This window comes from Camellia sinensis, chromosome 13 (assembly GCF_055761805.1).
Source record: "Camellia sinensis isolate YWXY chromosome 13, ASM5576180v1, whole genome shotgun sequence".
NCBI classification, from domain to species: domain Eukaryota; kingdom Viridiplantae; phylum Streptophyta; class Magnoliopsida; order Ericales; family Theaceae; genus Camellia; species Camellia sinensis.
The window spans coordinates 87,011,072-87,083,160 of NC_138973.1; the positions used below are offsets into that span (position 1 = coordinate 87,011,072).

At 38.6% G+C, this 72,089-nt stretch overlaps 2 long non-coding RNA genes across 4 annotated transcripts; both read left to right on the forward strand.

Annotated features, from left to right (window-relative positions):
• Positions 1 to 32,673: 32,673 nt before the first annotated feature.
• Positions 32,674 to 34,102, forward strand: LOC145805882 (uncharacterized). Its single transcript, XR_014348088.1, has 4 exons — positions 32,674 to 32,979; positions 33,114 to 33,139; positions 33,334 to 33,397; positions 33,917 to 34,102. It is a non-coding gene; the product is annotated as an uncharacterized LOC145805882 (long non-coding RNA).
• Positions 34,103 to 34,182: 80 nt separating this feature from the next.
• Positions 34,183 to 37,684, forward strand: LOC145805881 (uncharacterized). 3 transcript variants are annotated; one of them, XR_014348085.1, is made up of 4 exons: positions 34,183 to 34,315; positions 34,772 to 34,850; positions 36,962 to 37,051; positions 37,558 to 37,642. It is a non-coding gene; the product is annotated as an uncharacterized LOC145805881 (long non-coding RNA). The 3 variants fall into 3 exon arrangements; XR_014348086.1 differs by lacking the exon at positions 36,962 to 37,051 and having other exon boundaries at positions 34,184 to 34,205; positions 34,269 to 34,335; positions 37,558 to 37,684; XR_014348087.1 differs by having other exon boundaries at positions 34,189 to 34,335.
• Positions 37,685 to 72,089: the final 34,405 nt, after the last annotated feature.

The following is a 72,089-nucleotide window of genomic DNA, read 5'->3' on the forward strand; positions in this document are numbered from 1 at the left end:
GTGGGATAGACGTGTCTGCCATCGATGCAAACCGACCACCTCATCTGCCTTGCTATTTTTTTCTCGACCGATTTGCTCTATTCTTACCACGTCAAACTTTGTGATCTCTTTTCTAACCAACTCTTGATACTTGGCCATTCTAATATCCTTTGCTTCACAGTCGCCCAAAATTTGGTTGACCACTAATTAGGAGCCACTATATACCATTAACTTGGTGGCTTTCATACGGAATGCTGACTTCAAATCGGCTAATAGTGCTTCGTACTCGGCCTTGTTATTAGATGCTGGAAATCCAACATTGATTGTCTGTTCAATTGTTTGGCCATCTGGCGAGATGATGACTATGCCAAGTCCTGCACCGTGCCTGTTGGATGCTTCATCCACGAAGAGCTTCCACATCTCTCCTACGAACAGCTTCCAGCAAGTGGAAGGATCTGATGATGTCTTAGGATTAGGGGCGTTAATGATACTTTTTTCTAACTTGTTGTCCCTCGTTAGGATTTGTTCCTTGTTGGTAGTAGTGCAATCTGTTCATTCTTCCGTTTCTGCGGGGCTGAATGGTTCGCTATGCCATTAAGCGTCCTGCTGTGGGAGCTGTGCTATCCCTGCGACACTTTTCCTTCTTTTTTTGGTTGCCTCGGTCAAGTTGATCGGGCAAACATGATCACTGTTTGGCGCAAACTCGGCTATGAAGTCTGCCAAAGCTTGGGGCTTTATCGCAGTTCTTGGTTAAAACTTAATATCGAACTGCCCTAACTCCACAGTCCACTTCAAAATTCACCCAGAAAAGTCCGCCCTTTCAAACAAGGCTTTTAAAGGAAATGCCATTAAGACAATCACGGTGTGGGTGTGGAAGTAGTGCGACAATTTTCTTGAAGCTATCATTAAAGCTAAGGCCAACTTTTCCAATGGCAGGTACCTTGTTTCGGCGCCCAACATTGTCCTGCTAACATAAAAGATAGGCAGGTGTTGTATTCTCTCAGCTCGTACGGACACTGCACTAACTGTATGTTGGGAAACTGCTAAGTATAAAAAGAGTTCATCTCCTGGTACTCGGGTTACCAACAACGGAGGAGAGGTCATGTACTCTTTCAAGCTTTCCAGAGCGTGGTCGCATTTGTCATCCCACTTAAACTTGGCCTTCAGTGCCTGGAAGAACAGTCGACACCTATTTGATGACTGACTTATGAATCGGTTTAGCGCGGCTGCTAGGCCAGTGAGATACTGCACCTCCTTGACTGTGTTGGGCCTCTCGAGATCTTGAATGGCTTTGATTTGAGACAGATTGGCTTCTATACCTCGATTGGTCACTAGGAAGCCAAGGAATTTTCCTAACTCCACACTAAATGTGCACTTGGATGCGTTCAGTCGCAATCTGTGGGTGGGTTTTCAAAATTTGAAACATCTCAACTAGGTCCTTGAGATGGTCCATTTCATTCTTACTTTTGACCACCATGTCATCTATGTAGGCTTCCATCGTTTTGCTTAACAGTGGCTCAAACATTTTGGTGATCATCCGTTAGAACGTTGCCACTACATTTTTTAGGCCAAAGAGCATGACCTTGTAGCAATATAATCCCTTGGGTGTCCTAAATGATGTGACCTCCTGGTCCGGTTCATACATAGCAATTTGATGGTAACCACGATACGCATCAACAAAGCTAAGTCGATTATAAACTGCAGTTAGGTCCACCAGTTGGTCTATTCGTGGTAGGAGGAAGCTGTCTTTTGGGCATGCTTTATTGACCGTCTTGTAGTTCATACTATTTGCCATTATTTTTTGGTACCACTACTGTGCTGGAAATCCACTTGGGATAGTGTACTTCTCTGATGGCCCCTGCTTCCAGTAGGTTTCCTATTTTTTCTGTTACTATCTCTGCATGGTGAAGTGCCGATCGGTGAGTTCACAGTATAATTGGTCTGGCAGTTGGGTGGACATTGAGCTAATAACAGATAAAGTTGGGGTCAATGCCAGGCATGTCATATGGTGTCCAGGCAAACACTTCGATGTTAAAGGTCAAAAACTCCATAATCTCTATTCTCTCGGTGCTGGACATAGTCAAGCAGAGCAAAAAGAACCTCTCTAGATTTTTCTCATCTATCATTACTTCTACCAAGTCTTTAACTACTTTTTGTTCGGCTGTTTTGCCGTCTTCTGCAAACAACTCGTTGCTTTTTGGTTCCTTCACCATTTGCACAAACCCCTTGGCAGCTCGACTACTGTTCACCGTCGCAAAGCATTGCTTGGACATGATTTGATCTCCTAAGACTTCTGCAATCATTTCGGCTTTGTTGGGAAACCGTAACACCTGGTGGTAGGTTGATGCTACTGCTCTCATGGCGTGCAACCATGCTTTTTCCAAGATTATGTTGTAAGTGGATGGGACTTTCAATACCCAAAATTCCACTTGCTTTGTCATTGTTCCTGCTTTGACTGGAAACCCACTGGCCATTTTGGCATCGAGTTGAAGCCAACCAGAGGGGATGTTGCGGGTGCCAAATCTTTGTCCTCTAACTTGAGTTGTTTGAAGGTCTCATAGTACATTTTCTCGCATGAGCTTCCTTGGTCAATCAGGATCCGTTTGATGTCGAAATTCTTGACGCGCAGATTCATCACTAGTACGTCGTTGTGAGAGCTTTGTAACCTTGTTAAGTCCTTTTCAGAAAACGTGATGAAGTTTGTAGCCTTCGTTTTTCCCTTTTTTATGGTAGGTTGTGCACTCAATACCTCTCTCATGTGCTCAGCCTTTTTGATCATCCCTCTGAGTTCACATACTCGTTTAGGCTCAATGATTCCATGTATCACATTGATTATGCCTTGGGACGGACCGTCAACTGGCGTCTCATCTGGCCTGTTGTGGTCCTGGGGGGGCTGGCTGTGCTCTCCCCTCAATATATTAGTCCAGGTGGCCTACGACCACTAACTCCTCTAGATGCTGCCTTAATGGCATACAGTTTTCAGTTCAGTGCCCCTTTTCATCATGAAAGATTCAACGGTACCTATCGTCGTATCCCCTCTACGCTTCTCCCAACTTGGCTGGCCGCTGAACGAAATGTTCGTCGCGTATCTCGTTGAGAATCTGGTAGATAGGTTTATTAAACATCGGGGTTATTGCGGTTCGGACTCTAAACTACCTTGCTTGGGAGTCTTCTCGCCTGCCCCTACCATTTTTCTTCGGTCGTTCTTCCCGGTCCACCGTGTTCACTTTTGCCATAGGTTTTCTATCTAACATCGCTGTTGTGCCAAATTTTGCTTTGGTACGAGCGCCATCTTCTTCTACCTGGATGTGATGATGCACTATTTCCATTAAGGCCTTCATTGTGAGGGGTGGCGTCATCGTCATTGAATCCCTCAACTTATTGCCTGCCGGCAAACCCCGTTTGTATTGTGTGATAGCGAGGTTTGTGGGGCAATCTCCAATCTGATTAAAAGTCTCCCAATACTAGTTGTTGTAAGACTTCAATGTTTCCTTCTTGTCCATGTCTATGGAGAGCAACTGGTCAATCTCCACCGACGTTTTGGGGTTTGTTCTAAATCTGGTCACAAATGCCTCCACAAGTTGCGCCCACGAAGCTATGCTGCCGTCTGGTAACCTCTCAAACCATGCCAAACCCAGGTCACCTAGGCTAGATGGAAATAGAATACACATTAGTGCATCGTTTCGTCGATATACGGCCATAACCTGGCAAAAATGGTGAAAGTGCATGTAGGGGTCCGCCTTCCTCTCATAAGTTGTAAATTTAGGCTGATAGAAACCTAAGGGGTAATGGTGCATTCTCAATCGCCAGAACGAACGGTGAGCTCTGTAACCTTACTAACACTTTGTCTGTTGGTTCGTAAGCAAGGCGTGACACTGGCATCCCGACCTCAACACTCCCGTGTGTCCTAGGAGCCAATCGTTATAGAGCTGAGACCCTACAGAGGTCGCGAACTTGGGTGTCCTCCCTCATTCGGGCCCTTTCCTCTAGTACTGTTCGCAAGTTTGCTGACCTAGGCAACTCTGTGTGTCTAGATGTCATTTGGTGCGAATGTGAGGGCCGATATAACTGCTTCCCTCTGTACAAGACTTTTCAGTCCTTGTTCTCTCATACCTGGAGAAACGAGTCTTGGAAGTCCTTGATTGTGTGTTGCCTGTCCTGAGGCTTCTACTTTCAGCTTGTGATGGTGTGACTTGCCTATCACGATCTTTAGTGTGGCAAGTGTGTGTGTTGCCTTTGCTCCTCTCTTCTACTACCACCCCTTTGCCTTTTATCTGGCGCTTTATTGTCTCTATGTCCGTGGCCATACTTCTTGTCAATTCGTCTTGCTTCCTTACACGATCCTCCAGAACTTGAGGATCCATCATTCCCCTCTGCTTGTCAGGGCTCTGAAAACGACGAGGACTTGAGCCCTCTCTTTCTCGTGTGTCTCTCCATGGGTTTCATCGCTGGGGATCTAGTTCTGTTATAGGCGGAATAAAAGGTAAACCCTTGCGCCTTCCGCCCCCTTCCGGGGTTTGCCCATCAATAGCAGAATGTGGCAAGTCTTCATTGTACGCCATAGAATTTAACTAAAGAGGAAACTCAATCAAAAGGTTTGTTCTTTATGTGTTATTCCCACAGACGGCGCCAATTGTAAGAACACGAAATAATCTTCTCGTATAATCCTGTTGATCAAGTTTGCACTCCTCCAAACGTCGTTGCTTTACTACCTGAAAACACAAACGTAAGCTAGCCGACGGGTATGTGCCAGAAACCTCTCCGATGCCTAAGTCAGCAAAATAAACAATAGACACAAAAGCTCTGTGTATTTGAGAGTAAGAATTATGATACCTCTACATTGGTCCTACCATGAGCTTTTATAGATTCTGCCTAGCACAATCCTAGTAGAACTCCAACTCTCTTTAGTAAAGTCCTCCTAGGAATCACTTTCCCAAGGATAATGCCTAACTTGATAGCATCCTGCTTACTGCCAACTAAGTGAGATGGTTACAACTCTTACCTCGGCTAGTACCACATCCAACCGAGCTTAGACTAAAGCAGCCCCGTGATAGTCCTCGCTACGAGATGGCGCCCTACAAAGCTACCCCTAGCTCGGTCCTACATTTTACAAACACCTCGGTTCTCTACGGGATTTTAGCCTGAGATAGCTAAGTCAGGCATCTAGCGGCCCATCTCTGACCAACCTGATGCCTAGATGATCCAGGACTGTGCTACAGAAACATTCACCCCGACCTGCAGTCCGGCCCAACATCTAAGGAAAAATGTACTCAGCTCGACAAAGACTATTCAAATAAATTACCCTCTCAATAATGATTCGATCTCATCATTTACAGCGTCGTTCCAAAAAATAGAGTCAGGAGATGCCAAAGCTTCTTGTAAAGTTAATGGAGTTTCCTCCACATTAAAAACATGATAATCAAGGCCAAAATCATTTTCTAATCTGGCTCTTTTACTCATTCTAGGTTCAAAAATTACAGTGTCTTGGCTTTGTAAAAGAGGAGTAAAAGAATCGGTTTCAGATAAAATATTTTCTTGATAATTTTAACTCCCACCATTTTTAGATTTAAAAAGAAATTTTTCTTCATGAAAAATTGTATCACCTGATTCAAAAATTATTTTGTTTTCAATATCAAAAAATCTATAGGTTGTATTATTTGTTGCATATCCAAGAAAAGCACAAATGCCAGCTTTCACATTTAATTTAGGTCTTTTAGGGTCCACAAGTCTAATAAAAGCTAAACAACCCCAAATCCTTGAATATCTCAAATTTAGCTTGTGCCCTTTCCATAACTCAAAAGGTGTAACTTTCATTTTTTTTTATGTGGCACTCTATTCATAACATAACATGCAGTTAAAATTGCTTTTCCCTACAAATTGGAAAGAGTATCTACTTCAATTAGCATAGCATTTGTTAAATCAGTTAAAGTTCTATTTTCCTTTCTAGTACACCATTAGATGCAGGTGAATATGGTGGAGTAGTTTTAAGGATTATTCCAAAAGATTGAGCAAACGAGTTGAATCCAAAAGATTCATACTCCTGACCTCTATCACTTCTATATCTTTTAATCTTTTTACCAAATTGATTTTCAACTTCAAGAATGAATTTTTTAAATTTTTCAAAAGCATCACTTTTATTTTTCAACAAGTATACATAAGTGTATTTTGAAAAATCATCAATAAAAGTGATAAAATATTTATTTCCACCACGTATTAAAATCCTTTCAAATTCACATAAATCAGTGTGAATTAATTCTAGCAATTCAGTATTTCTCACCACACTTATACAAGGCCTTTTAGTTATTTTGCTTGACTGCAAACTTCACATTTCTCAAAATTATTTGTTAGTCTGGGAATTAATCCTAAACTACTCATGACTCCCACATATCGGCTATTAATATGCCAAAAATTAATATAAGACAGTATGTAAACAAAAACATGTGCTTTATTATTCTTAACATTTAATTTAAACATTCCATCATATGCATATCTTTTTCCCACAAATATGCCTTTTTTAGTGATTACATATTGGTCAGATTCAATAGTCTGCTTAAAACCAACTTTGTTGAGCAAATAACTCGACATCAAATTTTTCCTCATGGACGGTGTGTACAACATATCTTTTAAAACAAGCACATGTCCAGAGGTAAATTTCAGCTCAATATCCCCACACCTGAGCACCTTGGTTTTAAACTGGAGTCACTAAGCATAACAGTTCTCTCATTAAAATGAGTAGAATCTTTGAACCAATCTTTATCATAGCAGACATGCCTATTGGCATCAGAGTCTGCCCACCACCCTTTCACAGATTGAACCATAAAAATATTTGTAATCATAGCCACAAATGGTTCCTCGGTAACATTAGCTTGTGGTTGAGATTGTTGTTTCCGAAATTTGCAAGTTCGAGCAATATGCCCACTTTTGCCACACAAAAAACATGTCACATTTGTCAGATCTTGTGAAGGAGGTTCTTGGTTCCATTTTTTTTGCCTCGGGTAATTTTTATTTTGGGGCCTTCCAGTATTTTTTCAGATTTTCTTAACTGGCTTCAAGTGACTATTTTTATGAAATCGACCTTTAGGTTAAGTATTTCCAGAAGTTAAATTTACCTTTGCAGTAGAATGCTCTTGTGTCATAAGCGCATCTTGTCATCATACTTCCTCCTCCACCTGAATTCGTGTGATTAGAGTCTCCAAGGACTTCTCTTTTTGCTTGCGACACATTGACTTCTGAAACTCCTTCCAAGATGATGGTAGTTTGTCAATAATACCTGCCACAACAAGATTATCTCCAATTTTGATGCCTTCGGATCTAACTTCAGCTACTAGCATATGAAAATCTTGAACTTGCTCCACTACTGATTTTCCATCTATCATTTGATAGGGGAAAAAATGGCTTACAGCGTATTTTTTAGCGCTTGCCTTTCAATGTCATATTTATTCTGCAAGGCTTTCCAAATTTTCTTGGCAGTGGTGTAAATAGTATCATAATAATCATAAAATTGATCTGAAAGACAATTCAAAAGATAATACCGACATTTATACTCATCTGTGTTGTATTTCTCGATTTTTTTTCAAGATGAGCGACATATTCCTCCTCAGTCATCTCTTCAATAGGGACTTTGTTCTCGGATTTTTCTCGATCAAGATATAGGCCACCTTGAGGAGATTGAGGTAGAAAAACACATTGCCTTTCCATCTCTTGAAATGGGCTCCCTTGAACCGAAAGGGTTATTGAGATCGTCGGTATTCTCGTTGGGCTTCTGTAATACTGGCTCCATGAATTTTACTGTTTGAATCTCCTTAAAATTGTTGGTGATAATTACAAATGAAACACCAGAAAATGCAAATAATAAAAAATACAATAACTATTATAAGGGCTGAGGCACGGGAAATTTGCTATTTTTAAGGAGATTCAAACCCTCTGCGGTTAGGCAAAGCCTCACATCGGTGCAGCAGAAAAAACCTTGACTTATCCCCCCCAGGATACAACAGCCCAACTAAGTCGTATGGTTCACCAATACTGCACAATTGATTGAATCCAAAGCTTCATCACATACACCCTTTTTTATTTGCCTGATAATTTCACACAAACATAATAAAACAACAAGTACTCCTTTTATTTTCCAAGATAAGAAGTTAGCTCAATTTATAAGAGAAGAAAACTTGGTGGGCAAGTTGAAGGATTCTTGGAGGAAAAGTATAGGAAGTTGCTTGGAGGATTCTTGGAGAAAAAGTGGAAAAGTATAGGAAGTTACTTGGAGGATTCTTAGAGGAAAAGTATAGGAAGATGTTTGGAGGATTCTTGGTCACCAAGAAAAAAGGATTAACTTTGAGGAAAAGAAAAGAAAACTTGGAGAGAAAGAAAAGAAATCAAACCTATAACACATTATAATATTAAAATATTTGTTAACAGTTGTAAAGAGGAGAGAGAAAAAGATGAAGAAGATGAGGAAAATGAGGGATCAAAAATGACGACAGTGGATTGGTTACGATGGAGGTGGTGGTCCATTGGCAAAGAGAGGAGGAAGGGAGAGAGAGAGAGAGATAGAGGGTTTGGTTTGGAAAATGTATGTGTATAGAATATATATATATATATATACCTGAGCAATTTGATCATTTTGTAGAATCTTGTCTTATAAATATAATATTTTAAAGTATGAACCTTTGAATAAAGAAAATTTAAAATTGAATTTTTGAACCTAGTGCTCAAACAATTTGGGTGGTGATATATAGCTTTTAAATATTCAAATGTATCATTTAGTAAAATTTTAGTCAAATATTTACTTATTAGAGTTCTAAAAATATGAGTAAGAGTTGCAGATGTCGTTACCATGATTTGTATTTATTTTTTTACTTTTATTTTTTTTCTTTTGTAAATTACCAATGAGGCTTTGTTTGACAATAATTATTTTTTTGGACACTCAAGCCAAAGGACTATTTGTTAAATTTTTGAATCAAAAGATCCTTTCTTTTTTTTTTTTTTTGGTCTAAAAGACATTGATTTATCTAAAATAACACCTATTTGTTCAAAGTTTTTTTAATTTGTTTATTTGTCCAAATATCACCTCTGTACACGTGTCATCTATTTATTCAATGTTATTTATTTGTCTAGTTCACCACCATTACCGACCATCGATGACTTTTCCAATGTTAACGACTTTTTGATGATTTTTCAACATGTCCTTATCACTAAAATAAATTAGGAAAACTACACCATAGTAGTGTCAGCAAAAATTAATTACAAATAAATGATAAACATTATAAATATTAATAACTAAAATCTTAAGCTTTATCATGAATTTGTAATAATTTTTTGCTAACATCACGGACCAGTAATTTTCCCAATAAATTATATCTTAGACCAAATAACATATAACTTTATTGTTATAGACTTTTCATGTAAAGTCGTACTTTTAGAACTCTTTAAATCTTAAATTTTATTTTCAAAACACGATTTTACAAACAACATTTATTTGAAAATAAGGTTCAAATTACTTGGATTTAGAAAATGTGTTTTAAAATTACATGCATGCTTGGTAAAATAAAAATAAAATAAAATAAAATCTTTAATATTACATTGCCGTAGTGCATTTTATATTATTAAGTTAGATAAAAGATGTCCAACTCTATATATTTTTTAACTTTTTATTGATCAATGACATTAGTATCACTTTTATTTTTGAAAAATGTTTCAGACAACTAATTCAACCCCATTAATATATCACTAATGATGTGGCACCATATGGACCTCATTTCTGATATATTAGTTTGGCTTCTTTTTTTTTTCTTTGCATTGCCAGCTCATTAGAGCTGACATTAATGCTTCCATTTTAGAGCACTGAATCATTTCTCTTTATTTTTTGCTGGACGACAGGTAGAATTACAATCATAACCCTTTATTTTGAGTTTTATTTATTTATTTATTTATTTATTTTTAAGACAGCCTACTTCACACCGTTACATCGCAGAATGGACAGATATTAGACAAGGAAGTGGGACTACTTGTAAACCCGACAAAGTGGGTCTCACCTTTTATCATTGAATTATATATGCATTAATTAAGATATTAATTAGTATATTAATTGATTATGTAACATAATTTAAGAAATTTTTGATATTTATAATTTATATAATGAGTGAGATTAATAATAATATCATAACATATATTAGTATATGTTGGCTTTTTAACTTTCAAAGGTTATTATTGTAATTGCGAGCATGCCAGCAAGGATCAATCAATCCTTACAGAAATTTAATTGCCAACCAATTATCAGACGATTTTGTTTTAGTTCTCTCAGCCTCAATGAAGAGGACTTTTACTGGTGGCTTGATTTAGGAGAATTAAGCAAAATATCGATCAAATAAAAAACAACTGAAGTATTTCATTAGAATGAAAAACTTACAATGATTCAAACTCAGCCTCGTAGAGATTTACAGCGACAATCTACTTGAAACTACTCCTATGAATGAAGTGCAGTGCAGAATTTAAAGTACTGGAATGTAAAGAACAGGAAATATAAACCTAAGTAAAGTAGAATAAGACTGGTTTTTGGTCTGAGTCTGGGGGGCCACTTTTCTGGGGCCTTCTCTGCTATTTATACTGCTTAAGGATGACCATCGAACTGTATTTCCAACCGTCGAACTGCTCCTCCATGATCGCCGATCATGTTGCCTCAAGATTAGCTCCATTACGCCATCACTTGCAGTTAGGCTTCCCTCTTAAATTTGAATTCAAATGTGAATAACCGATTATGCCACATCACTTTGTATCTCTCTGCTGATCCACTGCTACTCAGATCTCGTAACAACCAATACTAACTGCCACGTGTACGATCAGGATCGAAGATTTGAATAGTCTTCCGTACTACCCTTATTTTGCCACACATCGAATTGTAATTGGCTTGTACAAAATATGTAGCCAACATTACCCCTCGCACTAATATACCCAATACTTGGTGATATTAGTGGATCCAGGTCTTTTTTCCGCGTCTTAGAACGTGCATCGGTTTCGCATTTTCCCAGAAATGCAACTGTCATTTACTATCTGCATTAAACTCTTCTTCAATCTTTTGAACACCCCCACCACCTTAGCATTCGAACAAACTGATACATTTTATGGCCGAATCAATTTTCTCCTCCAATGATCGAACACACGAAGAGTCATATGACGATGTTGTTCCTCTTAGAAATAACCTCCATGCATTAATTAGCCACTTTTACCCACCTTTCTATATTCAGGTCATGGATGCCTTTGCAAATTATCAACCCTTGGACTTCGAACATATTGCCCTTAGTCCTTCAATTCAGAAACTCACAAATATGGACATGGAAAGTTCTTCCTCACCCTTGGACTATGAACAAACTGCTTTCAATCCTTTGATTCAGAAAGTTACAAATATGGACATGGGAAGTTCTTCTGCACAACCCTCTGCATGGGACAAGGCTGCGACTTATTCCTCTTCTGGGGCTTCCGACTGGACAAGCTGGTCAAAATCTGAGGCCTGCGATTTGAGGGATGAATCAACCATCACTTTGTCGAATTTACTAACCCTTTAGAGTTCCCTTCTTATACGCGAAGCTCGGTGGTCTATCCCTACGTGCCCATTGACCATCGACGCAGTTTGGAGGAGAATCTGCTTGTGACATGGTATACATCCTCTATACCTACAAAGATAGTGCACGCCGCCCGACGCTTAGAAGAGGCACAAAGGTACAATCCATCATTCTTAGCCCAGAAGACAAAGATTTGTTCTTCTGACTGGCTCGATTATATTAATGCCCTTGTTCCTTCTGCCCTTGTTCCATATTCTGAAATAGAAGCATCCACACCTTCCCCTCCGTTAAATCCTTGCTGGACAGAGAGATTGAGGCTTGCCTTTCCTCAGATAAGATCTTTCCACCCTACAAGCCTCCACCTTCCCCTACTCCAGCTGAGCAGAAGCAAGCTCAACTTCTGCTTGCGGCTTTTTCTCGCTTGCCATTCAATGTTCTTGAGGACGAAGTCCCTTTCAAGAACCTTCGATGGGCTTGTGATATTCTGACTCGGGGTCATGTCCTCAATCCCCTCGCCCAAGCAGAGCTTCACATGTTTTTGGACCAACTTCTATTGCTTCTCTACTGGCATCGGACCTCTATGGCCACTACACAATCTTTAGACCAACTTTCGTCCCTTCAAATTCATGCCCAGTACGAAGCAAAGAACTTTATTGAAGAATTCGATGATTTCAAGAATAAAGATTCTGCGTACTGGGATGACTTAGAGATAGACGAATTGAAACAAGGATTGAGAGAAACAGCATTCGAAATAAAGGCTGAAGAGCTCTTTTACGAAGTGAGAGCATATCAACTCATGCAACCAATGTTAGAGGAAATAGAGGATAGAATAAAGAAAAAACATAAATTCATTGATCATTGTTGGACTAAATTTCATGATCTTGTTATTTATTCAATTCCCTATTTTTGTGAGCTTGAGTTTGTACCCAAATAGGGCCATTCGATATAATTGCTTTGGTTTTTAATACCACTAAGACTTTTTCTTTGTTTGGTATGGTTTGATCTTATCTCCATTTGTCTTTTAAAAGCAAATTCAGAGCTTCGAACTAAACAAGCTTATCTTTCGAACTTGGACTCGATTGTTTTAAATGAAACACTAAAAGAACCAACAATGAACCCGTCCAATTCATGGAATATAGTTAACAATTTTTGTTGATTTTTATTAAAAATTGGTGCTTCGAATTTAACAATCTTACCTCTTAAAGCTTGTTTCGATCATAACCAACATATGGTCATGGTCAGTATGATCAATCAGTTTTAAATTGACCATTTTTCCTTAGAATAACAGTCCATACTTTCAAAAAATATGAAAGCTCCTTTTTAGGGCTGCACTGTTTTGTCTAGAAAAATCATCTTTCTTAATTACAAACCAATTATTGGTTTTGATATTTCGAACAGCAATTCTCACCCTTAAGGGATCACAAGTCTTGCTTCGAAGAACATTACTTTTATTGAGAAACCTAAAACAGGTCTTTAATCCCTTTGAAGTAAATGAATACTTGAGCATTCTTGCATCTATTAGGTACAGAATGTGTTTCGAAGCCGGCTTCGTAGTTTCGAAGCCGTTGTTATTTGACTCTTGGGGCCAAAATCTGGTTTCGATGCCAAATATTTTATTTCAAAGCTGGTATTATCGTCTGGGCTGTGTTTTTCCCTCCAAAAGTATCAATATTGAAGAAAACTCTTCGTATTCGTACTTTTAGCACTTAACAATTTACGCGATATATTTTCCAGACACAAAGGCTTTTAAAACCCTTTTATTTCGTGCTCTGAAATCACTTGCTCGTTCAACACACAAACTCTTCTCCTCTGTTAATCCCCTCTTTCTTGCCTCTTCCTTGCTACTTGTCACCAATGGCTTCTTCTTCTCTCAAAATGCTTGCTGGTGATCGTATAAGCCCAACCATGGCTTTGAAAAAATGCATTGATGAAGAGATCGCCAAGTTCACAATTGGTGAGTCAAGCACCATAGACGGCCGTCTCTTCGTCCCTCGCCACAGTAACAAACAAGAATACGTCTTGGGCCCCATCTTTCGAGATGCTGCTGCTCAACTTCTAGCTTTATATCCTCGGCTGGAGGACCATTTTCTTCTCTACGAAGGAGGGCTCGATTGGGGAAATTGGAGGGCGACCCGACCTCATCGCTGCTGGCCAACATTGAGAGCTGAATGGGAAGAATGGTATGACAGAGTTATACCTGCGCGAGAAGACGACCTGCAAGAGCTTTGTATTCTCGATGCCCTCCGTCTTTCCAGGTTTATCATTCCTGAAGACCCTTTCTTGATTCCTGCTACTCTTTGTTTTTGGAACATGGCCTTCAATTTTTTCCAATTTCGGTGTGGCATGATGGCTCCCACCGTTCTAGATATTTGCCATCTTTTAGGGCTTTCACCCCTTGGCTCTCCTTTCACCCCCAGTTATCCAGACCTCTCTGTTAAGTTCTCCCTTCTACCCTTAAACTCCTCCTACAGTGATTTTGTAAAGACCGAAAATAAAAGGGTAAGTCCCGTGAGGGATAAAGAACTTTTTCCTTCATTTTGTATTAGTTGTGTAAATTTCTTTTTTGTATATCATCTCAGAGGATTATGCTTGTGTTTGCTCCACTTGCGAAGGCACTTGTTTTGAAAAAACGTATAACCCTGGCTCCTTACCTCTTAGGCCATGTTTATAGAGCCTGTTCCCAATTTTGTGTGAAACCTCTCGATGTGAACCAAGGGGGTCCCCTTTGGGTGCTCCAACTTTGGCTCTTCGCCTATTTCATTGATTTGCTTCCCAAATGCTTTAGATTCCTTGTTCAGGACCCTAGCACTTATGGGGAGAAATATGCTAGGATTGTCCTTTATCCTGCTTCCTTTGCTTATTACCTCACTTTTTTTCACCAACTCCCTATTTCTCCATCTCCCACCTTCTTTTGTCCCTTTGATGCCAGCAAAGGACCTGCTTCGCTACAAACCTTTTTGGCTGATAAAGAATGTTTCACCTCACCTCACAAAGATATGTGGGCTTCTATTTTGCTACCAAGGGAGCTGTTTATTGGCACTTTAAACCCTCGAGCTTATAAATATATAGTTGAGGTGTATTGCCCTTCTCAGTTTGCCAGGCAATTTGGGTTTACTCAGGGGATTCCTGTTCCACTTTGCAGTCTCTTGAACGTCCATCTTACAGCCAGAGACCTGCGAATACCCAAATCAAAGCTGGAGGTAGCGACATTCAGACTGCTGAAAGAATTATATGAGTTCACATTTGTCCCCTTTCTTCCCTATGGCTTGGTTTTGAAAAGATTCCAAAACTGGTGGTCAGTCAACATGGAAGTGCACCTATCAGCGCACCCTCACGATTTACTGATAGGGTTAGGAGTGTCTTCTAGGGCTAAATCAACAACAGTTGAGAACATGCCTTCTCTTTTCACAGTTGCCCAAACTGTTCCTACAGCCTCACCCCCTCCAGCTAGAGTCACTAGAGCTGCTTCAAAAAGGGGTAAGTAATTTCAGGTCACTTTTCTTTTCGACTCTTTTGTTTGCTTCCTTTGCACTCATACTTTTTGGCGCAGGGTCTCCACAAGAAGAATCTCCTAAGAGGACTGAAATTCTAGCCACTCTCAAGGACAAACAACAGCAGAAAAAGAAAAGAAGCTAGTACTTACTCCTGAAGAATCCGAATCCCACACCGAAGAGAGGGAGATTGAAAAAGAACAGGAGGTACCATTGCAGAGGAAAAAGAGGAACCAAGTGACTATCTCTTCTACTGATTTAGTCGAAAACCCTATTCCTGGGACAGCTACCAAAGCAGCAGAAAAAGAACTTGCCCCTGAAGAGTCTGAATCCTATCTTGAAGAGAGAGAGATTGAGAAAGAACAGGAAATGCCAGCACCAATAAGGAAAAGAAGGAAAACGACTGTCTCTCCTTCTGACTTCGTCGAAGACCCTATTCATGAGACGGCTGCTAAGGCAGTGGAACAAGAACATTCCAGGGCCATAATTGTCTTTGAGAGAGCTGAGAAGAGACGGCAGCAGTAATTCTTAAGAGATGAAGCTGCTGATGCTGATGCAATCCAGAGGGAGGCTGTAAGAAGACAACACATTGCTGAGCACTACTCTCTTTGAAGCTCTCCCATTGCTGCTATCACTTTTGAAACAAGTAACTTCTTTCAAGCCTCTACTGTTTCCCTCTTATCAAATTTTGGTGTTAGGCTTGACATTACTGAGCCTATTCTTGGTGCTTCTCTTCTTTTGCAGCAACAACTACTGAACCTATTTTTCCAATGAGGACTTCCTCAGTTCCAGTTGAAGTTGAACAGATGCAAAATGTGAGGAATCTTCAGATGATGCTCCCACTTCCTAGGCCTATATTCAATGTATCCTCTTTGAGGCCAAGCATTCCTGCATCTCTTTCTTTTGGATTAAATCCATATCTTCCTTACTTGTCTTTGGATCTACCTCAATTCATTTCTGTTTCGAGCCTTGCTCTTCCCCCTCCTCCTAAAGAAGTTCCACCTGCTGCTCCATCCCTAATGGTAGCTGATTCCCCTACAGAGGGAGTTGGTAGCTCTCCAACCCATGGTTTATTACCTTTACCTACTTTCAGCCCTTTTTCTCTTGACCTACTGGTGGCTAGGACCATAGAGACTGCTGAAGATGCTCCATCTATTTCTTCTATCCCCATGCAGTCCTCTGTGCCTTCCATCACTACCCTTTCTTCACCCCTTATGTCCACGGTTGAGGTAGATATATTTGAAGCGAGATTAGCCAGTCTCTTTGGCATGCCCTCTACTTCTCCAATAGCCAATGATGAAGCCGAGCCATTAGTTTTGGCTGACTCTTTACTAGAAATTTTTCAGAGTCTTTCTTTCAGTAGTAAGCCTTCTACACCTCTGATAGATTTGGACAACTGCCTGGAACTATTGATATCTTTTTCGAGGATTCCTTTCGAGGCCCTAGAGAGACCTATAATAAAGAATCGTTTCCTTCAGTGTTGCAAAATTATTGAGCAATCCGGCATGCCTGTCTCAAGTCATCTATCTCAGGCAGCAGCTACTATTGACTTCTACATCAATATTTACTGTGCTGCCAAGGCTACAGAGAAGAAATTGGTCAGAGATCAGGACTTTGTTTCAACAGTACATGCTGAGATATCAGAGCTAAAGGGACAACATTCCTCTGTCTCTCAATTTCGCACTCAACTACTGGAGAGGAAGGCTCAGCTTGAGGAGGAATTATCTGGAGTCAACCAGGCCTTAGCTCGAGCTGATACCAAGTTGCTGATTACCAACCAAGGACTGCCCGATCGAAAGCAAGAAATGTCTACAGCCATTCAGTTGTTTTCATTTTTTAAAACTAGAACATCTGTCGTAAAAGAACAACTGAGGCATTGTAATGATTTTTGGGTCAATTTATGGCAGAATATATTCAACTCTTTATGAAAAACAAATTCTTATTTATCATTTGAGTATTTTTGTGTTCTTGTACTTGGCATTTATTTTTCTCCTTGTGTTTCCCATATAGTTGGAAAATAAGGCTTCAAATACCTGCCATTAATCTTTTTGGGATGTACATATCCATTCAAATTTCTCAAATGGTATGCTCCAAAAGGAAGGACTATGGACTTGGTATGGCCCCTCCCAGTTAGGTGACCATTTGCCAAACTTATGGCTTTTAATCCCTATTGGGAGTATGGTTTTCCATACCAAATCACTTTCATCGAAGCCAATGTGTTTGACTTTCTTATTGTAATTTTTGACTGCTTTCTTCTTTTGAAAGAGAATGCTATTTAATGCCAGAATTCTGGCTTCATCTATTCCATCTAATTCCAAGCACATACTCTGATGGTATTGCTCAGGATCTAGCTGGTCTTGGCATCTTATCCTCAAAGACTTAACATTAATTTTCACATGCAATACAGCGTCATGCCCATACACCAAGGCATAAGGAGTAACTCCTGTGCCTGACCTTAGGGAAGTTCTATAAGCCCACAATACATCCAACAATAAGTTATGTCAATCCCTAAGATTGTCTTCCACAACCTTTTGTATTCCTTTCTTCAAGGACTTATTGGATGATTCAGCCTGGCCGTTGGCTTGTGCATAATAGGGGATAGAATTAACAAGGCTAATTCCAAACTCTGCCACAAAAGACCTCACCATTTTCCCATCAAACACAGTCCCATTATCAACAGTTATAGTTTGTGGGATGCCAAACCTATGGATTAAATCCTTGATGAATCCAATGACCTCAGTCTGATCTACAGCCTTGTATGGCTTAGTTTCGACCCACTTGGTGAAGTAATCAGTAGCCACTAAAATGAAACAATGATGCTTCAAAGAGGGTGGGTGTATTTTTCCCATCATATCCATGGCCCATCCTCTGAATGGCCAAGGCTTTACTACTGTATGCAGGTCAGTTATGGGCACATACCTCATTGTGCCATGCTTTTGACATGCCTAGCAACCCTTTGCATATTCTATGCAGTCTTTAAGGATAGTTGGCCAATAGTAGGAATGCCTTCGAAGCAGCCATCTCATTTTCACACCAGGCTGATGAGTACCACAGATGCCGTCATGAACCTCAGCCATAGCTGTTAATGCTTCTTTTGGGCCTAAACATTCCAGCAATAAACCATCTCCCCCTCTTTTGTAGAGAGCATTGTTATATATGATGTATTGCATAGATTGTAATTTAATTTTTCTGATGGCCTTTGAGGATGGGCCAGCCAAGTACTGCATTATTGGATGCCTCCAATCTTGTTCCTGCAAGTCATTATGATTGACTTCCAGGACCACATTCCTTTTATTTAAGGGTGGTATAAATTTCTGATATGTTGTTTGGCTTATGTCCCTTTGAGTATTATCCCTCCTCTTGAAATTCGAAGCTTTCTGATCCACATCATTAGCTCTATTATTCAAGAATCTTGGGACATGAGTTACATTTGCTATTTGAAATTGAGAAAGCAAATGTAATGCAACAACATAGTATGGCAGCATGCTTATACTTTGACATTTGAAAATCCCATTCACTTGGTTACCACCAATTGAGAATCTCTAAATATGTCAACTGCATGTACTTGTAATCCAATAAGAATTTCCAATCCCACTATCAAGGCTTCATATTCAGCTTGATTATTAGAACAAGTAGTTTCATCCACTCTGAAGCCATGTGTGGTTTCTATTCCTTGTGGTGACTTAATCACTATACCAATTCCAGTTAGGCCATTGGCTTTCGATCCATCGAACCACATTTGCCATGGCTCAACACTAGTCATACCAAGTTCCATTATCTCTTGGCTCTCTGTTTGAGATGGATGGTCTGCCAAGAAATTGGCTAAAACTTGTCCTTTCACTACCTTTTGGGGAACATATTCTAAATGAAATTCTGGCAAGGCTAATACCCATTTGCCAATTCTTCCCCTCAACATAGGTCTAGATAACATATACTTAACCAAATCTGTGGTTGCAATTACCAAGACAATTATACGCAAAAGATAATATCTTAACTGCATTGCTACAAAATACAACACAAGACAAAGTTTTTCTACAGCTGAATATTTACATTCACAAGAATTTAAAAACCTAATAAGGTAATAAACAGCTTACTCCTTGCCTTCTTCATTGTCTTGGGCTAAGAAAACTCCCAATGAATCTTCTGTTGCAGCTATATACAACTTCAAAGGCTTATCGCCCTTTGGTGGCATCAGCACTGGTGGGTTGGCCAAGTAGGCTTTGATTCTTTCGAAAACAATTTGATGCTCTGCTGTCCATACAAATTCCTCTTCATCTCTTAACCTTAATAAGGAAGAAAATACTTTAATTTTCCTGCAGTGTTAGAAATGAACCTTCGAAGAAAATTAACCTGTCCAGGGAACTTTTGTAATTCATTCTTACTTGATGGGAGTCTGGCTTCAATGATGGTTTTGGCTTTATTCTGGTCAATCTGTATTCCTTTCTTGTGTACTACGTAGCCCAAGAAATTTTCAGATGATACGCCAAAAGCACACTTAAGATAATTGAGTTTCAACTTGAACTTTCTCATTCTTTCGAAAGCTGCTTCTAAGTGAAACAGATGCTCCTCCATGGATTGGGACTTAACTACAATATCATCAATATAACACTCTAAATACCCTCCAATGAGGTCGTGAAAGATAGTGGTCATAGCCCTCTGATATGTATCCCTAGCATTCTTCAAACCAAATGGCATTTTAACCCATTCGAATGTGCCAATATTTCCAGGACATCTGAATGCTGTTTTGTGAACATCCTCCTCCGCAATGCAGATTTGGTTCTAACCAGAGTGTCCATCCATCATTGATAAAATTTGATACCCTGCTGAACTGTCTACCAGCAAATCTACTATAGGCATAGGATACTCATCTTTTGGAGTTGCTAGATTTAAGTTTCTAAAATCAATACATACCCTCATTTTACTATTCTTTTTAACTACAGGCACAATATTAGATAGCCATTCAACATACCTGGCTGTCTTAATAAAGCCTGCCTTGAGTAGTCTAAGAATTTCTTCCTTAACTTTCTGAATCACTTCTGGACCCATTCTTCTTGGTTTTTGCTTGTATGGCTTGAAATTAGGCTTTATAGGGAGCTTATGTTCCACTAATGACATATCCAATCCTGGTAGTTCATTATAAGACCATGCGAAACAATCTTTATATCTCCTCAGAATAACCAACAACTGGTTCCTGTCAAGAGTATTCAACCAAGCACTTATATAAATGGGTTGTTGTACAGAACCTTCCCCTAAATTTATTTCTTCTAAGGGGTCTTGAATCTGAGAACTTACTGGAGCTCCTTCTTTGATTCCTTCTGGCTTCGAAGTAATCTCCTTGCTGTGTTCTGTTCCCAGGTTCTTTGATTCAACCTCTTTACCCTCCTCCTCATAGACAAAGTCTGTCCACAAGGCTTCTTCTTCCTGTATTTCCTGGACTTTTGTTTCTATGTCCAATGCACAGTATTTATCAAAGGCCAAAACTCGGGCTTGTTGCTGCTTCTACTTGTAGCCAATTATCATGGCTTCTTTCTCTTGCACCTGCACTTTTTAGACTATTGACTTTACATCAAATATTGAAAACTTAATTAAAGCCAAAGACTTGGCTTCTGGTGCTTCACCTTGCTGCCTACAACCAGGCATCATTGTCATCTTTAACGACCACCTCTTCATCAGCACTCTCATGGACTAAGTGCTTCAGGTGTGTCACTTCCTCATCAGCCGTCACTTCGGCTGAGCCATCAGATTTCCTCAGTATACTGAGTGGTGTCATTCCTTCAATATACAACTTGGCCTCTGCGAAATCTGCGCAGGCTATGAAAGGTTGAGGATCTGCATCAATTTTCTCTGTCTCTCCATTGCCTAGGGCCATCATTATTTTCTGATGCAAAGAGGAAGGCACACATTTGTTAGTGTGGATCCAATCTCTACCAAGTAAAGAATTGTACTTAGCATTACTGTCAATGACGAAGAACGCCGTCATGTAGTCCCTGGTTCCCACACTCAGGTTGATGGGTAGAATTCCCTAGGCCATCTGTTTGTCCCCAGCAAAACCAGCAATGGTTGTACTGGTTAGGATTAACCTGGGATTCCTTTTCCCTAATTTCTTCAAGGAAGATTTCGGTAATAAGTTCACCGCTACCCCATTATCCACCAAGACTCGATTTAATTGTATCCCATCGAAGAAGGCCTTAATATACAAAGGCTTAACATGCTGTCTCATAGAATTTGAGGGATATTGTCACGACCCAAACCCGGCCCTATGGGTTTAGCACCGTAACCGGCCAGTAATCCGAGATTACCGAAGGCCTGCAGAACAGTAGTACAGTAAAACAGAGTACAGGGCCTGGCGGAAGCCAAAACAGTAAATAAACAATGCCCAATGAGCTGTGACAGTCTGTATGCAAAAAGACTTCTCATACATTTATATATCAACAGTACAGAACAGTATACACAATATGTACAATCATTCAGACTAGGGACTCGATCCCTGCATAACAGTACAGTAAACATTCGGTCTATACAGAACAGTAAGACAGTACGGAAGGGGGATTTGTAAAACACCCCTAAGCCTTAACACGATAGGCTCGGAACCTCGCAGTGAGGCACATAGGCTGGCTTGACAAAACTGGAGTAACCCTGACGCCTCTAGCCACGATCTGGTGCCTATACACTTACATATATATATGAGCAGTGAGCTAAAGCCCAGTGAATAACATACTGCGTAAAGAGGTTAAGAATGAATGTCCTTACAGTAATGAAAACAGTTCATTGATTCAGTATTTCAGTCGTTCAGTCAGTACAGTCATATGTGGTACATCCATTAGCATAACAGTACAGTAAGCAGTAGGTCTTAAAAGACCGAACAGTAATGATGGCCATCAATCAGTAAACAGTAGTGGTTCCAACAAGGGAACCGACAGAGATCTCTGTAACAGTAACAGTGAACAGTAGGTGCTAAGGATGCCACAATACAGTTTAGAATATAGGACATACATTCATTCAATTAACAGTCTTCAATTCAGAAACAGTACAGTTCAGTTGTTCAGAAAATAATCATTTTTGAACATATCTTTACACAATCGTTACTCACAGAGTTCGGGCTACAGTAAGCTAGAGCGTGCCTCCCTAGTTGCCAACCCTACACAGTTAACAGATTAAACACACTAAGCTACACAGCTGGGAAAGAATAACTTAATCCCTAAGTTGCCTCGATGTGTTCTACATCTATGCCCTCAGGAAAATGCCTTAAACTAGGTCTAAGAATGCCCAGAATGAGATGAGGATGCAAAGATACACTTTTAAAAGCAGTTTCAGATTTTCAGAAAACAGGGTCCCGCTCGAGCGTAGGTCACTCCGCTCGAGCGGATATGCAGACAAAGGTACCCGCTTGAGCGTAGAATTACCCGCTCGCGCGTTCTGCAAAAACAGTCAAAAGTGCTGGATGGGTGGAATCTCCGCTCGACGGACGCTCGACGCCCGCTCGAGCTTGAGACACGTGATTCCGCTCGAGCGCCCAATCCTCCGCTCGAGCGGACTGTAAAACAGTTGCAAGATGCTGGATGCTCGGATTCCACGCTCGAGCGGCACTTCCCCCGCTCTAGCGGAAGTGCAAAATCTGGAAATTCCAGATTGCACCTCCAAGCCAAAAACCAAATTCAAAAGCATTTAAAACCGATCCTCTTGGGCTAAATTTCTAGAAAACACTTGTAAACATATAGAATGACATGGTTCAAAGCTCAATTTTAAGAAATCAAAGCCCAAGGGTGTTTAATTGAAACCCAATTTCAAACCAATTTCATGAACAATATGAACATGCAAACATGCATGAAGTCAAATCATTTCAAAGCTTCAAAACTTGCTCTTGCGAGCCAATTGTTTCCAAAACAAGATGAAATCATGAACTACACTCAAAACATGGACATGCATGTACCTTTTTACCATGAAATCAACTCACAACTCAACAATTCAAACATGCATGCATGAATTATGCTCTATACCAACATGTATGAACTAAAACATGGCTCAATCCTCAACTTTGACATGAATCATGCAAGAACAAGATAAACAAGAGGGTAATTACTCTACCTTAGGTCTCCAATGCAAGATTAGGAGTTCAATTGTGAAGTCTATACATCAATTCTTCAATCTCTCCAAGCAATTCACAAAGTAGAACTCAAGATCAACTCAATTCTCTCTCACTCTCTATCTTGGTCGGTTGAGTCAAGGGAAAAAGCTGATGGAAATGTTGTTCAAGTGTGTACAAGGCTCACATGTGTGTGTGATAGTGGCCACTAAGTGTGGCAAAATGGTAATTACGGCAACTGTGGCAATTTAACTCATTTTAATCTAATTTAATCATACCTAAACAGTTTTCAGATAAATATATCATAAATTCACATTAATTATGAGGATCATAAAACATCAATCAATTCCTGGTTCGGCCGCCGATAAGGCCTTCAATTAACAGTTTAAACACTAAAACATGAACAGATAGTCAAACGGTCAAACAGATAGAATACAGATTAACATACACACTCAGTCAATTCAGTTCCAGTTTTTCAGTCAGTCAGTTCAGTACTTTAATCAGTTCAATTATCAGTCATGATCAGTTCAGTTATCAGTCATAATCAGTTCAGTTTAACGGTAATCAGTGTTTATCGGTAAGCGGTGGCGAGGGTTATTACAGATATTCAAAAGGATACGAGAGGTTAATACTTACCACTTCTTCACTCTCATATTCAGTTTCCATTGGGGTAACCATTCCGGAGTTATCTTGCACCATACTCACTTGTGAGTCTTCGCTAGAGATTGGAATTGGGTCAATTTCTTGTCCCTCTTGATTCTCATCTCCATCTTGGAATTCACGCGGTAGTATGTGTACCATGTTCACTGACACTGAGCCAAATTGGATGGCTGGCTGTGTTTGCTTCTCCTTTTGGCCACCTTGTTCAGTTACTCCAGAAGCATCTTCCATGCTGCTCTCTGGTACTTCATTCTTTGAATGGTCTGTCACGACTGGTTTTTCAAATAAAAATGTTTGTTCAGCCATGAAGGCTTCGAACATTTCTTCCTCAACCATTTCTTTCTTTTGGCCTAAGCCAACTTCTGTCTCTGCCTCGCTGTCACTTTCCATCAATGCCTTCTCCAATCCCGCTAAACTGGGCTTCTCTCTGGCTTTGAGTTCAGAGTGAACTTTGGCCAACTGTTCTCTGTTGCAACCCATTTTGCCTTTGTAGAGTTGGTTTTGGAGTATGGTCGGACTTTGGATTCTTCTTTCCTTCTGTCTGTACCAATGAAGAACTCTCTCCATTCTCTTTCAGGTCTCGTTGGTACTGAGTATACCTACGCTGAATTTTTTTCTTTTGTGATCTAGAAATTACAGGGACCATATCTGGTTCCTTTGTTTTTGGGTGCTTAAGCAACACCCAATTGTTTGGAGCCACCAAAGGAGGCTTAACCATCCCGCCTTGGTTTCCAATTATATCTCTTTGGGTAAACACTTCCCTAGGTTTATTCTGAATCACAAACCAATCTGGGACCCCAGGTACCCACGAACCTACTGACCCTGCCGTTGAACTGCTTCTTTCCTCTTTCGAAGTCATCTTTGAAGCCAGTTGCGAAGGCCACTACTTGGTCCTGACTTCATGCTTTGGGCCTAACTCAGGCCTTCGATGAAGGTGTCCACTTTCTGTCCTACGTGAGGCTGGTCTAAGAGGCCAATCTCTGGCATTGATCCCATAAACTGAACCTCTCTCCAATCTCCTCTGAGAATAACTGCTCTCCATTCTGTCATAATTAACTAGCCTGGATTCATGTAAAGGCCTCTTGCCTTTGGAATGCATCCTATCAACTGTTGGTTCAACCCTCAATGGCTGCTACCTGACACCAGATGGTTATGGCCTTTTATTGTAAGCATTGGTTAGTTTAGGACGTCTCTGTACATCCTTGTAGTATTGTTTCCTATCAATCGGAAGTCCTTTCAACCACTTGTAGCTTAGTCTGCACCTAGGACACATCCTCTGCATTACAGTTGCTTCTAAGGAATCGTCATCTAGTGCTTCTTCCTCAGAGTCTTCCCTCTGGTGTGGGAAACCTTGTCCAATAGCTAGTAGATTTCCAGTGTCTTTCTTGATAGCTATCTGGTTAACCACATGCATCTGCACATTGACTTCTTCCAATTCTTTCAAAGACAGGTTCTGAAAATCCGGCATAATGACATTGGCTGCCACTTCTCCAATTTCTAGAAATGGATTACTGTCGATCTCCATGGCCTTTTCAGCTTTGGCTGGGAATTTCAAACTTCCTTTCCGAATTTGTTCTTGGATCCTGTCTCGAAAAACAACACAGTTTTTAGTCGAGTGAGACCAAGAATTATGCCATTTACAATATACTTTTTCTTTAAGTTCATCAAGAGATGGAATTTTAACCCCTTTTGGTAACTTAAGGAAGTTGGCTGCGAGAAAATGATCAAAAATGTCATCTGCCTTAGTTAAATCGAAAGAGTATTTCCTGTGAATGTCTTTTTTTTTTTAAACTGCTGGTCAATCGTTGTATCCTTATGAATTAATGTTTCACAGACCACAGGTTCTTTCCCCACAATCTCTGCTGCATCAATCTCATAGTTAGGATCTTTGTAGTATGTCTTGTATAATGCATTATTTCGATCTTGTTCCTCTTCTAGTAATGCTTCATACCTAGATACCTTATAAGTCAGTTCCACTAAGTCCTTGAACTCTGTTGAGTCAAACTTCTTTCGAAGACTAAACTCTAAGCCATTTTGAGCCAATCTTACGAATTCTGGCTCTGGCAAGATGACTCTACATTTATTTCGAGCCCTTTTAAATCTGGCAATAAACTGAGTAGCCTTCTCTTCAGGCCTTTGACTCAATCTTGCCAGGTCTGCCATGGAAACCTCTGGCTCTGATTGGAAGAATTGGGCATGAAATGCCTCTTCCATTTGTTGCCAAGTTTGGATTGAGCCAGGTGTAAGGTTAATGTACCATACAAATGCTCCCCCAGTTAGAGAATTTGGGAACAGTCTTAGCTTCATATAGTCATTATTAGTAAATTCACCACATTGAGTAGCAAACCTAGCAATATGCTCTACTATTGATTGGTTTCCACTTCCATAGAAAATGGCGAAATCTAGTATCCTGAAACCTCTTGGGTATTCATGTACCCTATCTATCCATTCTGGATATGGTTTTCTGTATACAGGAGTCTGGACCCCTCGAGCTATCAGTCCACACATCTCCCTAACGATGTCAGCAATTTGGTCCCTAGGGACCATATTTTGTGCCTGCTGAACCACTACTGAAGGAACAAACACAGGATTTGGTGGACAAACTTATGCTTGTGGTTCTCTTAGTCCATAAGGTGGTATGTTTGGGACTGGTTGTCCCTGTGGTGCAGATTGTTGTTAGGGTGTGGGTAACCCCTTTGAATTTGTCCTGCGAAAGGACCTGTGAAAGGTGCTGGAACTGGTGTTATGTCTCTTCCATTTGTAGGAAAACCTTCCAACCCCCCGGGTATAAATTCGAATAAGGGATTAGTGAACCCCCTTGTGCCAGGTATGGCTTCGAACATGGGATTTGGAACCATTCTTATGCCATTTTCTTGTACTGGGCCAGTTCCACCAAATTGAATGGCTTCACTGTTAAATACTGAGACATTTTGACCTACTACAGGCCTTGGAACAGATACGTACCAAGACTGAGGTGATGGTCTTTCATAGTTCTGATTACTAGTTTGACCATTAGAATGTCTATTAACTTGCATAGGCTGTTTATCTCTAGTCAATCTTTGCTGAGGGACATTCGAAATTTCCTCCATGTGTCTTACGTTTGTTAGCTGGTGGTTATTCATTCGATCCAAAAAGGATGTTGCCCACCTTTCCATTGTGTTCATCAATTGCTATCCCATTGCATCTATTAAGCCACCCCATGGATTCATTGGCTGAGTAGATGGGACAGTGGATGGTCCAATTCCTTTGTCTCGTCCAATATTACGAACATATGGTACTTGTTCGGAAGTACTGGTCTGTTCGACCATAGGTTCTGATAAAATGGGAGTTTCCACAAGATGTGTTTTACATTATCCTCTGGATTAGGTATTTCTACCTCTCCTTCCACGCCTTCTTCCAAGCGCTCATTTTTTCCTTGTCTTCTACGTCTAGCCATTTCAATTGGTCCCACCGGGCATGCCAAAAATATATGTCGGCTTTTTGGCTTTCGAAGGTTATTATGGTAATTGCGAGCGTGCCAACAAGGATCAATCAGTCCTTACAGAAATTTAATTGCCAACCAATTATCAGACGATTGTGTTTTAGTTCTCTCAGCCTCAATAAAAAGGACTTTTACTGGTGGTTTGATTTAGGAGAATTAAGCAAAATATCGATCAAATAAAAAACAACTGAAGTATTTCATTAGAATGAAAAACTTACAATGATTCAAACTTAGCCTCGTAGAGGTTTACAGCGACAATCTACTTGAAACTACTCCTATGAATGAAATGCAGTGCAGAATTTAAAGTACTAGAATGTAAAGAACAGGAAATATAAACCTAAGTAAAGTAGAATAAGACTGGTTTTTGGTCTGAGTCTGGGGGGCCACTTTTCTGGGGCCTTCTCTGCTATTTATACTGCTTAAGGATGACTATCGAACTGTATTTCCAACCGTCGAACTACTCCTCCATGATCGCTGATTATGTTGCCTCAAGATTAGCTCCATTACGCCATCACTTGCGGTTAGGCTTCCCTCTTAAATTTGAATTCAAATGTGAGTAACCGATGATGCCACATCACTTTGTATCTCTCTGCTGATCCACTGCTACTCAGATCTCGTAACAACCAATACTAACTGCCACATGTACAATCAGGATCGAAGATTTGAATAGTCTTCCCGTACTATCCTTATTTTGCCACGCGTCGAATTGTAATTGGCTTGTACAAAATATGTAGCCAACAGTATATTAATTGATACATGTAACACCACTATTTATCATTTTATAAGATTCTTTTGTAGTCCTAGCAAAGTTGGTTTTTATTGCATTCATGAATTTAGCGTTCATACGGTGTATTTATGGGCTCTAATTTGGGAGAATAAGAAGTATAAATGTCACTGTCCAATTCATAATGAAATTGAAGGTAAAGTAATGCAGCACTTATCATATTTTGTATGATTTTTAATAGGAAAATGATTTTTTCTCCGAATTTTGTCCCTCCTAATCCCCCAAATGCCCAAAATGACATTGTTTTGGGCATTCTTTTTTTTTTTTTTTCATGCAGGTATAGGTCTGAGACAGAGGGAGAGGGAGAGGGAGAGAAGAGAGGCCGATCGTCGCAGCACTCCAGTCCAGTCCGATCGGCGGCCAATCGTCGCAGCTCGTCGGCCGATCGTCTTCACCCCGCCTCCGCCTCCGCCTCTGCCTCCGCCCCCTGCCCAGCCCGGTTGATGTTGGCCCCTCCAGTCCAATCCTTCTTCTTCTTCTTCTTCTTCCTTCTCTTCTTCTTCTTCCTTTTTCGAATTCGGGGGATTCGCGCGCGCGCCGGGGGGGGCTTTCGAGCTCCCTAGCACGACTATTTTTAATATATCACTTTATGTGTCATTATATTATCGGTGGTGATACATGCACCAATTAGTATAGTTGTTGGCACCATAAATCTGTAATTTTTATTATTATTTATTATTTATATAATTGCAGGACACGTGGCATCTTCCTACTCATTTGGAGGTTATGAGAAGTTATGAAATGTGAAAAGATTATGGAGAATAAAATGAAGAACATGGAGCATGAATTGAAGGTTAAAGGAAGTTATGAAGACATGAAGGGATATGTGGCATTGTGGGAATGAATATGGAAGAGTGGGTAGTTTTAGGTGGTTATTGGGTAGTTATTGCTGGAAGTTTTTCCTACAAATATTTGCTTATAAATAGCCATACACTGTTACATTGTAAGGGATCCAAAATTCAAAATCAAAGACAATTGATTTCAATATTTCTTGTCATTTTCCTTATCTTAGGAGTAGTTTAATATAGATTTATATTTCGAAACATTTATTTTCAGCATTTCCTTTTCAAATCATTTAATGCATTTCCTTTTGAAGCATAGGAGTAAAGGTAAGTAATTATTACTTTGATTGTTCACTCAATCGTCTTTCTCCGTCTCCCTCATTCTTCTTTTAATTTTTCTTTTCTCTACACTTTGGCAATTTTGAAGTCCTCTTTGTTGAGGCAAAAGAACCGTCAATGCAATCGCTTGATAATTGACTTGAATTTAATCTATAAAGATTTTTTAATCCTTACTGGCACGCTCACATTTATGATATTTTCCTTCATAGGAAAAATAAGCCAACAATAGTAAATAGTTTATCAACACTAATTATGACATTATTATTGACCCCACCCATTAATTACATTACAAATTTCAAAAACCTCTTAAATTATACCATATCATCAATTGATACACTAATTAGTATATTAATTAGTACATATAGCATTATTATTATTATATTATTGATATAATGAGTTTAACCATTCAGGTTTATCTTTAATGCAGTGTTATCACATAACCAAAGGTTGTAAAAGAAAAAATATATATATTAAGTGTAGCATTAGTAATTAAGAAATTTTCAATTGGGAAAGCTATTAATTGTTGAATATTCAAATTTATATAATTAATATTATTTATTCAACAATTTTGATTGGTTAATACAAGTTGAATTTCCGTGGCCTCCTTGAAAAGAGAGATGCCCTGAACCATTGGATCTTCCAGTTTAGGCAAACAACCTTGCATATTAAAGAGGGTTTGGGTGGCTGTTGTGCGGGGTATACAGTACTTATTATTATGTAATTAAATGGGTTTATTTAGGAGCCTATTTTGATAATTCAAACAATTCACATTTTAAAATATATTAAGTAGAATATATTTGTAAAAAATTAAGTTAATCGGATATCGTTTACCCTTTCGTCCACTCTCATTAGTATTCATTTTAATATTTTAAATCACAATTATTATTTATTTTTGTAGATACAAATGTGAGTGGATGAATGGATAAATGATATCCAATTAACTTAATTTTTACAGATATATTCTACTCGATGTATTCTAAATGTGAATGGTTCAGATTATCGAAAAGGGCTCCAAAATGGGCCCCTTTGCTTGCACAACAATCACTGTTGTGCAACTTGCATAGCAACCACCCCAAATCCTATAAAAACATGGAGGATTTGGTCAAAACCTCCTCATAATAAAACTTGGATAAATAACAAATACACCCCCTGAGGTTTGATTAAAATACGAATCACCCTTTGTGATTTTGGAAATTACATTCCAGTTCTTAAGGTTTCTAATTTCGTAACAAATTGCCATTTTCATTAATAAATTATGAAGTCAATTAATAGTTTTTAATGATATTAGAAATATGTTTCAATTAACAATTTAGGTAATTTTATTATTGTATTAAATAGCTATTATTAATTTCATTTTTTTAATTAATTATGTTAAATAAAAAATTCTGGCAATGGAGTATTTATAATTTTCGAAACCACAATGGACAATTTGTACTTTAAGTAAATCTCAGGGAGTGTATTTGTAATTTACCTATAAAACTTTAATGCATTAAGGAGAAGCACAAAAAGTTTTACTTAAAAAGTCCAACTCATACTAGGGGTGGGCGCGGGTCGATTGCGGTCACGGAACCTCCAATCCGCCATCCGTCCGCCAGATTGGCGGATTGAAGAAAATCAATCCGCATCCGTTCGCCAATCCGGCGGATGTGGATTAAGCAGATTGGCGGTTTGGCAGATGGATGTAAATCGGTTTGGCGATTTAAAATTTTATGAATTTTCAACATAATTCAACTTGTGCACTTCCTCAAAAAAAAAAAAAAAAAAAAAGAAGAAAATATTACAGTTAATGAATTAAAAAAATATTACAATCACTGCATGCCTCATTCAAAGCAAGAAAGTTTGAAACTTTAAAATATCACAATCACTGCATGCCTCCCTCATCCACATACTACAATCACAGCATGCCTCATTTACATAAAGTATTACAATCTGTGGTTCTTAAAATATAAAAATAATTCAAACCACTAAAACCATGAATAGAGCAGTAGTAGAGATTGTATGTCTCTATATTGTTACATCTATATTTGTTTTTGAAAACAAAAACCAACCAGTATATATCATATTTTTTATTTATTATTTTTAGAGATAGATTTAAAAACCAAAAAAATAGATAAATAATACGTTTATTTTTTTCAATTCAAAAAAGATATTCAAGTTGAAAACTTTTTTTCAACAGAATATTTAAGCTCTTTTTAATTGAAAACACAAACAGAATATTTAAACAAACTGAAAACACAAAGTCTTATAAATTACTAGGGATGTTTGCGGTTTGGCGGTTCGATTGCGGCCAAAAGAATCTTAAATCCGCCATCCGTCCGCCAAATTGGCGGATTGGAGAAAATCAATCCGCAACCGTCCGCTCGTCATTACGCATCCGTCCAAAATGCGGCGGATCGGTTCGGTTCGGTCGGTTTTAACGGATCGGTATATCCGCTGCTCACCCCTAACTCATACCATTATTATCAAAATATTAAACTTTAAAATAATATAACTTTTGATGTAAATGTCGATTTTTAATAAAATTAGTATTTTTAAAATTCTTTCATCAATATCTATCAAATAAAATCCATATTGACTATGAAATTCTTTATAAAAAAAATTATTATAGTCGAAATTGATGTAAACAATAACAGTAACATGTTATTCTATTTGATAGTAATGTGTTACTTTCTCTCACAGTAACATGTTACTCTCTGGTTCATAGCAATATGTTACTCTATCAATATTGTTCAAGAAAATATATATATATATATAATTTATTTTGTCCTTACTCAATTATTTATTTTCTCCTTGGGAGAGTATGAGGCAAAATAAATTAGACTCTTATTTTTACCAAACAAAGATCCACTAAAGGAGTTTTGGCTAAATTTACCGATAAACATTCACACAAGTAACACTACAAGAAATTGCACTTTTGGCGACTACTTTTGGCGACGACGTCAATTTTCCATCGCCAAAAGTATATTTTTGGCGACACAGTGATCAATTTCGTTGGTAAAAGTATACCTTTACCAACGCAATTTGCTACCGTCGCTAAAAAAACATAACATTCACTAAGCGCCAAAATTTTTAGTTGGCGCCAAAATTTCAAAACTTTTAGCTACGGGACTTATATTTTAGCAACACAATGAGCGTTGCTATTAGTGTGCTTACTTTTGGCGACGACAAATTGGCGTGGGCAAAGAGTTAACCATTTAGCGACGATAACACTATTCGTCGGTAAAAGTTTTGCTAGTGAAATAAAATAATTTAGTGATTGTGTTTTTATTATAACTTTTCAAAGAGTTTTAAATATTCTAATTACTGAATTGTAAAATTAAAGTGATTATTGAATTAGATCACAAAATAAACCCATTAAGCCCAAACACATTTTTAAGTTGAGATGACTAATTGGAGATAATTTAAACTTTTTTCAAAGAATGTGGTTAGATTATTAATTTCAATATGTTGGATTTTATTTTCAGAATCTAGCTTCAATTTTCTTTTTCTAAAAAACAAAAAACAATTGGGTGAAAAAATAAAAAAATACTTATTATTTTTGTATAATTTTATCTTTTAAGTCATAAATACTTTTTAAAATTTTAAAAATATAGTTTTAATTTTTATTGCTCTCAAATTAATTTTAATTTTTTCAAAAAAAAAAAAAAAAAAAACCTAAAAATTGTGTTGAATCGTTTTTCATAGCCAACTCTACTGACTTTCTGCGTGAGATTCATCTCCTTCCTTAGTTCTCCCCACCTTCGCGCAACTCATCTCCTCTCTCCTTCCGTCACCACCGCCGGTGAGCATGGCTTCTTGTCGTCACCGGCCTCTCCATAATAACTGGTATGTATATCCTCCTATTTCTCTCTCTCGGTAAACCCTAACATTTATATTTTTTCCCCCTTTTCCTTATATTTGCCCTAGCCCCTTCATAAACACTGATCGGTCTCTTCGCTCTCCCTATCTCTCTCTCACAGTAATATGACTGACATGAATCTTGAAGGTACTCTCTTCAATTTCTTCTTTTGAATTTTAACCCCTGTTCTCTAATCAATTTCTGGCTTTATTTATTATTTTTTTGAATTTTTCTCTGTATCAGTTTTTATTAATTGATGCAATCTGTTCCTTCTTTATTTTTTCAGAATTCATGTTCAATTTGATGTGTTGTTAAATTATATATATATATTTTATGTTCAGCTGTTTGTTTCGTTGGATTTTGCGGGGGTTCTAGTCCGGGATCTATAGTGATTGAGCTCTGAGAGTAAGTTGATTAATCACTTTTTTATAGCTTTGATTTTCTGAAATAGCTTGACTTCGAAACTTAAATTAAAGCTCTATAAAATTCCCAACAAGAGACAGGCCTAGTTAGGTATTAGAGTTGTTCAATCTATTGTCTTGGAACTAAGAAATAGTTATATGTGACTGAATTGATTAGAGTTGTCATTGGAGAGCATCTAGTCTATTGATCTTTGGAAATCTTAGAGGTTTTTTGTAAAAGCAGCAAGTTGAGAAGAATCTCAAGTGCTAGTAATCTTTTTCAGCGAAGTGTTGTTAGTGCATTAAGTTTTGTTTATATGTATTACTAGAGGCATTAAATATATGTTATTTCAGAACTAGATGTGCTTCTTTTTGGCTTTTTGAATTTGATGTTCCTGTCATGTATTGGATATTTGTCCTCTAATATATATGACTTAATCTAATTAATTACCCTTAATTACGTTACACAGGGAAACTGAAATGTGTCATCTAATTAATTTTTTCCTTAATTACATTCATGCAGGGAAAAGGAAAGTTGAGTAGATCCTCAATGATGTTCCCTCCTGCCCAAAGAATGGATACCCTTAATGATTTACTTGCTGCAAGTGACCTTATTTCTCTTCACTATGCTTTGACAAACGAAACAATTCAAATTATTAATGCAGATTGTTTGCAGCATATAAAGTCTGGTACTTTCCAGGGTTTCTTCCGTTTAGTACATTTATTTTATAAAGAAAAATACTGGGATTCCTATAACTTGCACTTACAGGGGAGTGCCTTGATCTATGCAGGGGCATTTCTTGTGAATACAGGTAGCAACCAGCTATTGGATGATTGTGCAGTAAAGTAGTTTCTGATTGATGGTACCCTTGCAGGCTGTGCTCTGGATGGTGCTGAAGGACCATAATGGATGGAAGCATGGGTATGATGAGTAGCCTTAGGGTATGAATTACAAGATGATAAAATGTTTGTTAAGAGTATGTATGTTATCTTCTAGGCAGGACTTTCTGACATGATTTATATGGTTGTGTGTGATTGCTTGGCTGATGTTGGTAAAATTAAACCCTTTTTCATTGTGCATTGTTATGGGTTAAAATAAGGCATATTTATGAAGACGGTCATGTTATTTGATGATGGCACAGTTTTGGTTGTGTTTTTTTACAATGCTTCACACATGTTTGCATAAATTCCCCACTCAAACTACATATTATTTTTCTACTTCTGTTTATTTTGGTTAACTTCACTCACTATCTTCTTCGACTATTTTAGTACCAATAAAATGGAAAAAGAGATGTGATTGTTTAGATTGTTATTTGTAATGTTTCCTATGGAGTTCCTTTTGAATTGACCATGTAATTTGGTTGTATTATTAATGCAGGAGCCCCTCAAAGTTTCTAGACTTTCCAAGGAAATTATTAAAGTTTCTTCTAGTTATCATCACTCCTATGCCATTACAGGTTCATATTTCTTGCTAGATACTTCATTTATCATGGTTTCATGGGGCCCAAGAATATTTACATGTTTTTCAATCTATATTCACAATTCATGCTACTTTATAGAATATTATAGTTGGGGGGTTGTTTCGGGTGTCCTAAATAAGTGTACTTTTTGTCTTTTTGACTAAAAAGTTGGGGGAAAAAATATGAATGTTTGGGTTAACTTTTTGACTTTTTATGGAAAAATGTGTATTAAAAATTTGTATAAATTAGTGTATAGGGGAAAATTAGGATTGAGAATTGTGCAGTCATACTTTTTGACTTTTGGTGAATAGTGATAACTTTTTAACTTTTTGAGTAACTTTTTGACTTTTTAACTTTTTTTCAACTTGCCAAACTTGGCCTTAATATCTAATCAGTGTTTTAAGCTTTTGTCCTTTTAATATTATTTTGAACTCCCTTTCCTTCCTTACATTATGTGAAATGCTACATATGAAAATTAAATCCATTTTCTAGTTTCAGTTTTTGACTTCTCATTTATTCAAGTCTACTTTAACACTTAACAGCTATCCATCTTTGATTATTAAATTATTGTGCATATTTAATTAGTTAATGCTATTCATTTGTTGTTGTGTGTAAAGTTTTGATTTTAATAAAATCAAAAGCATCTATCCTTGTAAGTGTAGATTTACAAATTTGAACATACTAAATTCTAAATATAGAATTATTGTTTGACTACAATAATAGTGATTGCGTTGAAATTCAATTTTTGTTACCAAAAGAAAGAAAATATGGCTTCATCTTTACTGCTTCCACTCGGTAACACACTACAATAGTGATTACGTTGTTGCTTAGATGTTCTTCATCTTTAATTTTGCTGGCTGCTGCTACTGCAACGTTGCTGTGAGGCGTGCATGCTGCCAATCTATCTGATGAAGAACTTGCTGAATCAGCACTTGTGATACGTGAAACTTCTGCAACATCCACTAAAGATGCTGACCAAGGTTTTTCTGATTGACTATGTTGCAGGAGAGGTAATCTAGCTTAACATGGATACTAGTTACCAAAGCTACCTGCTCATTATAATCTATTTATGGAATTGATATGAATTTATTTGTTAATGACCTATATATATATGCTTGAAAAAGTATGAGTATCTAAAAGCTCCTGATAGTGTATCATGAGCAGAGCTTCAAGGCGTCCACAATGTTACTCTCTACACATACAGGAGTTTGGTTCGGTTCCTTTGTAACTCCCCACCCCATTATTGTCACATCTCTTAAATTTCAAACTAAACCCAAATCTTTAAGGCTTCATGCCTCCTCCTCACTCTTCAATTTCCCTATCGCAAGCAGGATCATGGTTAAAAGTATGTTTTCATCTTCCTTTTCTGCTTTATATATGTAATTTATGTTGATATATATCTATAACATATATAAAAAGTGTGTAAGAGTGGTATACCGATGCTGCCTCCAGTGATATAACGCTCCTGTTTGCTTGGTTTCTAACTCTTTGCTTGCAGATTTTGGGTACGTGGGCTTCAAATCATCCACATACATAATAGAAGAAGACAAATTTCATCACTTTTCCTAGAAATTTCCAAGACCGACCGGTGCTCCTGTTACTTGCCTATTTTCTAGAGCTTATCTACTACAACTCACCCATGCTAATCCTTTATTACAACTCATGAAGAGGTCTCTCATATTGAGAGCTTGGACTATGAGTAAAAACATCTTACTCTGTTCTTACATTCTAATGTTCCTTTTTCTTGATTGGATAAAAACTCCATGCTAGAGCTCAACCAATCATGGCATGGAGACAAAAAAAATCTTCCATTTTCTTTATTGGTTAGTGGTAACTACTAACAAAATGATGTACAAAAGAGATCTCACATTATTGCACACCAATGAGTGAGTGAGTGGTTGTGTGTGAGTGTGAAAGAGATAATATAAAAAGAAAAAGAAAAAGAAAAATAGAGAACAATATATAAGTTCAAAGGTTATCTGTTACTCCCATTTTATGTGACATGGAGTTTTACTTGGGAATACTTTATTGTGCATTGGGAATTTCTTTTGATGGAGGAAATCTAACCTTTATAAATGTCCTTTGAACTCGCTCCAATGGCGTCTCAGAGTGTAATTGGGTTCGTTGGCTTGGACCAACTGAGCTTGCAATTGGCCTCCTCACTCCTTCGCTCTGGCTATGCCGTACAAGCCTTTGAGGTCTGTCTTCATTTCCCATCTCTCTGTTTGTTCATTGAATTTGTTCACGATTGAATTCAGGGCATTTCGCGATTGAATTTTTTATTCCAAAAGCAATGAATTTTGCTATGTGTTTGAATGACTTTGAATTTTTTATTCCAAAAGCAATGACTTTGACTTTGATTCCAAAAGCACTCTGATTGTAATTAATAAACTTTGATTGGTATGAAGGGAGATAAGGGGTTAAATGACTTTGATTGGTAAAAGGAATATAAGGGTTCAAAATGACTTCGAATAGTATATTTAGCTACCTAAAGAAACACCTAAAAACTTAGAAGGCACCAAAAACTCAGTACATTTAGCTACCTAAAGAAACACCTAAAAACAATGATATATATATATACTTTTGGATCATAGTTGACTGAATATGTTCTTCTTTTATTTTCTCTATAAATTGTGACCTTATTTTTTTGAAGAGCTAAAAATTGACTTTCTGATGCTTCCTTCTCTCATTTCTTTGCATGCAGATGTTGTAGCTTTGGTTGTATTGATATCTCATGCAGATCAAATAAATGACCTACTTTTTGGTCATGAGAGTGCTTTAAAAGGTTTTGTGGAGATCCTTAATGTTTTCTGAATTTATAATTAGTCTGCTTGGTTGATGTTCAGAATATACTATTTTCTGGTTTTGCAGGGTTACATAACTTTCTCCATTCAACCATACTACCTGCTCATATACAGAAGGTCGAGAAGCGACTCACAGGCAATTTATTTTCTCTAGATAAAAAAAATATTTGTATAGAATTTTCTTTTATACTCTTGGTTAACTTTTCTGTTCTGTCTGGTTTGTTGGTGGATGTCGTCGTAGTTTTGTGCTATTTAGTTTTAGATTTATCGGCAGCTCAACAGTGTGTTATGATACTCTTTCTTTTCTTTTTTTTCTGTTTCATCATTTTTACTCAAGATTTATCATAGACGGCCATAGTTGTTCTTATCTTTATTTTTCCATTAATGAGATTATAGAGCTTTAGCAACTTTTTAACTCTGCCTAGTGGATCATGCCCTCCATTATTGATATGAAGGTTAATGAGGGCAGGGGAGGTGAGTTGAAATGAAAGGACAAGGGAGAAAGTTCATAGTTAAATCATTTTATTTTTTCTTTTTTTGTTTATCTTTTGGGGAAGGTTTAATGTCTATCTTTCTTTTTTTGTTTTGTTTTTTGTTCTTCTGTCTGCAAATCTCTAATGTACAGGGGTGATGACCCTTTGTGTTCTATGAATCTATACTTTATTTACTTATCAAAAAAAGCAAAAAAGAAAAAAAGAAAAGAAAAGAGAAGAGAGTAGAACATTCAATAATAATGTGTTCTTTACTGTTATACCAAATTTATGCCTTTGAAGTCTACTGGTTACTGGTTACATCTAACTTAATGGAAAAGCAAAAGAAAGAATTTGGTGTTTGCTCAGCTTGTGCTAAAATTACATCTGCATTGAACATTTTCTAACTCCTCTAATCATTAATCTGTTTCTACTCTAGCAGAGGATTTGGAGAGAGTTTTTGTAGTTGATATATATGTCTCTAAGGGAATGTCAGAGGTTTTGAATGGCAAAATAATGGTAAGATTATATATCTCATATCCTATTTCTTCCTCACATAAGTAGAGGATCATTTTGCTTTTGTTTTGCTATTTTATAGCTGGCTGAAGCTGATATTTCTATAATACGCAGATTATTTCATCAGGACAGTAAATTTGTTTGTGCTAGGTGTTTAACCCAATTTAACAGGGATTGGCACAGGGGAATGACCCTTCTTCTTTGTTTATTTATGTTAGGTGTTCTAATATCATATTAGATGATGTTATTGTTAATGTCTACTTTTCTTTTTTAAATTGCAGCAAAATTAAAATGGTAATAGAGCTGCTTGAGGGAATTCATTTTGTTTCTTTTGTGGAGGCCATTTCTCTTGGTGCCCAAGCTGGTATTCATCCATGGATAATTTATGACATTATTTCTAATGCTGCTGGAAATTCATGGTAAACTATTGTTCACAATTCTTTACTGAGGACTATGTTGTGTGTTTAAAATTTAAATATTTCTAGTCCTGAAGCATTCCTTATAAGCATTCTGATATGAAATTGCCAATTCTAGATCAGGCACAACCTTGATAGATGAGACTGCTAATAATCTGATTTGCACCATGGGCACCAGTTGAGACCATGGCACTGATTGGCACGTTCTGTTTCTGACAATGAACTGATTTTGTAGAACCCATGCCTTTAAAGAAATTAGCTGCAAAATTTATTGAACACTGAAAGCCCTTCTTGTTATGTGCTTACATGTATACACATACATGGGAACATCTGTTTACTTTCAAAGATCTGTGCATTTTTATACTAACTCAATAGGTATTCAAGGTTTTGGTGGTTGGTGTTGGTATATGTAAATGCCGTTGTTAGTTTTTTTTTTCATGACATTCCTGGAATTTGCTAGCGTTTTCTTAAGCAGATACTGTGTTACCTTGCTACTAGACATCCTTCCGTTGGATTCAATTTTACAGGGTTTTCAAGAATCATGTTCCCCAGTTGCTAAGGGATAATCAAACCAAACATCTCCTGAATACTTTTGTTCAAAATTTGGTAAGTCTTCTCATGTTGTAAGTTTCTTAGTGTTGTTCAAGTGTATTATGAGTAATTTCTTTTCTTCTTGGCTTTGAAGTTAAGTTCAATGGGGGTTTTGGGTGAATTAAATGCTAACTGCAGTTTTATAATTCCATTCAAATTATGCTTCCTTTCTTGTGGTGGATTTAGCATTTAGGACATTTACTTGAGGACCATCTGCTAAATGCATACTAAAATTTTAGACTTGAACACCACTCGGTAATCATTTCTTCATCAATGAATTTGGACACATTGAGACTTTCAATAATGATTTTTAAAAGCTCTACAACATAAGAAAACAGATTTAAGTTCTGAGGTCTAATTTTGTAGAAAAATCTTACGTAAATGTCTCAAGAGCTAAAACTGCCTTCCTATTATTTAACTCTCATGCCTCAAAACTGTTTCCAGTGTTGAGTTCGTCTTGCTTGACCACGTTGCTAGTAACAAATTTTTCCATCTTGTTCTCACAATTGATTTTCAGTGTAATATAGTTGAAATCTCAGTTCTTTCATTGAAAACATAAGCCCCAATTATTCACATAAATGTGTGACATTGTGATGCAGAAGCAGTAAGTAGAAGAGGACAAATCCCAAGCAAATAATGTCAAGTTTGTCTAGTTAGTATGAAGTTTGTTTATTTATGAGTCTTCATTTTATTCTTGATTAGAATTTGTTAGTCCCCTATTAGGAGCTTCAGAATGTTCTGGATGTATTTTATTTTTAGGGATTTCTTTGCTATAGTTTGTGTGTTGGTTAGTAGACTTCTCTTGGGCTATAATCCAGCCAATTACTTGTTTAGAATTACTTATTTTGGTAGATTTTGAATATTTTACAGTCTCTAAATGGGGTAATTTTTAGAAAGTTTATTTCTCATTATGGTTTACTAGTGTCCACATAAAGAGGCCCCTGCTTGATTATGAATTTAGAGTTGGAATTAAAGAGCCAGTGTGGAAATTCCCTGTTGACTTGTGTGTGTATCTCAAGCCACCCTTGTGGAGTAGGCTACTCCTTTCATGCTTTTGTTTTCCTATTTGCTGAATTTATGTCTAATTCAAATCTGTCTAACAAGTAACCAGACCTTAATGCAAGAAGCACTAACACTTCTACTCATGTGACACTTTTACTCATTACACTACCGAGTTGAAATGGTTTTCTGAACTGGTGATGATCTGTGTTGAATCAGTTTGCTGATCTGTTATTCTTCTGGTGCTGCTGTGATGTTGCTGCTGTTGCTGAGATGCTGTGGTGATGCTGCTGTGATGGTGTTTGTTACGATGAAGTGCTGCTATGTTGTTGTTGGATGTTTGCTGGTGTTGTTGATGTTTGGAAGGGTGCAGGACATTTTGTCCAATCTGTAATAGATCAGGTTTTCATTAATGGGGGTTGTCATTAGGTGTAAGTTCGGGCAACTGCTGGTGTTTTGGCTGGAAGGGTATGGAGGGGGTATTTTGTGTGATTTCATATCCATGTTATTAGTTTGTTATAGTGGTGCCTGAGGGATGCCTCTTGTAAACCTGTAAATCTTTTAAAAAATTATAAATGAGTTTCAATTATTTTTCCCGTTGCAAATTTGTCGTTGTTAAAAAGTGAAGCTTTCTCGACAAATAACTTATCGGTAAATGTGTAGCTAAAAGTTTATTTTTGCCTACTCATATTGTGTTGCTAAAAGTGTATTTTTTGCCAATGCCAATTTGTCGTTGCCAAAACTAAAGCTTTATCGACAACCAAATCGTTGGCAAATGGCAACATTTACCGACGTAAATGTGTCGCTAAAAGTTACTTTTCCCCACTCATATTGTGTTGGTAGAAGTGTATTTTTTGCCAATGCCAATTTGTCGTTGCCAAAAGTAAAGCTTTAGCGACAAACAAATCGTTGGCAAATGGCAACATTTACCGACGTAAATGTGTTGCCAAAAGTTTACTTTTGCCGACGCATATGTTGTTGCTAAAAGTATATTTTTTGCCCATGCAAATTTGTGTCGCGAAAAGTGCCACACAATCATCATATTTGAATGACTTTTACCAACGCAAGGTAAATTGCCGACGATGGATGGAGGCTTTTAGCGACGACTATGTTCGTCGCTAAAGGCATTACTTTTACCAATGCAATCATAATTTCGTCGGCAATAACTTTTGCCAACTCACTTTTGCCTACGGGTTGCCAACGTAACTTTGTGTGTCGGCAAAACTCTTTGCCAACGAATTTTCCCTTTTAGCAACATATTTTGTTGCACTGCAAAAAATGCAATTTCTTGTAGTGTAATTTCCATCTTCATAGACATGTTTATTTCTTTTTTGATTTGTATTATTATCATAAATGGATTTATCAATATATTTATTTATTTTTTTGGTTTCCACTTCACATTTATCTTAATACATTTCATTGTTTATTTTTATTATATTAAAATTATAATAAATCATTTTCATTTATAAACCTTGGTACATTTTTACTAGGATTTTTATGTAATTTTAACCACATTCTCATTGTCATTATCATCGTCATCGTCATCGTCATCGTCATAATAATAATAATCACGTAACTAAAGGTGGTATAAAAAAATAGTAAGTATAACATTAGTAATTAAGAAATTTTCAATTGGGTTAAAATTTATGTAATTAATACTATTTATTCAACAATTTCTATTGGTTAATACAGATTGGATTTCTATTGTTTCCTAGAAAGAGAGATGTCCCGAACCATTAGACCTTCTGGTTTTGGTGAACAGCCTTACAAATAAACATTCACGCAAGTAGTTTGCATCTTTACAAACATGTTAATTTCTTTTGGGTATGGCTTCTGTCCAGTTTGGGATCGGACTAGACCGTGCTGTTGGGCCCGTAGGGGCCCACCACGGGTCCCGTTTTAATAATCTGAACCGTTCAATGTGTAAAACTAGTCGAGTACTATATACTTATAAAAACGAGACCCGTGATGGGCCCTCACAGGCCTAACAGCACGATCTAATCCGATCCCGGACTGGACAGAAGCCATACCCTTTCTTTTTTTCATTTGTATTATTATCGTAAATGGATTTATTAATGTATATATATGTATATATATTTTGTTTTCACTCCACATTTATCTCCGTACATTTTATTGTTTAACTTTATTATATTAAAGGGAAATTTGGTCAAAACTTCCTCGTAATAAAATTTTAGGCAAATTTACCTATAAATTTTATTTTGAGGAATAGTAATCCATTTAGTCCTAAAGATTTTCTTATACACTAATTAGTCTATTTGGAAAGATAGATTTAATATATTATTTAAAAATTAGATTTACTGTTATATCTTTATTTCTGTTATGTTCATTCTCTTTTTTTCTTTTGTGCTAGAAAGGTAAGGTACACAATATACGAAAATCAAATTTGGAATGAATTTTTATATAAAAATCTTTTTTATTTGGAAAAATTTCAAAAACAATATAAAAATGACTTAAAATATGAGATTCTTCAAACATTCAAAAAAGATGTGGAATTTTTCAAATATTTTGAAAGGAGTACAAAAACTACCTGGTAAGTTTCAGCCAAATGTATAATTTCAAACTGTAATACTCCAATGTAACACTCAAATGTGCCACTTAAAAAAAAAAAAAAAAAAAAAAAAAAAAAAAAAAAAAAAAAAAAACCTAGCCTAATACCCTAATGTAACACATAAAATAACTCCTTACAGCACTTTTTCCAAACATAACACTCTAATATAACACTCAAAAAAAACTCTTTAGTATAACACTCTAATGTAATACACATAAAAATTTCTCATTGTAACACTCTAATGTAACACAAAAAAACTCCTTAGTATATTTTTTACCAAACATAACACTCTAAAAAAACTCTTTAGTGTAACATTCTAATGTAACATACAAAAAAACTTCTTAGTGTATTTTTTGCAAATGTAACACTCTAATATAATACTGTCACGACCCGCTCCCCATACCCAAGGGTTAAGCATCGTGATGGCCAGTAACTGAAGTTACTTTCAGCCAATTCTTGAACAAATTAATAAATGCGAGCGAAAGTAATATTTAAGTGAGGGTACCAAAATAATCATCGGAACTTCTATTTTTATTACAAAATTTATTGACTAGAAAGGCTGATATTTACATATAAAAATATCATAAAAGTGCTGTGTGTGTCTATTCCGCAGCCCCACGTCTAAGACTTTTCAAAAGCTATTTCTGAATTGCATTATTTCCTGAAAATTGGTAAACAGCTATAAGCACATGGCAGAGTGAGAAATATTAAGCCAAGAGTATAAGGGACAAAAAATAAGCATGGATAGTTATGTAACTAAAATATTTAAAATAACTTAGTCTGAACAAATAATCATTTAAGTAGCAAAACTGAGATTATGTAAATAAATAATCATAACCACAGTACCAAACAGAACAGAACAGAGGTCACAAGAGTGACAGTCAGAACAAACGTCCGGATTCAAGAGGTGGCTCGTACAAACTCTAGAGGTGGCTCCCACAACAGTGTAGCACTTAGCTCCGTACAGCACTTTGCTCCACACCAAAAATCAGAGGGTCAATTGATCCATGACATACAGAGGGTCACAAAGTGACCAAACAAAAATCAATGATTATTTAAATTCCCCAAGGCGTGGGACTCCCGTGGTGGTACTTACAAAACATAATTGTTTATAAAGTCATTATCAAATATATACTAAAATTTAAATAAATATATCCATGTGTTTCATTTTAACAAATAGAGTTCAAAAATTAATACACGTAATTGAAATATTAATATAATTTATAAAATACAAATTACGTAAAATAAATTATGGTAACTCAAAACATATAATGATAACTCAAGGTATAATATAACTCACCTTAAAATTAATATCTCACTATTTCTTTCCATTATCAAAGATCTTCTTAACTTTCAACATTTCCTTCCCCTTTCTTAGTTCATTTTCCTTCATTTCTCTCTTTGTTTCCTTTTTCTTTCCACACAGTGATCACCTCCTCCATATAATAGGGAGGTAAGAACATTAGCTAGCCAACACGTGGCCAGTGTGTATCCTTCCACAGATTCGATCATAAAATATATGGATTTATACTTATCTTTAACAAATATTTAAGATAATTACACTTTGGCCCAGTTTTCTAATATAATTATATAAATAAATTAATTCCTAATTAAATTACACCCTAACATATACCAATAGAAAATTAATTATTTATTTTACTACCACACCCATTATTATTATTATTATTATTATTATTATTATTATTATTATTATTATTATTATTATTATTATTTACTCTTACTTTTATATTTATTTATTTACTATCTTTAACTTTAATTTGGCTCAACTAGTATTATAATTTCATATTTCTGTCAATTTGGCCCCAAATAATAATTCCTAATTAATCCCATATTTGATAATCCAATACCAAATTAGATTCTGTATTTATTATTATTTATTTAATAATATATTATCACATACAACCATAATACCAGTATAAAATTTAAGGGACAACTTAAATTTTCGGGTTGTTACAAATACTTTAAAAAAACTCCTTAGTGTAACACTCTGATGTAACATACAAAAATCCCTTAATGTAATATTCTAATGTAACACACACAAAAAAAAAAACTTCTTAGTATACGTTTTCCAAACGTAACATTTCAAATAAATTTCTTAATACTTTAATGTAGTACACCAAAAAACTTTTTGGCATACTTTTCCTAAACGTAACGCTCCAATGTAACGTAACAAAAAAACCTTCTTAGTGTACATTTCTTAAGCGTAACACTCTAATCTAACACTATATATATATATATAATAAAAATAAAAAAATAATGTGAAATTATTCAAATCATTCCAAAAGGAGTACAAATATTCCTTAGTAAGTTTTGGGCAAATGTATAATTTAAAAATGTGAGTGTTACATTTGAAAAAAGTATACTAAGACATTTTTTTAGAATTTTTGTGTGTTACATTAGAGTATGTTACATTGGAGTGTTACGTTTAATATTACACTGATTGGAGTGTTACATTTGGAAAAAGTACACTAAGATTTTTTTTATTTTTTACATTGAAGCGTTACGTTTGGGAAAAGTATACCAAAGAGTTTTTTTTTAGTGTTACGTTGTTAAGCTTAGGAAAAGTACACAAAGGACTTTTTAGTGTGTTACATTGAAGTTTTACGTTATTGGAGTGTTACATTAGAGTATTAGGTTTTTGTTCATAATGTGAGATTTATTCTAGAATAAAGGAAAATCCAAAATTTTTATAGTGCAAATTACATAAATGTGTAATTTTGCATTTTGATAAACCCATTTTTATTGTTAAAAATTAAACCCAAATATAAGTAACTACATTTTTATGTAATTTTCACTTTAATGGGACCTTTGGACTCATTAAGAAAAAGCACAAAATGGTTTTCTTTAAAGTTCAACACACACCACTATTACCAAAATATCTTTAGTAACTAATTTAATATTTCAAATTTTAAAATAATATAACTTTTCATCTAGATGCCAATTTTTAATAAAATTAGTATTTTTAGAATCCTCTCATCAAGATCTATCAAACAATATTTAAGTTGATTATGAAATTCTTCACACCAAAAAAAAAAAAAAAATTACCGTCAAAATTAATGTAAACAATAAAAGTTTACTCTAATTCACAATAAAATTTCACTCTATTTTACAGTATAATTTTATTTTGATTCACAATAAAATTTTACTCTATTTTATAGTAAAATTTGTATAACAAAAGAAATAACTCAAGAGCACACTACCAGAATAAAATTTTACTATCAATCTTAACAAGGCATTAGCAAAAAAAAAAAAATACATAACTCTCAAGTGAATCTCCATGAGCAAGCCTCATGAGATCTGGAACATCTTGTAGTTTCTCCTCATCTTCCTTCTTTATCGTCACGGCAGTTATGAAAGCTTTTCGGCCTCTCCTCACAGTCACCGACCGACCTGGCAAAGACTTTGTCAATCAATCTCTGGGTTTGGAATTGAATGTAAATCAATCTAATCATCATCATCATCGTCATATCATTGTTGTCGTCAAAATTTGCTCAGATGATCTGCAAATTATTTGTGTTACTGAGCATCATTGTTTGGTTAATGCTTACCATAAATCTAAACCATCATTGATTCATTGCTTTGGATGACGATTAGTGTCCTAGAGCTCCGCAATCGAGAGGTTCTCCAAACGAAGGATAAAATAGCTAAGGTTGTAAAAATGGCCTATGGGCCCATGGGCTGCTTGAAGCCCGCTTACAGCTCGGGTGGATTCGGCCAAACTAAGCCTGACCGGACCCAAGCTAGGCCTAGGCCCTCTGTTTGGAAGCCCGGCCCGACTGGTCAACCCACCCCCAACAACTCTTTGGTCTCCTAACGGTTAGAAAATTCAAAAAAAAAAATATATATCAAGCAGTTATGTAACCGTTTATACATCTTAAAAGTTTTTTTTTATTATTTATTTATAAATTCACGCCCTCCTCTCAAACTCCTATAAATACCATCTCTCTCCCATTTTATTTCTCATAAATAATTCTCTCTCTCAAACTCTCAACTCTTAACTCTCTCAATTAATTTTGAAGTCTCACACCTAAGTGGCAATTGCAATTGTGCAAGAATAAACTTTTATTAGAATAAACTAATTTTTGTATCGTATTCACAAGTCGGTAATATTAATGATTTGAATTAAATTTATTATTTACTCATTTTGTTACGTTAATTATTTCTTAACATATATTAGTTGTTATTATTACTCATTATTTAAATTAATTATTAGTTCTTATATATTTTACTTAAATTATTATGAATCGTAATATTGCTAATGTGTATATCGATATTGGTGCATATACTACACAACATGAATCTGTTGATTCTCCTTCTAATGCATCTAATATCGATATTGATTGTACGGGAAAGAAATAAACCTTCTCGTATAATCCTGTTGATCAAGTCTGTGCTCCTCCGTACGTCGTCACTTTATCACCTGAAAACACAAACGTGAGCTAGCCGGCGGGTGTGTGCCGGAAACCTCTCCGATGCCTAAGTCAGTAAGCTTGACAAATAGACAAAAGCTCTGTGTATTCAGAAAGCAAAGTTGTGTGTTACCTCTCCAAAGGTGATGTTTGTGAGCTTTTATAGGTTTCGTGTGGCACAATCCTAGTAGGACTTCTACTCCTCCATGCAGAGTCCCCCTAGGATTCATACTCCTGAAAGATAATGCTTATCCTTCAACACCCCCCTCACTGCTTAAACCAAGTGAGATGGTTTTTACCATGGCCGAACTCCAACATGACTGAAGTAATCATGGCTATGCTGAGCCGCAAAGTAGGCCGAACTATCCTTAGTTCGGTTCTTCCTTTCGCTACACCTTATCTTGGTTCTCTCATGTACAAACCATGGTGTGTTTAGACCGAGCTACCGAATAGTAAGGTTCTGACCGTTCTATCCACAATACGCCATGACCGGGCTAACTCTGAGACCGGACTAACTTCAAAGTGTCTTTAGACCGGACTAACTTCAAGTCTCCTCCGGCCGGACTAGTTTCGGGGCTCTTGGACCGGACTAACTTTAAAGCCTTTTTACTCAGCCCTTTGTATTGCGGCCCATGACGGCCCATTACCCAGCTCGGCCCAATTTTCATTTAAATTACCCTCTCAATTGCCCCTTAATTCCATCTGCGTAGCGTGATAGGGATTACCTGTTTTATCAGCCAAGCTAAGGTTTTTAAGCCTTTCCAGCCAAGCTAAAACCTTTAAGCTTTTCCAACCGAGCTAAAAACCCTTTAGCCTATCCAACCGAGCTAAATTCATGCCGAGCTCTAGCTGTCCGGTCAAAACTTCTCTTCAATCACAGCAACTGAATCGCTTCTTATTCCAATGACACGTGGCAGGCGCTGATTGGCTCAATGCAGCTGTCACGCCGCCTTCGTACTCCGTGTTTTTTGAACAGTCCCGCCCAAATTTTGGGCTTTCTAACAAAAACAAATCCTAAAGCAAAAATCCCTCCACTTCTACTATTCATCCTCTTCCTTCTCTCTGAGTTCTCACTGCTCTTCGTCCTCTGAAAGAGCTGGTGTTTTGCTGCTGCCTTTTGCTTCCATCTCCAGTTCTTGCCTCTTCATCTGGTTAGTATTGCACCTCTATCTTGCTTTCCCTTGTTTTCGCACTTTGTTTTGGGTGTTTTTGCAAAACACTTTTTCTTGCTCTATCATGCGTTTTTTAGAAAAAACTTCATAAGAACTTCATGAACTTCATGAAATAATCTATAAAATAGTGTTTGATCCATAATTACCATAAAACTGAACTAGAAAGTAGTTTCAATAAGTCAACCTCTTTTTGATAGACCTTAGCCGAGGTAAACGAGCCGAACTAAGTTCGAACGTAGCATACTGAAACCTTATCTTTCAACCGAGCTAGGACTTTTGGGGCTCAGCCAGCTTTCTAAGTTTTAGACCGAACTCAGAAAGCTGCCCCTAGAGGCTCAACCGGTCTGACTGAGCCTTTTATTTAACCGAGATAATGAATCACTTACCAAGATCGAGATATCGAACCCCCTGCTCAATCCGAGCTACTAAGCATCTTGTTGAAACCGAGACAGAACCTGTAGCATCCACATAGCCGAAGTAGGACTCCTATTTTTTGCTTTTATTTTGTAGCACGGTCCAATGATCCGTGCTTAACCCCTTTGTTTTCCACTTTGCAGACTTAGGTTGCCCAGGCACTCCATTGCGCGCCATACCAAGCTACTGAGCACAATTTTGCCACCGATCTAACTTATTCATAACTTATAAAATAAATGGGGAAGTATAGATTTTTAGTAAATACTCTGGGTGGTCTAGCCAAATTCCGAAAAGATTACAATATACCCGACGACGTCCACCTAATCTTAGCCGAAAAAGATGTCATACCTTGGGGCAACCAGGGCTTTGTACCCTTTACCCTTCTTTCAATAATAGAAACCGGGCTAAGATTCCCAGTCCAACCCCTTATTTGCGAATTCCTTAGGCAAACCAGACTATGCCCAACCCAGCTTTCCACCAACTCCTACTGTATAATAATGGGTATAGCCGAACTAAACCGCCAAGCAGGCATTAACCTCGGTCTAGCCGAAATCTTCCACCAGTATTCCATAGGTTCAAAGGAAGACAGCTGGGTGTACTATCTTAGAATACGCCGTCGACGTGAGAAAATAATAAAAAACATACCGGATAAGACTTGAATGACGACGATTTTTTCTGGGTGTCTGGGAACTTTGAGGATCACCAAGCCCAGATTCCTGGCCGAAACATTAATTGGAAAAAAGGAACACCTGGTATAATTACTTCGATTTTCTTGCGTGCTTTACTATATTTCGGTTTTTAATTTTTCAGCCGAACTAACAGTTGTCTTCTTTCGTAGATTCTGCCCACTTCCATTCTCTATACAGCTACCCAAATCTAGCGACCTTGCACGCCGCACTACGATATCCAGAACGTAGTTGGGCCAAGCTGCTAAAGTTTGAACCCACCTACAGATACAGCGGCCGCCGAAAAGCGAGAGTGACCGACTTTCTGCTAGAGGAGGCCCCAGAACCGGACCCAACCTTGCCAGAAATTAGACTAATCCCACTGACCGCTGAAGAAGAAATGGCCAAGAGAAATAGAGTCAGGGCGCTATTGACCAAAACCAACAGACCCGAAGTACCGCCACCAAGCCAAACGCAACAGGCCGTTGTAGCCCTTCCTTCTCAACAGCCTTCTTCATCACGCCCATCCAAACGCGCCCAGTCTACCCCAACTGAGCAGCGTCTAGTGGACGAGCACAAAACCACGCCTTCACCGATTCCACAACCGGAACCTTCTGACCGGGCTGGCTCTTCCAGGTGGGCACCGAAGCTGAAATTTCAAAACCGCCTTATTCAAGATACCGATTCAGTGGTTGCTGAAAAGGATCACTTGATGGCCTTCAATCTTGCCAAGAGTGTTTGCCTTCCAGTAGACATGGAACACCACCAGAACCTGACCGAGCTAAAGGCCATCCGATTGGCCACTAAATCCATGATCCTGGTAAGATGCCCCTCATCTCTAAAAATTTTTTCTAACTTTCAGTTCGGTTTCGTCATTGATTTCTTTCCATTTCTTTCAGTCTCTTCAGAAGAGCCAAATTGCCCATCAAAAGGTATTGGAGCTCAGGAAAACGGCTAGGCAAGCCCTGGCAGAAGTCGAAGAAAAAACAACCGAGCTGAAGGAATCCCATCAAAAAATGGCCGAGCTAGAGGTTGAGGTAGCTCGTCTAACCGGACTAGTTACCTCGGCTGAAGCTGACAAACAGAAGGCGTTGATCGTAATGAAAGACAAGTACCTTCGTGAGCTAGTCAAGCTTGAAGGGAAAAAGGACGCCGAAATAGCCGAACTGAAGAAGAATGTGGGAGATGCCAACGTCGAAGGTTTCAAGGAGGCGGAAGGCCTCTACATTCCACAATGTGAAGGAGCGAAAGACTTATTCTTCAAGTGCGGCTGGAAAGTGCTGTGGAGCAGCTCGGCTGTGGGCCCGAAACCGAGGTCTATAATGTTCCTCAGTATTTCATTCCGGCCTCACTAGCGGAGTATGCTGCTTCTATCCAATAACAATTTTTGCAGGGTTCAAATGATAAAGATAAAGAAAACGAACCAACTGTTACTCCGTTAGTCAATGAGCAAGGCAACGATCAATCAGCTCGGTTGGAGCCAACGGTTGAAGACATGACTGTTGAGCCGCCGACTGACATAGTTGCTACTGAGACTGATCTTCCATCTGCAACCAGTGTTCAAGTTGATATTGACGCCGACCTAGAAGACCCTTTTAATTAATTTGTATATATATATATATATATATATTTTCTTCTTTTTACTTCGACTTGTAACCGGGCTGGGAGCCCTTCCCTTTTAATTGCTCTGAATTTGATTAATGAAAACCATCTTTTCTTTACGACACTTTTTTCGGTTTGAACTGTGTGTTTATACTTGTAATGACTTTTCCATAATCTTTTCACTTCCGACTGTTATCTCGATTTAAATTCCTATTTGAGCTTGCTTTCTAATAGTAGTGTGGCCGAGATACTTTATTCTGGTTTCAGCTGAGCAATCTGACTGAGCTTACTAGCCAACCACTCTTTAGCCGATGTCCTTACTTCAGCTAAAGAGTACTGAGAGTTGGTTTAATCCAGCCAACCACTCTTTTAGCCGATGTCCTTACTTCGGCTAAAGAGTACTAAGAGTTGGTTTAATCCAGCCAACCACTCTTTTAGCCGATGTCCTTACTTCGGCTAAAGAGTACTAAGAGTTGGTTTAATCCAGTCAATCACTCTTTTTGCCGATGTCCTTACTTCGGCTAAAAAGTAATGAGAGTTGGTTTATTCCAGCCAACCATTCTTTAGCCGATGTCCTTACTTCGGCTAAAGAGTACTGAGAGTTGGTTTATTCCAGCCAACCACTCTTTAGCCGATGTCCTTACTTCGGCTAAAGAGTACTAAGAGTTGGTTTAATCCAGCCAACCTCTAAGTTAGTTTTTCTAGCCAACTTATAATAGAATGTTTGGTTATTTCGACCAAACATCCTGCAGCCTGGATCCTTATCCTGGGCTTAGGAGGGGTGTTGGTTTAATCCAGCTAACCTCTAAGTCAGTTTTTCTAGCCAACTTAGAATAAAATGTTTGGTTATTCCGACCAAACGTCCTGCAGCCTTTCTGGGCTTAGGAAGGGTGTTGGTTTTTCCTGCCAACCTTTAGATTGGTTTTTCCAGCCAACCTAAAGTAAAGTGTTTGGTTATTCTGACCAAACATCCTGCAGCCCAGATCCTTTATCCTGAGCTTAGGAAGGGTGTTGGTTTTTCCCACCAACCTTTAGATTGGTTTTTCCAGCCAACCTAAAGTAAAGTGTTTGGTTATTCCGACCAAACGTCCTGCAGCCTGGATCCTTTATCCTGGGCTTAGGAAGGGTGTTGGTTTAATCCAGCCAACCTCTAAGTTGGTTTTTCCAGCCAGCTTAGAATAAAATATTTGCAATGTTCCTAACTTCACTAAAACCAACTTTTATAGAGAACAACTATGCTGAAAAGAATCGACTTGTTTTATTGAGGAAAAGGAAAATTACACATAGTCGTAAAAAAAAACTAAAAATAAAATAGTTTGAGATTGGCAGTGTTCCATGGCCTTGGAATGGCTTTGCCGTCTTCATCTTCCAGGTGGTATGCCCCTTTGCCAGCTAATCCGACCACTTTGTAAGGTCCTTCCCAATTTGGCCCTAACTTGCCATCTCCTGGTATCAAGGTGTTTTCCATCACTTTGCGCAGTACCCAATCTCCGATCTTGAATTGTCTTGGATACACTGTTTTGTTGTATTTCCTGGATAACTCTTGTTGGTATGAGGCAATATGAACCAGTGCTCTTTCTCTTCTTTCTTCGGCGAGGTCGAGCTCCAATGTCATGGCTTCTCCATTCAAGTCGGGATCAAAATTTTCACTTCGAATTGTGGGGAGGCCAACTTCCAGTGGGATTACTGCTTCCATTCCGTAGGCTAAGGAGAATGGTGTTTCTCCTGTTGATCGTCGAGGTGTGGTGCGGTAAGCCCATAAAACATGAGGAAGTTCTTCCGCCCACTTGCCTTTTGCCTTTTCTAACATTTTCTTCAGTCCATCCAAGACAACTATAACACGTCCGCGAAGGGGGACCTCGCTACAGTTCGGACTCTCGATTTGTGTCACGGTTCTTAATCTTGAACCAAAGAGTCCAAATCTGGCAAATCGTTTGAGAAAACAGATTTTTTGAAAAGTAGTGCCAAATATGGACTGCTTTGCCAGATGCAGAGTCGCCACCTAAATATTTTAAAATGGGGAAATTTAGGAAACCCTGACTCGGTGCCGAAGGCCACATGTCCGTCATCACCGGAGTTGTCTCGGCTCAGGAGCTTAGGTACGATCGGGGAAGGTCAGCTATGAGCACCCCCTTTCGCCCGGTCCGAAGACCGGCCTCTACTAACCGTGATATCCAATTTTGAAAACGTTACGTGTTCTTAAACCAATTATTAGCCTAGAATTACTATGTTATGCGCGCAGCAAACAAATATAGACTAGATTGCCTAATTTGGAAGTAAGCATTGCACATCCGTTTGTTTTGGAAAATGTTTTGAATTTGCTACTCGCAAGTAGGCTAAAATGCGGATTTCAACGAGTTTTTCCAACTCAAACAATCTAACCTCCACCCACAGGCATTCAAAGCAGTTTAACACATAAGCACTTAGCCGCATGGCAGGCATACTGTCATGGTAACACTCACACGCATGCGGGATGCTAAAGCATAAATACTTACATCGTACTCCGTGTCAAAACAGTAAACTAGTTAGCAAACATGCGTGTCCTAGTTCATGTTAAGAATGGCTAATGCATCACATGCAAAATGCAATCTAGGCAGGCTCGGCTAGACCTAAACATGGCATGTGAAAATGCACAATTATCACATATTCGGTTTAGAATTTTGAAGTACAAATGCAGTTAGCGTGATGTACCGAGCCTAATGCATGTAATACAAATGCATGGATGCACTCATGCATAGCATAAGGTATGCTAATTTCAAAAAATGCCCTAATCTACCACCATAAGCAAGTAAATAAAAGGGAAGAAAGAAATGGGGATTGGAAGACATACACACACTCACCCACACTTATTACAGATTTGCCCTCACTCGGAGCGTCCAAATGAATATTACAGTCCCAAAATAGTAAACAAACAGAAATATTACAAAAATTCTAATTAATTAAAAGAAAAGATGCAAAAGAAAGAAGAGGGTGGCCGCAGCCTCTGCCTCGGGATGTGCAGATGATGCTTGCTCGGAACTTGACTCGCCCGAAAAACCCATACCATACTCCTGCCACCTCTGTTTGTACTGCCTTGTCTCTCTGAAAATTGCCCAAGTCTTGGAGCAGGTTCCTTACATGCTGCAGAGCACCACCGGCCAGATAGAATTCCCACCGGCACTCCAGAATTTCCATCGGCATTTATTGGATTCATCGGCACTCCATAGATTGCCGGTCGGCACTAAATTCTGCCGATCGGCAGAAACTTCCTGCAGAAGACAATTTGACAGCAAACAGAGAACAGACAGTGCATGGCATGGAGTTTTTGGGCACATGTAAGCATGGTCATACTTTCTATCATGTTTTGAACTCAAGGAAGTATGTCCTTCGATCTTCGAACCATCAATGGTGCATGGTGGCTCAAAGGATCAAATTTGCCATTTGATATAAGGATGTATGCAACAAACAAAATGAGATCCGAAGCCTTATCATGTCGAAGTCAAAGGCCCCGGTGACCGAGAAGCAAGGTACATTACATTACTGGGAGTATGAATGTCCCTTGACCCTCATATTTGGCTTGACACCCCAAGCCAAATGATGCAATGCATGTTATGCTCACAAGGCTCAAAATACAACATGAGGCTAAACATGCAAGATATGCCAAATGTCATGCAACAAAACATGGAAAGTATGTAATGTCAACATGCAAGATGCAATTGGGATACAAACATGAACCAATTTGCCATAAAGTTAGCATAGAATAGCACATTAATGGGACAATCATGCAATCAACATGAAATAAGCATGCAAAGGGGGGCCTCGAAGTGATAAAGGTGCAGACCTTTATTCACCTTAAAACAGCACCAAAAGTGCTCAAAATGATGGACAAACAACTCATGTTAACAAGCAAACTTATGGTCCCAAGATTAAGGCACAAAAGAAGACAACTTACCCCCACCAACATGACCTCTCATGGCATGATTACAACAAGTAAAAACAGAATTTCGCAGACCAAGATAGGACTCCAAAACCTCCTAGAATGGCAGCTAAGGTGACTCCCAAGAGGCATATGCACTAAGGCTCATTCCTAGGCATAAGAGGGCACACCCTTAAGGCATAAAAGAGGTCACGCATGTACACATACAAACATGATTCTTGGACTAAAATGTGGTCCTAGATGACGTTAAATCATGAGGGTAATCACAACCATGCATGCTAGAGGTCAACATGCTCAAAGCTTTCAAGCCCATAATACAAAGCAACCCTAACAAACATGTCAAACATGACCAAATGGACAACCAAAAGATTTTAAGCATGGAAAAACAACACTAAAAGCTTCATGGAACTAAGCCAACACACACAAGAATCATGGCCTAATCATGAGATGCACTTCTAAGCAAAATGGAGCAATACAAAGCAAGTATTACAAGCATACAAGGAGGCACAAATCCGACCAAAAACAGAGGTTACATATGATCTAAAACACCTAAAAAACTTCTGAAATGAGGCCAAGAATCATCAAGCACACATGCTACCCTTTTGAGCCCAAAAAGCAAGGAAACAAAACCATGAAGGGAGAGGGGTGTCCCCCCCCCCTATGCAAGACTTCAAACCATCTTTTTAAACACCAAAAATGAACTGGTTTTTAGTGGTGAAAAGACCAAAATGCTGAAGTGAACAAAGCCTTATCAAAGAGGCACCAAAATGGACCAAACAAGGCCTAGAAGGGTGAGTTTGCACTCAAACCACAAAATGACCTTAATGAAAGTGCTAGAGCAGGAAAATACAAGCCCTTTTTATGTTATACACAAGAGCTAAAACAGCAAGCAAGATAGGTAAAAAAACTATTGCAAGCTTGGGGAATATAAATCAAGATGCTCACCCTTGAAGAACCTTTGAAGAACAAATGGTCTAGCCTCCTTCTTTTGATCAAAACCGGTCCAAAAAATCAAGAAACAAACCCCCAAGTCCCTCAATCTCGGAGTAAGGTGTAATGGTGTGTGTAATGGTGCAAAAGTAAGGTAAAAACCACCTTTTGAGCTAAGAAACACACACAAAGGAGGAGAGAGAGGGAGGTATAGAGATAATATGTATCTACATCTCTAAGGTCTAGTTTTTGGTTGCAAGAGTCTAACCTAGATCCAAGAGGAAAGCCCCTCTCTTATAGGACTCCCTCTTGCAAAGCTTATACAACAAGCTTGGCTAGAGGGAGATCCCTCCATACACGTGTATGGAGGGGGGAAGAGTTGGTGCCAGTTATCACAGCTGGCACAAAATATCTCCATAAAGTGGATGAACAGTGGTCGGCTGCCCAAAAATGTCACTTCGACAAAAAACAGTGCCGACCGGCAACAAACTATGCCGACCGGCAATAAAATGTGCCGACCGGCAAACAAAAGTGCCGATGGCAGCAAAAGACCAGCCGGTGGCCTCTAGCCACTGCCGGTGGTGTGTGAGGATGCCTCATAAGGCATTCCCTGCCCTTCCAAGGCAAAACACGAGTGTTCGGTGCAAAACCAGACACTAAACGGTCAAGTTCGGAGATCCTGAGGCAGGGCGCGCGAGCCGAGACCTCCGGGAACTCCAAACGAACACGTTCATGGATGATCACCGAGTGTTCGAACGGTGACGTCCAAGTCTTGAGGACGGTCAAAAATGGGGTGTCTACAACAACCTTGTTTGATGCTTCTACTTGGTCATTTGCTTGAGGATATGTTGGTGTAGAATTGTAGAACTCTATCTTGTATTCTTCACAAAAGCTTCTAAAGATTTTGCCATCAAACTGGGTGCCGTTGTCTGATATGAGGGCTTTAGGTATGTTGAACCGTGTAATGATATTTTGCCAAACGAACTTCTTTACATCTTTTTCCTTGATTGATGCCAATGCTTCTGCTTCTACCCACTTTGTGAAGTAGTCAGTTGCTGCGAGAAAGAACTTTCTGTTTCCGGGTGCCGTTGGAAGTGGTCCTACTATGTCCAAGCCCCACATTGCAAAGGGCCATGGGCTGGTCAATGGTAGGAGTTCTCTGGCCGGCTGATGTATTTGATGTGCGAACTTCTGACATTTCTCGCACTTCTTAACATATTTCTCTGAGTCAGCTTGCATGTATGGCCACCAGTATCCTTGCGAAATGGCTCTGTAAGCTAACGATCTTCCTCCTTGGTGGCTTCCGTACATCCCTTCATGTATTTCGAACAAGAATGCTTCCACCTTGCTGGGGTGAACACACTTTAGATAGGGTCCTGAGAACGATTTTTTGTATAATGCCATGGATGGAGAGAGCCAAAATCGCTGCGACTTTGCTCGAATTTTGTTGGCTTCTTTCTTTTCTTCCGGTAAGATGCCGTCTTTTAAGAACAATATAATGGGATCCATCCATGAGGGGCCTAATTCAGCGCAACATACCTCTTCTGCATCGGGGTCTTCAATGCTTGGTCTTGGTAAGAAGTCGATGAGCAACGGATGAGGGATGGAAGTATCTGCCATTGAAGCGAAACCTGCTAGTTCGTCTGCTTTGCTGTTTTCTTCCCTGCCAATCTGTTCTATCCTCACTACTTCAAATTTCTTGATCTCTGTTCTGACCAATTCTTGGTACTTGGCCATTCTATCATCATTTGCTTCATAGTCGCCAGAAATTTGGTTTACCACCAGCTGTGAGTCGCTGTAGACCATTAGTTCGGTGGCCTTCATGTAGAATGCTGTTTTGAGTCCTGCAAGGAGTGCTTCGTACTCCGCTTCGTTGTTTGATGCTGGGAAGCCAAGGTTGATTGCTTGCTCCACAACCAGGTCGTCTGGTGAGATGAGAACTATGCCAAGTCCTGCACCATGCCGGTTGGATGCTTCATCCACAAAGAGCTTTCACATCTCTCCAATGAACAACTTTCAGCAAGTGGAGGGGTAAGATGATGTTATGGTGTCAAGAATGTTGCTGGTGTTTTCTTCAAGGTCCATGCTTGCTGTCTGCCCCTCGCTAACTGATTGTACCAAGTCTTTATTTGTTGGTGAGTCTTGGTTTGCTTCTTCCTTGCTGTCTTTAGTCTGGTCTGCCTTAGAGTCTGACTGAGCACCTTCTACTAGGGGTTGCGCTATTCCGGCGTCAACTTCCATCCCTAGTTCGGTTGTGTCAGTTAGGTCGACTGAGCAGATATGATGACTTCCAGGAGTAAACTCTGCGACGAAGTCTGCCAAAGATTGGGCCTTTACTGCGGTTCTAGGTTGGAACTTGACGTCGAATTGTCCCAACTCTACTGCCTACTTCAAAATTCGCCCAGAAAAGTTCGCCCTCTCAAACAAAGCTTTTAGTGGGAAAGCTGTGAGGACGACTATGGTGTGGGCGTGAAAGTAGTGTGCCAATGGCTCTGTTTGGTAGAGTTGTGGAAAAGTACTTATAGCTTATGCCTAAACAGCTTATAGCTTATAACTATGAACATAAGCTGATTTCTGACTTATAAATTAAGCATCTCCTGCCCCACTCAAAAAATAAGCTGATTTCTGACTTCCAAAAAGCTATAAGCTAAACCAAACACATCAAAATAGCTTAAATTAAGCTGAAAGCTGAAATAAGCAGCTTTTAAGCTGCACCAAACAGGCACAATTTCCTGGAGGCCATCATCAAGGCTAATGCCAGTTTTTCCAGTGGCAAATGCCTTGTTTCGGCTCCCAGCAATGTCTTGCTGACATAATAGATGGGCAGATGTTGAATTCCTTCCGCACGGACCAACACTGCGCTAATTGCGTGCTGAGAGACTGCCAGGTACAGGAAGAGTTCTTCTCCAGGTATTGGGGTGACCAGCAATGGTGGAGAAGACATGTATTCTTTCAAGCTTTCCAGAGCTTGGTCGCATTCTTCGTCCCATTCGAACTTGGCTTTTAAAGCTTGAAAGAATGGTCGTAGTCTGTCTGACGATCGGCTTATGAACCGATTGAGCGCGGCTGCCATGCCAGTGAGATGCTGCACTTCTTTCACTGAGTTTGGTCTCTCCAAATCCTGAATTGCTTTGATCTGAGAGGGGTCCGCTTCTATACCCCGGTTGGTCACAAGGAAGCCCAGGAATTTGCCAGATCCTACTCTGAATGCACACTTGGATGCATTGAGGCGCAGCCTGTGCTTTTTCAGGATCTCAAACATCTTGCCTAGGTCCTTGAGATGGTCATTCTCATCCTTGCTCTTGATCACCATGTCGTCGATGTAAGCCTCCATTGTTCTGCCTAACAATGGTTCAAACATCTTGGTGACCATCCGTTGGAATGTTGCCCCTGCGTTCTTTAGGCCAAAGGGCATGACCTTGTAACAATATAGTCCTCTTGGAGTTGTAAAGGATGTGACCTCCTGGTCTGGTTCATGCATGACGATTTGATGGTAGCCTCTGTATGCATTCAGAAAGCTAAGTCAGTTGTGCCCCGCCGTTAGGTCGACCAGTTGATATATCCGCGGTAAAGGAAAGCTGTCTTTTGGACATGCCTTGTTGACTGTTTTATAGTCGACGCAGACACGCCACTTGCCATTCTTCTTTGGCACTACGACTGTGTTGGAGATCCATCTTGGATAGTGCACTTCTCTAATTGCTCCTGCCTCCAGCAGGTTACCTATTTCTTCCGCCACTATCTCGGCATGGTGGAGTGCTGATCTGCGTGTGCGTTGGATGACTGGTCTAGCGGATGGGTGGACATTGAGTTGGTGACAGATGAAGTTTGGATCAATGCCTGGCATGTCGTAGGGCGTCCAGGCGAACACTTCGATGTTAGAGGTTAAGAATTCCAAGACCTCTAATCTCTCAGTGTTGGACAACGACGAACCGAGCAAAAAGAACTTATCCAGGTTCTTTTCATCTATTCTTACCTCTACCAAGTCCTCCACTACTTTCTGGTCAGCCGCTTTGCCGACATCTGCGAATAGCTCATTGCTCTCAGGTTCTTCCACCGAATGAATGTATCCTTTGACAGCGCGGCTGCTATTCACCGTGACGAAGCATTGCTTCGACATGATCTGATCTCCATAGACTTCTTCAATTACCCCGGTATCGTTGGGGAACCACATTACTTGGTGGTAGGATGACGCCACCGATCGCATGGCATACAGCCATGTTCTACCCAAGATGATGTTGTAAGTGGAGGGGACCTTCAATACCCAGAACTCCACTTATTTCGTCACGCTTCCTACTCTGACTGGAAGAATTATTTTGCCGACGGGCCATTCTGGCATGGAGTTGAATCCAATTAGGGGAGATACGGAAGGCGCCAAGTCTTTGTCTTGCAGCTTCAATTGTTTAAATGTTTCGTAGTACATGATTTCACATGAACTACCCTGGTCAATCAGAATCCGCTTGACGTCAAAATCCTTGACTCGGAGAGTGACGACTAGGGCATCATTGTGAGGGCAATATATCTGTTCCAAGTCTTTATCTGAAAAAGACATGACGTTTGTGGCCTCTGTCTTCCCCTTCTTGATGGCAGGTTGGGCACTTAGCACCTCTCTTAAGTGTTCAGCCTTTTTGATTGATCCCCTGAGCTCGCATACACGCTCAGGTTTAAGGATTCCATGTATCACATTGATAACGCCTTGAGGTGAGGCGTCGATTGGCATTCCGTTGGGGTTGTTATGGTCCTAGGGGGCTGGTTGGGCCCCTTCTTCAATGTATTTATCCAGGTGACCTGCTGCCACCAACTCCTCCAGGTGCTGTCTCAATGGCATGCAATTTTCAGTGCGGTGCCCCTTTTCTTTATGGAAGGTGCACCGTGATCTTTCGTCATAGTCCTTCTGTGCTTCCCCTAGTTTGGCTGGCCATCTGACGAAAGGCTCATCTCTTATTTCACTTAGAATTCGGTAGATCAGTTTCTTGAATACCGTGGTTATGGCCGTGCGGACCCTCAACCATCTTTTATCCCGGTCCTCTCCGTTGTCTCGCATGCCACGTCCATTTCTGTTCTGATGATCTACCGCATTGACCTTTGCTGAGGTTTTCTTTTCTGGTACTGTGGTCGTGCCAGATTTTGTTTTGGCACGTGCGCCATCCTCTTCTATCCTGATGTGCTGATGCACTCTTTCCATCAAGGCTTCCATGGTGAAGGGTGGCGTCATGGTGATTGAGTCCCTTAGCCTATTCCCGACTGGAAGGCCTCTTTTGTACTGTGCAATGGCGAGATTGGCGGGGCAGTCCCCAATATGGTTGAATGTCTCCCAATATCGACTATTGTAGGATCTTAGCGTCTCCTTTTCGCCCATGTCGATGGAGAGTAGTTGGTCAATCTCTACCGAGGTTTTGGTGTTTGTTCTGAATCTTGTGACAAACGCCTCTGCCAATTGCGCCCAGGAGGCTATGCTGCCTTCTGGAAGTTTTTCAAACCAAGTCAAGCCTAGATCGCCAAGGCTTGACGGGAAGAGGATGCACATTAGAGCTTCATTTCGCCGATATACCGCCATAACCTGGCGAAAGTGGCTTAGGTGGATGTAGGGGTCCGTCTTCCCCTCGTACGTAGTGAATTTGGGCTGAAGGAAGCCTGTAGGTAGGGGCGCTTTTTCAATTGCCGAAACGAACGGCGAGGTCTGCAGCCTTATTAATGCTTTGTCCGTCGGTTCATAGGCAGGGCGTGGTAATGGCATTCCAACCTCGACGCTTCCATGCGATCGAGGAGCCAATCGTTGAAGGGCAGAAACTCTGTGAGGGTCGCGCGCCCTGGTGTCCTCCTTCCATCGTGCCTTTTCTTCCAGTATGATCCGCAAATCGGATGATTTGGGCAACTCCGTCTGTTTGGATGATGTTTGGTGCGAGTGCGAGGGTCGGTAGGTACTTTTTTCTGTGTAAGACCTCAATGATCTCGTTCTCTCAGACCTGGAGGAACGAGTTCTGGAGGTTCTAGACTGAGTATCGCCTGTCCTGAGGCTTCTACTCTCTGCTTGTGATGGTGTGGAATGCCTTCCATGGTCTTCTGAGCGGTGAAGGGGCGTCTTGTTTTTGCGCCCCTCTCCTGTCGCCACTCCTTTTCCTTTCATCTGGCGCTTTAAGGCTTCCATGTCCGCCGCCATCTTCCTTATTAATTTGTCTTGCTCCTTCACGCGGTCCTCCAAAACTTGAGGATCAATCCTCCGCCTTTGCCTGTCAGGACTTGGTGAATGAGAGTGACGGGGGCTGTGAGTCCGCCTCCCCCTAGTATCTCTTCTGGAGTTATGTCGTTGGGACTCCAAGTCCGCCATGGGAGGGATAGAATGTAATCCCTCATGCCTTGCACCCCCATCTGGTGTTTGTCCGTCGATGGCGAACTGTGGTAATTCTTCTATGTGTGCCATTGTTCCTAAAGAGGTAAAACTTGATCAAGAGGTTTTGTCCTGTCTGTACTTCCCACAGACGGCGCCAATTGTACGGGAAAGAAATAAACCTTCTCGTATAATCCTGTTGATCAAGTCTGCGCTCCTCCGTACGTCGTCGCTTTATCACCTGAAAACACAAACGTGAGCTAGCCGGCGGGTGTGTGCCGAAAACCTCTCCGATGCCTAAGTTAGTAAGCTTGACAAATAGACAAAAGCTCTATGTATTCAGAAAGCAAAGTTGTGTGTTACCTCTCCAAAGGTGATGTTTGTGAGCTTTTATAGGTTTCGTGTGGCACAATCCTAGTAGAACTTCTACTCCTCCATGCGGAGTCCCCCTAGGATTCATACTCCTGAAAGATAATGTTTATCCTTCAACACCCCCCTCACTGCTTAAACCAAGTGAGATGGTTTTTACCATAGCCGAACTCCAACATGACCGAAGTAATCATGGCTATGCTGGGCCGCAGAGTAGGCCGAACTATCCTTAGTTCGGTTCTTCCTTTTGCTACACCTTATCTCGGTTCTCTCATGTACAAACCATGGTGTGTTTAGACCGAGCTACCGAATAGTAAGGTTCTGACCGTTCTATCCACAATATGCCATGACCGGGCTAACTCTGAGACCGGACTAACTTCAAAGTGTCTTTAGACCGGATTAACTTCAAGTCTCCTCCGGCCGGACTAGTTTCGGGGCTCTTGGACCGAACTAACTTTAAAGCCTTTTTACTCAGCCCTTTGTATTGCGGCCCATGACAGCCCATTACCCGGCTCGGCCCAATTTTCATTTAAATTACCCTCTCACTGATGCATATCTCTCTTCCAACAGCTAGATCATCATCTAGGGACACGACTATTAGTGTTTGGGAGGATTTCAAAAAAATATCTATAAATAATCCTAATGGTACAATTATATTTCAAGCAAAATTTAAATAGTGTAAGGGTGTGCAAGTAGATCGAATACCAGATCAACCGCTCGACTCGGGCCGACCCGGACCGTCACGGATGGTTTTGAAGAACAGAATGGTCGGTGGCGGCTTTTCTGCATTAATTTTCACGGATTCGTGATCGGTAACGGATTATTCATATGCATATCCGACCAACCCAACCCAACCCAACCCAAAATATTAACTATATAATATTCCTATATTTATTTTAGGAGTATGCATGTTTAGCCTTGAAAATATGCATACAGTCTGCCACTAGACTGTATTCCCACTTTGAAAGACATTTTCTCTCTCTCATATCCTAAAAGACCAAAACTTGAAAAGTCTCTCATTCTCTCTTTTCTCATGTCTTTTCCTTATTCTTTCTTTTATGTATATTTTTTTTCTCTCTGTGACAAACCTAGGAAGACTAAAAATGAAGAGCCTCTTTTCTCTCCATCTTTACTCTCTTTCTTTCTTTTATTTTTTTTTCTCTCTCTATGACAAACTAGGAAGACTAAATGAAAAGCCTCTTTTCTCTCTCTTTACTCTCAACTGAACAAATTTATTTCTCTCCTAAATGCTAGGTAGATCAAAAATCGAAGAGTCCCTCTCTCTTCACTCTCGTCTCTATCGTTTCTCTTTCTCTCATTTTTTTCCTCTATCTTTCAAAGGCAAACTCATCTCTACCTCTCTTCCTCATGTTCTCTTTCTTTTCCCTCTCATTTTTCTTTCAATGGTGATGGTTGTGGTGGCAGATGAGGTAACGGTGATGATCGGCGATGGCGGAGGCAGTGGTTACGGTTACAGTGATGGTGATGTCTCTCTCTCTCTCTCTCCCCCTCTCATTTTTCTCTATTTTCTTTCATCCAGTCTATGATAGATGTTTATGTATGAGGAGTTCAATTCCATTTTTTTCAAAAAAATTTCACCCATTAGATTTTCGAAATCGAATGAACCGACCATTAAACCGCATTTTTTAATTCGGTTGATTTCGAACTACACTTCGATCGAGAACGAATCATTGATTTGTTAACTCGAAGGCATCTGTTTGGCTGACGAATAAACGGTAAACCTGAGCCAAACCAACCTGTGCACACCCCTAAAATATTATACACATTTACTTAGTGCTTCATTTGCAGGGGTACTAGTCATCTAAAAAGGCATGTTAACAAACATTTATGAAGTTAACAACCTGGTACTAGAAGTCAAATGCAATTAGGGACTTCATTAACTGGTCATTTGCAAACATTTTCATATGATCCTATATATGCACAAAATTTTGTACTTGATTATATTATTAAAAAAAATAATCTTTTACTATCAGTGAATGTCCCGATTTTTTTACAAATGGTTCACGAAGGTTTTGCACTGCAATATCAATTTTTTTTAAGAAATACTACTAGAAACAAGATTTTAAAAAAAATTGAGGATATTAAAAGTGAATTATTTGACATTTTAAAAAATTTAAATAGAAGAGTTTATTTAATATCTAATCTGTAGTCAAATAATGATTTAGAATATCAATAAATCACTGCACACTTTATTGATAATGATTGAAAATTAAATAAAAGAATTATTTTATTTAGATTAGTTGAACTTTCATACACTGGTCATTGGTTTGGTATACAAATAAAAAATGTATTATATGAGTGGGTTTTGCAAAATAAAGTATTTACTATTAGTTTAGATAATGCAACATATTGCAATCAGACTGTAACCCATTTGAAATCAACTTTACAATTACTTGTTGATGGTGATTTATTTCATGTTCGTTGTTGTACTCCTATTTTAAACTTGATTGTTAAATAAATTATGCATCTATACGAGACTTCTGTATTGGTAATAAAAAATATGGTTCTTACTATTATGTCTTCTGCTAATCGAATTTCAGAATATAGAAAAATTTGTCAACGAGAAGGTATGCCATTTAAAAAGTTAAATTTTAGATATAGACAGCAGGTGAAATTCAACGTATAATATGTTAAAGAGAACTTGTAAACAAAGAAAATTAATAGATTTATTTTTTACAATAATATCAATAGGAGGAGTACTACAACTCTCACAAAACTAAATTGGCACCAAGTAATCTTATATAAAGATTTTCTAAAAGTTTTTGATACTGCAACAAAATTATTTTCTTACATATATATATATATATATTCCTACTTCACCATTTGTTTACATATATTAGCAGAAATAATGAAAGTTTTTACAAAATATATGGGTAATGAATATTATGTAACTATTATTACCACAATGAAAGAAAAATTTGATAAATATTTTGATTCATTACCTCATCTTTTAGGTTTAGCCATAATAATTTATCCTAGTTGTAAAAAAATTGATTTACAAGAATTTTTAGAAACGCATTTTTGCTGATCAAAAACAATTTGCCCCCTATTATGAAAACATGCAAAAAATTATTTGAAGAATACAGGACAACTGCAACTGTAAATACACCTACACACACTACACCAGCATCATCTCGAGGTGGAAGATTAAATGTTTTTTCAGTAATAAAAACTAGAAAAATATCTCAACATACAAGTGTAAGTAGTTCTGAATTTAAATGTTATTTAGATAGTCCACTAGTGGATGATAGTGAAAATTTTGATATTTTGGCCTGTGTTTTCACAGATGGCCCATCATATACTAACAGTTCCTATTTCTACAGTTGCTTCTGAAACATTTTTTTGTGTAGGTGGACGGGTGCTGAACGATTACCATAGCAGGGTTTCACCCCAAATGGTTGAGGCATTGATGATATCCATAGATCATATGCATGTGTTTACGAGAAGATAAAATTATAGTGAAAATGAGAGAATTCAAAGCGATTTGGATGACATATCCTTGGACTTGTCTACCTCTTCCAATTATTGATCAACAATTTATTTTTTACTATTTCATTTTGCTATTATTTTGTATTAAATTATTAATGTGGAATATAATGCAAATGATTGGTAGGTTAGTAGGTGCCAACCTAGTTGAGATGTACTTGACCTATAGTGATGCAATTACTTTACCATCATCAATAATCTACAGCAATTTTATTTAATGATATGAATTTTTATAATATTTTATTTCATTGTGAAATAAAAATTATTCATTCAATAAATGTTATCTATTTAATTTAATGATTTTAATATTGAAAGTTTTATTTTGATATATATAAAATTATTCATTTCAAAAAAAGAAAAGTATATAATTTCATACTTTTTTAGTCATAACCAAAAAAACAAAAGTTATGCATAATTAAATTTAAATATCACCACATGAAACATAACTAAACATTTCATCAATTTTAATTAAAATACTCTAGTACAATTTTCCTTTTGTTTTTTTATCCCTCATAAATAACCTTTATATATAATATAATTATCGTTTAATTTCCACACAAAAAAAAAAAAAAGGTCCACTAGACTCGGCCTGTGGCCCGAGACTAGGCCCTAGGCCCTAATTTGATCTTGGGCCTAGGCCCCTACTTTTCAGCCAATGGCTAGGCTCGAAAAAAGTCTGGTGAGCCCGCACGACCCAATGGTGCGCAGGCCAAAATTACGATCCTGCTACGTAACTCGAGAGTATAGAGCTCGAATGGCTCGAATTTGTTTTTCCTTCTTCCTCCTTTCTTCTTCACACAGCCACACAGCCCCCCCTCTTTCTCTCTCTCCTCAAACCCAAGGAAGAAGAAAAAGAGATCAAAATCATCATCAACAAACATATATTCACCTTTAGATCAAAATCATCTTTAGATCTAGATCAAAATCAAAATTAAAAATATCAAAATCATTTTTTTTTTCTTTCCCTTGATTAAAAAGGTGAATAAACATATATTCACCTTTAGATCTGGATCAAAATCATCTTCATCAACAGCAAATATTTTTTTTTCCCCTTCATCTTGAATCCAGATCAACAAGAGGAGAAAAAAAAAAAAGAGTAGAGAAAACAGACAACATCTTCATCAACATTATCATCATCATCAACAATTTTTTTTCCCCCTTTAGATCCAGATCCAAATCAACTAGAGAAAAAAAAAAAAAAAATAGTAGAGAAAGCAGGGGCGATCGGCAATACAAAGCAGAGGCGATCGACGATTGGTGACCGGCGTCTTTCTTCTCTTCCATCACCGCCATCACCGTCGAGCAATCTTCCTTCTCTTCCATCAACTTCGATCTCCTCTTCCTCCTTCTCTCTCGCCTCTTCTCTCTTCCTCTCCTCTTCTCTTCTCTCTTCTCTCTCTCTTTCCTCTTCTCTGCCAACTGTAATCGAAAGCAAGAAAAGAAAAGGAAAAAAAAATAAAAATACCCAAAACGACGTCGTTTTGAGTATTTGAGCCAATTTCGAGCCACATGTTTCGAGCTACGAAGCTTTTTCCCCAAAATTAAACCCCTAAAAACAGCCTATAAAAATAAAATATACTATATTTGTGTCCTTATTGAATGAAAAATCTATTTTGAACGTTTTTATACATCAATAATTATTGAAGTGTCCTTTTTCCATGAACAAACTTATTGAAGAGTTTTGACTAAATTTTTCTATATTAAAACTATAATAAATCATTTTCATTTATAAAACTTTATACATTTTTGCTAGGGTTTTAATGTAATTTTAACATAATAATAATAATAATAATAATAATAAAGGAATGCATTTATAAAATGACTTGATAATTTATTAATAAAATGAGTCATTTGTTATGCGATTAAACTTGGGGCATAATGTAATTTTCAAAATTGCAGAGGACAATTTATATTTGAGTGAAGCACCAGTAAATCTCAAATAATGGACTTATGCACAAATTAGTCTTACATCTTTTCTGTTGAACCAAAAAGTCCTGAAACGTACGAAATGGCACATTTGTCCTCCATCATGTGCATGTTTATGTTTTAATTGGATGGCAATGTAGGTTTTTGGTACAAGTAAAATTACTCTTCTGGATAGAGAGGACACTATAGGGTTTTATAGTTTTTCCTCGTTTTTGATCGAATCTTTCAATCTATATAAGGAAACATTGATGATCAATATTTCCACATTTGAACGTTACCATCCTGATTGAAACCTAATGTGGTTTTTGGATTTCCTTAGAGATATAGTATGAATTCCACATTGGTGTTTCTGGAGAAACCCTAATTGGATGAATATCTAAACTATGCATATCAAGTAAGAGCATCATGGACTGTGCCGGACAAAGCTTAGCGTCGTCTTCTCCGGTGATTTGATTAACATTGACAGACATTAGTATTTTAGGCCAAGTTTGGCATATTGCAAAAAAGTCAAAAAGTCAAAAAATTACTCAAAAAGTTAAAAAGTTAACACTATTCACCAAAAGTTAACAATTACGGCTGCACAACTTCCAATCCTAATTTTTTCCTACATATCAATTTTTACAATTTTTTATTACATATTTTTCCAAAAAAAGTCAAAAAGTTAATCCAAGCATCCATATTTTCTTCCTTAATTTTTTAGTCCAAAAAGACAAAAAGTACACTTATTTAGGACACCCCAAACAACCCTTATACACCACCGATTCAACCATTACTGGAGTTGCTAACGATGACAATGAAACTCAAAGGTGTGTAGCTTTTGCGACTGTAATTGTTGATGTATTTTGAAAATTTTAACTGTGATTTTTTATTTTTGGGTGTTGAGTGTGTGTGGTGTTGTTGTATTCACTCATTTCCCCAATGTACTTCGCAAAGTGAGTTTAGGGCATACTTCCCATGTGCATATTCCAGATGATGGTGAACATATCGTTGGTAGTGTGACATTGGTCAATATTGTTGTCAATATTTGTCCTAGTGGGGGTGTTGATTGAACGGTAATGGGTGCAGGTATAATTTCGATGTTAATGTCTCGAGCTGTAATGATTAAGAATGCCATGTTTGGGTGATTTAGGTTGCGTGGTTGCGCTGTAACATCAAAGATGTGTGGTGGTAGTTTGATGTTATGCCAACTCATCTTCTCACTCTTGATGTGAATGTGTTAATTTAGACCTTTCAAATTTGGTTGTACATCATCGTAGTGCAGGTTAGAAACATAAAAGATGTTTTGCGGCACATCGAAGGTGTTTAGTATTGGCCACTGTAATCATTGATGGTTTTTGAAAATTTTGTATGTGATTATTGATTTTTGGGTGTTGGGGTGTGAGAGGGTAATTTTTGTAAAAATTGGGCCGAGCTATGAAGTGGACTTTATGGCCCAAAGTACGGACTGGGTAGAAAGGGCCGAGAAGTTACTCCGGCCCAAGAGAGATAAAGTTACTTCGGTCGAAAGAGATGAAGTTACTTCGGCTGAAGAATTGTAAAGTTATTTCGGTCCGGGCAATTTGGAGCTAGGCCGGTCTCAGAGTCAGTCCGATCATGATGTATTCTGAATAGGTCGATCTAGCGATACCTTTGAGTTAGACCGGTCTTGGAGTTATACCGGTCGCGTTTTGATTAGTTCGGTTCAACCATGCCATGTGCTGTACATGAGAAGCCGATGTAAGAGAAATGAAAGGAAGAACTAGTTCGGCTTATTCTGCGGCTATACATAGCCATGGGTAGTCCGGCCATGGTAAAAACCATCCCACTTGGTTTAAGCAGTGGGGGGGTGTAAAAGGATAAGCATTATCCTTTTAGAGTATGAATCCTAGGAGGACTCTGCATGGAGGAATAAAAGTCCTACTAGGATTGTGCCACTCGAAACCTATAAAAGCTCACAAACATCACCTTGGAGGAGGAAAACACAACATACAATTTTGCTTTCTGAATACATTGAGCTTTGTCTATTTGTCAAGTTTGCTGACTCAGGCATCGGAGAGGTTTCCGGCACACACCCGCCGGCTAGCTCACGTTTGTGTTTTCAGGTGACAAAGTGACGTCGTACGGAGGAGCGTGGACTTAGTCAACAGGATTATACGAGGAGAATTATTTCTTTCCCGTACAATTGGCGCCGTCTGTGGGAAAAACAGACAGAACAAAACCTCTTGATTAAAGCTTCTCCCCTTTACAATCAATGGCACACATTGAAGAATTACCACAGTCCGCCGTCGACGGACTAACCCCAGATGGGGGCGCAAGGCGTGAAGGATTACCTTCTGTCCCTCCTATGGCAGACTTGGAGCCCCAACGACATAACTCCAGGAGCGATACTAGGGGAAGGCGAAATAACAACCCCCATCGCTCTCGTTCACAAAGTCCTGACAGGCAAAGAATGAGGATTGACCCTCAAGCCCTGGAAGATTGCGTGAAAGAGCAAGATGAATTGATAAGAAAGATGGCGGCGGACATGGAGGCCATGAAACGCCAGATGAAGAAAAAAGAAGTGGAGACAGGAGAGGGGCGCAAAAACAAGACGCCCCCTCGCCACTCAGAAAATCGTAGTAGGAATACTACCCCCTCACAAGGAGAGAGTAGAAGCCTCAGGATAGGCGATACTCAATCCTGGTCTTCCAGAACTCGTCACTCCAGGTCTGAGAGGACGAAATCTGAAAGGTCATACACTGAAGGAAGCACGTATTGGCCCTCGCATTCACACCAAACCAGATCTAGACAGACGGAATTACCCAGATCATCCGACTTACGAACCGTCCTCGAAGAAAAAGCACGATGCAAGGAGGATGCCAGGGCGCGGGATCCGCACAGAGTTTCTGCCTTACAGCGGTTGGCTCCTCGGACGCATGGAAGCGTCGAGGTTGGAATGCCAATACCGCACCCTGCCTACGAACCAACGGACAAAGCATTGGCAAGACTACAGACTTCGCCGTTTGTTCCAACAATTGAAAACGCGCCCCTACCATCAGGCTTCCTTCAGCCCAAATTCACTACATATGAGGGGAAGACGGATCCCTACTCACACTTGAGCCACTTTCGCCAAGTCATGGCTGTATACAGGCGAAACGAGGCCTTGATGTGCATACTCTTCCCATCAAGTCTTGGCGACCTAGGCTTGACTTGGTTCGAGAAACTACCAGAAGGCAGCATAGCCTCTTGGGCACAATTGGCAGAAGCCTTCGTGACAAGGTTCCGAACAAACACTAAAACCCCGGTGGAGATCGACCAGCTACTCTCCATCGACATAGGTGATAAAGAGACCCTAAGATCCTACAACAGTCGCTACTGGGAGACGTTCAATCAGATTGGGGACTGCCCCACCAATCTCACCATTGCACAGTATAAAAGAGGCCTTCCAGTTGGGAATAGACTGAGGGACTCGATCACCATGACGCCGCCCCTCACTATGGAAGCCCTGATGGAAAGAGTGCATCAGCACATCAGGGTAGAAGAGGATGGCGCACGTGCCAAAGCAAAATCTAGTGCGACCGCAGTACCAGAAAAGAAGACCTCAGCGAAGGTCAATACAGTAGATCGTTAGAGCAAAAACGGACGTGGCAGACGAGA